Raw genomic sequence first — 72089 nt, forward strand, 5'->3', positions numbered from 1 at the left:
TGATCAGACGGGGGTTTCCGACCAAATGGCCAAGGATCCAACACGGAAAATTGGCGTCAAGGTCAAGGGAACCAAGGTCGGAACTATGGAAATTACAATCGAGAGGGTCACTATGTCCAGGATGGAAACTTTAATCGTGACAACAACTACAACAGGAACAAGTATGGCAACAGAAATGATCGGGTTGGACCTCATGTTCCCCCTCAAAATCGGGAATCTGGTGCTAGGGAAGCTAGAGGCACTATGGCGCGTATTGAAGATATGATGCAGAAAATGATGAGAAGGTTTGATGCAACTGATGAGAATGTGAAGGAGATGAGAAACAACTTGTCTGGTATTGGTCAAAAGGTTGATGCCCATGTAGTGTCAATAAAGCACCTGGAATAGCAGATGACCCAGTTGTCTACTATAGTGAACCCACGTCAACCTGGTACTCTTCCTAGCAACACCATTCAGAATCCAAAGAATGACGGTCATTGTATGGCAGTTACTACTCGAGGGGGTAAGAAAACCATAGATCCACTTAGGCCGTCTGTGGTGGAAGTTGAGATTAGAAAAGAAGATGATGTGATAGGGGTTAGAGAAGAGTCTGAGAATGCGACAGAGAAAGAAGCGGAGATATCTCAGAAAGTGGTCCCCATACCTAGACCTCCACTACCTTTTCCACAGATGTTAGTGAAAAAGACTGAAGATGGTAAATATCGCAGGTTTATTACTATGTTGAAGAAGCTTTCTATCACTGTTTCTTTAATAGAAGCCTTGGAGCAAATGCTTGGATATGCGAAGTTTATGAAAGATATGGTGACAAAGAAAACGTCTATGAGTTTTGAAGATGATGATAGATTGCAACATTGTAGCGCTATTGCTACAAGATCTCTTGTGCAGAAGAAGGAAGACCCTGGTGCTTTCACGATCCCATGTACTATAGGGTTGTTACACTTTGCTAAGGCACTATGTGATCTTGGTGCTAGCATCAACCTCATGCCCTTGTCTCTTTACAAGAAGTTGGGTCTAGGGGACCCAAAGCCCACTGCAATGCGGTTACTAATGGCCGATCGAACTGTGAAGAGGCCCATTGGTGTATTCCATGATGTGCTAGTGAAAGTGGAGTCTTTCATTTTTTTCGGCAGATTTTGTGATTCTTAACTGTGAGGTTGATTTTGAGGTTCCCATCATCCTTGGGAGACCATTTCTAGCCACAGGGCGTGCGTTGGTTGATATGGAAAAAGAACAGATGAAGTTCAAACTGAACAATGAAGAAGCAACTTTTAATATCTGTAGGTCCATGAAGCAGAATGGTAAGCTCCAAACAGTATCTGCTATAACTTACAGAGAGGAGAGTGGGACAGAAGTGCAAATTGAAGAGCGACTAGTTGTTGAGGCACTAGCAGTAGTTATGATGAATTTCGATAGTGATGGTATTGAAGAGTATGATGAGTTGGTAGCCGCACTCGATAAGTGTGATTATCGGTCCAAACTAAAGAAGTATGAGTTAGACATGAAGAATCGTGAGTCCCCACCCACAAGACCATCTATTGTGGAGGCACCAAAATTGGAGCTTAAGGCTCTACCACCGCACTTGAGGTATGTATATTTGGGCGAAGAGAATACTTTGCCAGTCATCATTGCGTCAGATTTGAATGCAAGACAAGTAGAGTGCTTGGTGACTGTGTTAAAGAGGTTCAAGCGAGCTATTGGGTGGACTATTACGGATATTATTGGGATTCTCCCGGTATTTACTCTCACAAAATCCAACTCATGCCAGATCATAAGCCTAGTATTGAGCACCAGAGAAGATTAAATCCACCTATGCAAGAGGTAGTTAAAAAGGAGATCATCAAGTGGCTGGATGCAGGAGTTATTTATCCCATTGCAGATAGTAGTTGGGTATGTCCTGTGCAGTGTGTGCCTAAAAAGGGTGGTATGACTGTGGTTCCAAATGAAAGAAATGAGCTTGTTTCAATGAGGCCCGTTACTGGATGGAGAGTTTGTATGGATTACCGGAAGTTAAATGCATGGATAGAGAAGGATCACTTTCCTATGCCATTCATGGACTAGATGTTGGATAGACTTACAGGAAAGGGTTGGCATTGTTTTCTTGATGGGTATTCGGGCTACAATAAAAAATTTATAGCTCCAGAAGACCAAGAGAAGACCACCTTCACTTGCCCATATGAGACTTTTGCTTTCAAACGGATGCCATTCGGATTGTGCAATGCTCCAGCGACCTTCCAGAGATGTATGATGTCGATATTTTCTGATATGGTGGAGGACACTATTGAAGTGTTCATGGATGATTTTTCAGTTGTTGGTGATTCTTTTGATTGTTGTCTAGATCATCTGGTCAAGGTGCTTAAAAGGTGTGAAGACTACAACCTGGTGCTGAATTGGGAGAAGTGTCATTTCATGGTTAAAGAAGGTATAGTGTTGGGTCATCAAATTTCAAAGAAAGGTATTGAGGTTTATAGAGCTAAAGTTGAGGTAATAGAAAAGCTTCCACCACCCGTTTCTGTAAAAGGTGTTAGAAGTTTTCTTGGGCATGCAGGTTTTTATAGGAGATTCATCAAAGATTTCTCCAGAATTGCACATCCGTTGTGCAAACTGCTCGAGAAGGAGTGTATGTTTTATTTTGATGATGCTTGTCTTAGAGCATTTGGAGAGTTGAAAGTGAAGTGGGTTACTGCACCAATCATTATTTCACTGGATTGGGGACAACCGTTTGAGGTAATGTGCAATGCGAGTGGAGTGGCGCTTAGTGTAGTAATGGGACAAAGGCAAGAGAAAATTATTCACCCTATTTACTATGCTAGCAAAGCTCTAAATGTGGCCCAGAAGAATTATACTGTGGCCGAGCAAGAACTTCTTGCGATGGTTTTTGTATTCGAGAAATTTCGATCCTACTTTCTTGGTACTAAGGTCATAGTGCATACTGACCATTTTGCATTGAGGTATTTGATGGCGAAAAAAGGATGCAAAACCAAGATCGATTAGATGGGTATTGTTGCTGCAAGAGTTTGATTTTGTAGTAAAAGATAGAAAGGGGACCGAAAATCAAGTTGCCGATCATTTGTTCAGATTAGAGGAAGAGGCTATTTTAAAGCTTGGAGATAGGGCTGAAATTAATAATGCTTTTCCAGATGAACAGGTATTGACTACTTCTCATGATTTGATTCCTTGGTTCGCAGACTTTGCTAATTATTTGGCAAGCGATATTGTGCCCCCCGATTTGTCTTTTCACCAAAGGAAAAAGTTTATGCATTATGTCAAGAGATTCTTTTGGGATGAACCTTACTTGTATCATAGTTGTGCTAATGGGATTATTCGTCGTTGTGTGCCCGAGGTTGAGATGTTGAGTGTACTTGAAGCATGTCATTCATCACCTGTTGGTGGGCATCATAGTGGTATTCAGACTGCACATAAGATTTTGCAATGTGGGTACTACTGGCCTACCATCCACCAAAATGCTCATGATTTCGCTAAGTCCTGTGATCGTTGCCAAAGAGAAGGAGGGATTTCAAAGAGGCAAGAGTTCCCTATGAATCCTATATTGGTGATAGAGTTGTTTGATGTATGGGGCATTGATTTTATGGGTCCATTTGTGAGTTCATATGGGATGAAGTATATTCTTGTTGTGGTTGATTATGTATCGAAGTGGGTGGAAGCAGTTGCACTCTCCAACAATGAATGTAAAAGTGTCACCACATTCTTGAAAAAGAATATCTTCTCCAGATTTGGTACGCCAACGGCCATTATTAGCGATAGAGGTTCTCACGTTTGTAACAAGTTGTTCAAGGCACTACTTGAGAAATATGGTGTCTGTCACAATGTAGCCACTCCTTACCATCCACAGACTAGCGGTCAAGTTGAAGTATCCAACAGAGAGATCAAACAGATATTGTCAAAGACTGTGAATGCTAATAGAACGGATTTGTCAAGGAAGCTTGATGATGCTTTATAGTCATATCGCATTGCATACAAGACCCCCATAGGTATGTCCTCTTACCAACTTGTATATGGGAAGTCTTGTCATTTACCAGTAGAGCTAGAGCATAAGGCAATTTGGACAATGAAGAAGTTGAATTTGGATTGGGGCGCCGCATCTAATCAAAGAATGAATGAGTTGAATATGCTTGATGAGTTTCGTCTCAAAGCTTATGAAAGTTCAGCCTTGTATAAAGAGAAGATGAAGAGGTATCATGACCAAAGAATTGAAAAGCAAGAATTTGTGGTTGGTGATCTTGTGTTTCTATCCAACTCTAGGTTACGCTTGTTTCCAGGCAAACTTAAGTCCAAATGGACCGGGCCATTTTTGCTCACAAAAGTGCTCCCCCACGGAGCGGTTGAGCTTGAAAATAGGGATGGAACAAGGTTCATGGTAAACGGGCAAAGGACCAAGATCTATCTGGGAAATGCTGAAACTGTGCAAGAAGTGATTGAGGCCTACAAGATGAAGTCTGAGTAATCAAGACACTTGCATCGTGCCGCGACGTTAAATCAAGAGTTGGTTGGGAGGCAACCCAAGATGTACAATCTAGCCAACGACAGGGTTCTGTTATCCATTTAGTAGTTTTCTTTGTTTAATAACGCCTTTTTATCAATTTAGTGGTTTTAGTTCTTAGTGTTGGCTAGAATTAGTATAGGGTCCGTGTCTAAAAAATGTCCAAAAAATTTAAAAAGACTAGCCAATTGGTTGCTACATGTGCAGGTACACCACGAAAAATCTGCAGAAAATGGTCTAGTTCAGAGGTCTACAGACCCCATCGACGGTTCGTCGTTTAATCCACAGACCGTGGATGGTTTCCGTAGATCCCAGGTAAGCCTAATTTTTTTTAAAAGTGTAAGAGTGATCTACGGTCCTGATCTACGGACCGTAGACGGGGTCTCATGAGTCCAAATCCTCAGGCTGTCTGACCCGACCCGGACCCCCTATTTAAAAAATCCCCATCTTTTAAACCATTCCACTTACCTCCATTACTCCCAAAACCGTTTCAACCATCCCATAACCTCCCTAAATCACTCCATAACTCTCCCATAATATCATCCCTTCCATAATTCCCCAATTCCCTTCCATTTAAAATACAACTCACTCCATATTCCACAAAAAGGGTCCAGTGTTTGGTTAGTAACGAAAAGTTGATTCCTTGGTCTTGTTAAGCTTAGTGTCGTCACGCAATCACCCCACTCCTCGTTGCTTGTAAGGTAATAAACTTTCCCCTCACTTTGAATTTTGATTCATAGATTGGATATAGAAAGTCGGGAGTTGGGTCTTGACCTTGGGTAATTGTTAGATGAAATTGCATGATAAACTTGAAAATTACAATGCCCTTGGAACGATAGATAGTGATCGTGTAGCCTTATTGTATGTGATTGTAAGACTAAATGTAAGTTTCGACTTAGGGTTCCAAAAGTTGTCTAAACTATTTTGGTAAAATGATCATTCGGAATCCTAAGAATGAAGAACTGGCATAATTGAATGTTGAAATGCATGATGTGACTTTGTTAATGTTGAAAAATAAGGCCAAATATGTATGATCAGAAGTACAAAAGGGCTGAAACCTGGCACAGTTGGCATCCACGATACCCCGTCTATGGAATGTAGATCCATCTACGGTCCATAGATGAGGTTCGTAACTAAATGCACATGAAAAATTTCACCAAGTGTGAAACCACGGATGTGGACTACGGTTCGTAGATCAGTCAACGGACCGTTCTGCGCATCTATGGTTTCTATCTGTGACCTATATTGTTGGCCCCCTGATCCACGGAAGAGATCCACGGACCATAGGTCGCCTCCGTGGATGACCACTGTAGCCTCTGTCTGAAATTTTCTTGGGACTTTATCACTGTTTGTTTATAATTCTAAAAGTTTTTTTTTGTTTGTTTATGGTTAGTTTTGGCACTAATATTGCTTCCACAGGTACGATGGCACCCAAGAAGCTAATCTCCTACTCAAAATAGGGCAAGTCAAAATCTGTTGCTCCTAGCTTCAGGTTGATCGATGAGGACACGAACACGAAAAAAGATCCAGCATACGTTCCTCCCAACACACAGACTTCTCCCACTGCACCCCGTGTCACCAGAGGCAACCCCCAGAAGGTACTTCCCGACGTAGTCACTGTCTCCCAGTGTGATAAGGAGCACACACTGATCGGATCACCAATTGGGGCTGCTTCCAGTTCAGAGGAGGGGTCTATGTCCGGATCCGAGTCTGCCCAGGCTTCAGGATCTGAGTCGAGCAATGCTTCGGGCCATGCCCCAAGGTCCAATTCTGCCCAGGTTTCAGGGTCCAAATTTTCCCACAGTGCAGGGTCCGGTGACAATGAGCAAGCAGCCTCGTCTGATGAAGCCACTAGCTCGGAGCCAGTACCAGCACCATGGAATGATGATCCTATTCTAGTCATCGGCGAGCTAAATAGATGGTGCGTAGAAGGCCAATGGAAAATTTATCGGGATGCCAAGATGATAAATGACAAACAGAAAATGGCCCGACTTATTACAGATGAGTGCAGAGTCCTCATGGGGAGCTTGCACACTGTCCTGAAGATCCACCGACTGTTTAACTTTCACAAGTTTGACTGGATGTCTCGAGACCCAGGGACGTATAGCGAGGAGATTGTGCGAGAATTCTATGCCTCCTATGCTGCCACTCTCCGAGGTTCAATTTCCAAGCGGTCAAAGCCCCTAGCCCAAGATCCTCTCACTTCCTCTATGGTTCGAGGTTGTCCGGTGGACATATCACCTTCCACGATTAGTCGTTTTCTTTATGGTCCTAGCACGGGTCACTCTTGGTCTCTCAACACAGCAGAGTTTGATTACAGATGGGACATCGTGCGGAGTGGCGCTTTCCAGAGGAACGCTCAGCAGCGAGAGGCTGTTCTATTATGGTTAGCCAGGTATAATGTTGCAAATGGCGAGCATGCGGAATGGTTCGCCGCTCCACGGTTGGGCATCCGAAAGGCCACATTAAATTTTGTGGCCAAGTTCTTCTGGTTTCTGGTACGTAACAGAGTGTTGCCTACAAAAGCTGACAACCAAGTCACATGGGACAGAGCAGTTATGGTTGCGGCAATGGTAGAAGGAGTGGAGATTGACTTTGCCCGCATGCTGCTGGCAGAGATTCACGAGAGGGTATTCAATACCTCCACTACTTAAATCCCTTCCCATGTGTAATTTTTCAATTGTGCAGGGACTCTGGAGTGCCGATCTTGCATTGTGACAGGTTAGTCCACCCTACATGGGCATTGGACATAGGCCTCATTTGAGATGAGGCAAATGTGGCGGCACCTCGCAGAGAGCCCCAGGTTAAGGTACCCCCCCTTGTGTGCCGATCTTGCAGACATTTGGGCAGGCACAGGGCAGTGACCCCAGCATCCTAGATCACACTGATACCGTCCCGGGCTCCTCATCTCAGACAGCTAGTATGGCTCCTAGATCTTCCCGGTCCACACCATAGTTAGGAGCTATTGTTGTCCCATTGGCTAGAGTACAGAAATTAGAGGCTCAGATGACCACACTGCTGCATCACATCCAACCGTGGATGTAAAAGTCGATAGCCGAGTCCGAGGCTAGAATGGAGCATAGGATGGAGGGGATGATGGACCGGAAGATCCAGGCTATTAATAAGCATCTTGATGCTTTTGAATTGTGCATACTCGAGCGATCGGCTCCTGCCATAGATCTATCTGCTTTGCAGGCTGAATTAGTCAGTCTTCGGACCGACGTTGATGCCATTCTTGTCACCCCTTCAGTTAAGCCTCAGGTTGCACCTACTGCACTGGCTGATAATACAGTGCTGGATGTTTTATTCAGTGGGACCGTCGAGGAGGGGCTTGCACCTACACATGCCAAAGGCAAGTGGCACCGTTCTCATTGCACTGAGGAGGAGAAAGCTCAAAAGAGACAGCGTAGGCAGAAGAAGGAGGCTAGGAGGGCTTCGCTTTTAAACGAAGAGTTGCTCCAGCAGAGAGTGCGTGAGAGAGTTGCAGGGGCATCGAGCTCTGCCCCAGCTGTAGAGGTCCAACCTGTGTTGAGGGACGCTGTGAGCACCACTGATGGTGCAGTGAGAGTGATATAGAGCACTACTGAGGGTGCTATGATTGCTGATATGGGCACTACTGAGGGTGTCCCCACTATTGTTCCAGCGGGCTCCGGGAAACCGGACCCCCTGCTTGATTCACCAGTGCTTTGCGCCACAGGTTTGCTTCACCCAATTCTTTTTCTTTTACTATTTTTGTATACATTGAGGACAATTGCATCTATTTTTTTGGGGGTGGGGTAAATGGATTGTGAGTGATAGGGTGAAGTCTGAATAAAACAAGTCATGAATCCTCTCTTGGGGTTTTCTTGTATGTGTTCTTTTCCCCCAAGAGACTGTTTAATTTTTGTTGTACCGGCATGTCTTAGGATCGTATGTGTAGAAGTATGATAAAGAAAGAATCATGATGGTTTATGAAAAATGATACCCTTCAGATTTTGGGATGTATGCAAGAATTTGTATGCTACGATTAGTTGAATGTGTTGGCTCTGAGTATGACATAATAACAAATCAACTCGATGGCATGACTTAAGCTGAAACTTGAACTGGGTAATCTGATAATCTGATAAAGAGTGTGTGAGAATCGTTGAGTGTTCAAACAGTTTTTGTGCAAAACTAGTACTTGCCCAGTTATTCCTGCTAAGACAATTCAATCTAGAGGTTAGGAAGTGATCATAGGCCATTGTTCNTAGAGGTTAGGAAGTGATCATAGACCATTGTTCTGAAAAGTCCACAAATTGCCTAAAAGAAGGATCCAACCAAATGAATTAACTACTCCCTTTGATCCAATTTTGAGCCTAAAAGTAAACCATTTCTTTCTAAACCCCGAACTCACCTTCCCATAATCTACTATGTTGGCCCCGGTCCCTCCTTGGACATGTGCACTTCGACTTATGCCAAAAGCCTAAGTTGAGGGTGGCTAATGTAAAAAGTAACTTCAATCTTGGCCCTGACCCAACATCGGGTATTGTGCACCTCAACTAATGGAAAATCCATAAGTTGAGGGTGGCTATGAAAGAGGAAACTGAAAGAAAAATGGGTATGAAAAGAGTGATGTAAAAAAAAAAGAGAAAAAGAGGGGAAAGGATGTGACTTGTTGAATGCTAAAAGAAAAATAAAATAAAAGTAAAAAGAGCTACAAAGTCTAAAGTCACATCTGTGGTTGAAGAAAATTAAGGGAAAGAAGGTAAAGCGATAGTATGACAAAATTAGGGCAAAAAGAGGTTAAAAGCCTAGTGTAATGCCGAGGAGGGTAGAAAGTCACTAAGTAGTACCCAAATGTACCACACCTGACCCTGAGCCTACGTTACAAGCCAATAAAGTCCTATAGTGATCCTAAAGTCTAGTTTGGAGAGTCTAAGCAGTGAAAATAAGGGCAAGCTTATGGCATTAAGCACTAACTGTATTTGAAATTACTTCTGAGCGTGAATGTTGAATAAATCCTTGTACCATGAATGACATTCATTTTTTGTGAAAAGGGGATTTCGTTTGAAGTAAGAGCACTAGTTACATTGTCGGAAAGTTTGTACCTTGGTGACAGTGAGAAGGTGTATGTTGTGTGTCAATTGGTCGATTTGTGTCATGGTTTGATCTGCATGATTAACTTATCAAGTCTAAGAGAACGAAGTTGCACCCAAAAAGTGAGGGGGTAGAGAGCCATGTGATTGCTTGGGCCTGAAATGCTTGCTTCTATACAAGTGTCGTTTAGAGTCGTAGTGTGTCTCTTGAGGACAAACAACAAATTTAAGTTGAGGGTGTTGATATATCGTGAGTTTACGGTATTTCTAATACATTTCACTTACAAGTTGTGTGTGTCTAGGGCCTTTTTGTATTGGTTTTTATGTGTTTTTATCATATTTTGCAGGAAAGATGTTCAGGAGTGGAAGTATAGAGACAGCTGAAAGAAATGCAGAAAAAAGGCATTCACGGAGGTGATCTACGGACCGTAGGTCCATTGACTGTCCGTAGGTGATGACCGTAGATCAGCATGCAAGGTATGGAAGACAAATCAGGGAAATCTGACCAAGTGTGGAACCACGGTGGCCATTGACGGTCCGTAGATTGATCTACGGACCATACTGTTGATCCATAGATTGATAGTGCGAAGGTTCCAATACCTGATTTTTGAAGATTCCAAGTGTGAAGCTACGTATGGGATTGAAGGACCATAGATCGATCTGCAGTCCGTACTGCAAGTCCGTCGTTTGCTTCAGAGAAGCTGAATTTTGGAAGCTGAAATATTTTCTAAGTCCTGGCTGACGGAAGGGACTTACGACCGTAGATCCATTGACGGTCCGTAAGTCAGTCTCGTGGAATGAAGACGCGTGCCTAAACAAACTTTCCTTAATTTGTTTCCCTTTTAATTTAGGATTTTTTTTCTATAAATAAGGCATGTAAACCTCGTTTTTGGGGGTTAGACATTATTATTCTAGTTTTACTTTGTGACTTGTGAGATTAATTCGAAAACCTACCAATTGTTGATCTCCTAAGTTTGTTTTGAAGATTTTGTCTTTGCAATTCAAGTTGAATTTCTGGGTTTATTATTCTGTTTACGTAAGTTCATGATTTCTTCATCTAAAACTATGAATTATGTTCTTGCTAATATGGGTAACTAAATCCACAACTAGGGTTGTGGGAACCATGAGCGATTAACAAAGTATGAATAGTAAATAAGCAAATCTTGAATAGTGTTTTGCATGCATTGATAATTCTTTCGTTTAGAAGTCTTTTTAACGGTGGCCAACATTAGAACTTGCCTTGTTACTACTTGCCGGACCAAGGAGGTAATTAACGAGAAAAGAATTATCAACATAGATTTAGTGTGATACTATCTAATAGGCTAGTGTCCATTGGTGCGAAGTAATAACTAAGCCAAACATCGATTATGATGTCTAATATGAGGTAGAGGTAAGGGTTAGTAAATTATACAAGCTTAGCCGGACCAAGGTGCGGGGTGAAATTCTCTAGATGCCTGACCAAGGATTTAGAGATACCTAACTTATCACTTTGCATGTAATACACTAGGAAATGATTGCTATTACTAGGATAACTGCGTTATGAGCTTGTGGGGAACACGTATACCCTAGTTATTTCTCTCATCTTGATAACAACCAAAATTGAGTTTTGATTACTGATTACTTATTAAATTCTTACCATTTGTTTCACACAAACAAAACCCCCTTTTAATTATCTGTTTGTGGAAGTAATTTGACTAATTGAATATAATTGTTGGTTAAAGTAAAGTCTAAACCATTTTCCTCGTGGGATCGACCCCAACCTATAAGTTAGGTTCTTTACTTGATAACGATCGATTATACTTCTGTAGGGAGGTGTAATTTGAGCGTATCAATGGGTATTATTGTTAAGGTTGGGGTGGTGCTAGATCGTTAATTAATATTAGTGGAGATGTGAGGTAGTAAAGAGTAGGTCGTGGGTGATTGGCCAGTTTAGTAGTGGTTACCCCCCGAAACTCCTCTAGTGACTAGAGAGGTCAAACTATGATCAAGACTGGGATGATTAACGGATCAAAAATCACGGGTATTAGTGTATTGTTAAGCATTCAGAATTGGTAAGGGCAAGTAAATATAAAGGTGGAGGAACGAACAGTCTTATTGCATGTTTCGCCAGTTGATTTCTTATATTATGCGGTGGGTATTCGAGTTGATCGATGATGCCTACCAGTATGTGTGGTTGTACTAATATTACTCTTGCTATGCCTTTTGGGCATAGTCTGGTTGCAGGATCAGTGATGTTTCATAGGTAAAGGCGAAGGCAATCTCCAGCATCTTCTATCTTTCCTTCCGCATGGTGGGAGCTATGTCTTTTCATTATTATGTTTTTACTTTATACTCTTAGTATCTTGTGTACCTATTTAGACTACATCCCTGGGGTGTTAATTACTTTACAAGTGTTAACTACAATGGTACTTTAAAAACTCTTATTTATAAATCTACATGGAATTCTTTTATCTCAGTTTTCTTAATCTTCCGCATGTTTTTAATTGTTGGGAATTGAGGGTTCTCCTACTTAGGTTTTAGTGTAGGTGCCCGCACAGCTCGGTGTTGGGTCGTGACAAGAGTTTAGTTTCATACTCTTATTTATGGTTGTCTGAAACTGTTAGTTATTCTACAATGTTACAATGTTTTCAAATCATGTGCATTGTTCGTTTTGTTTGTCACCTTGTTTTAAAGTAATTTTTAAAAATTATTTTTGGTGTCAAATCTTAAAGGTTGAATCAATAACTGAATTGATAATGATCAATTATCGATAAACCAATAACTCACAAGACAATATCTTTATGGTTCTATAAAGGTTTAGCATATATACAAACTGGTAACTGATAAATCGAACCGATAAACTTCAAATTGAACTAACCGATACGCAGCCATACGCGTACCCACTAGGATAAAAGATTGTAGTACTTTGCTCCAAAACTAATTATACCGTGAGGGACTTTATGTGTTCCAATGTATACAAAGGAAAAAATAAGGATGGTCAATTACTCGTGCAAAGAAAAAAGAAAAAGAAAAAGACCGAAGAGGAAGAGAACTTAGGACTTGTTTTCAGTCTGCAAAGAAGAATTTTTTGAGCCAAGAACTTGTTTTAGGAAAAAGAATTTATCAAATATGATACTTTGATTAAAAGGACAATTAATTAAAGGAGTTTAATAGAGTATTAGAAAAGGGCAAAGTTGTCAAATTGTAATTTATTACATTAATGAAAAATAGATTAAAAAGAATTGTTACAAAATATTTAAAATAAGAGAGGTGTGTGTAATATCACAAACCTCGAGAGAGGTCAATGTGATTGAGCGAAATGTGGGGGGAGGTCTCTGAAACTATCCCTTTATTAATTTATAAACCATGACTTTAGTCCACTGTGATAACTGTGTGAAATTGTCCTAATATATATATATATATATATATATATATATATATAATGTTATATTTCAATTGTTAAGAATATATAATGTTATATTTCAATTGTTAAGAAACAAGTATGCTTCATTTATTCTGGTATTTGACAATTTTCATTTGAAGGATAGAAATATTTGTGTACAGTATTATCAAAACAAAAAAATAATATTTATTATAATCTAATTTTAATTATTATTAGTTATTAAAGTCTATTTATTTTTATTTAATATAAATGAATACATTAATGGAAATAAAAAACAGTTTCATAACTCCCCATTACCCATCCACTACTACAAAGTCCTATAATCAATGAAAATCTATGTTGATAACTTATTTTATCAATAGTTATCTTAAACTAAACTACTACAAGAAAAAAATCTACATACATATATTGGGTATTTTGACTATTTTGACCTTTTCGTAAATTTTAAATGGATATTTTGGACTATTCGTTAACGGTAGCTATCTAGTTATTGGATAATTTTAAATAATTAATTTAGTTAGTAATTAATAGACCAAGTTTATAATTTATTTAATACCTATATCACATGGCCTATATATAGGAATAAATTAAAGTTAAATTAAAATTGGAATGTTGTTTTCTATGCAACTGGGTTTATTCAATTTATGTAACGACCTGAACGGTCGTTATTTGGGAAAAGCAAAAATTTGGGAAATTATAGGCCACTGTCCTGCGAGGGCGGGCCCGATGCCGCTAGGGCGGCAGCGCCACAACGGGGAAAGTAGTCGTCAAGGCAGGATAGACGAGACAGAATGTAAATAACGTGAGTTCTTATTTCCTCCTCCTTCCAAAAATAGATAAATTAGTCGAAAAACACCCTAGGAACCCCCAAAAAGATGCTCTAAGTCTAGGAAGGAAGGAGAAGGATATTTTTAGCATAAGGGGGTCGATGGATGGCGGATTTCCGATCGAGATCACCTTAGCAAAGTCTGTAAACAAGAATCGAAGTCAAAAACTTTGTGCATTTGCTTGGCAAGACTAGGTTTTATTAATTGAGTAGTTATAAATTTGTACCCACTGCGTAGTATAATGATAATCAATGATAGGAATTATGTGTAGGCCTTCGTGCACCGAACGTAAAATGATTAAATCATAGGAAGAAGCCTTAAATGATGAACTAGGGCTGGGTATGGTCGAGCTAGTATTAAGTGATATATGTCGAGGTATACTAGTAGGTGATGGTTGTGATTCTATGATTATGTGATGTATGTTTGTTCTTCCTTCATTATAATACGTGCATGTATGTGAACGAAGCATGTTGATCACACCTAATGTACATAAGTATGAACGAAGAACTATATGCTATGAATCACCTTTTGTTGTATGAATGTGATAATATACATTGTGATTACGACTATGGATCGGGTGTTGCGTTCCGACACACTAACTTTGATCGGTTGCCACATTCCGGCATAATTATGGGATTGGTTGTCACATTCCGGCATAAATATGGGATCGATTGCCACATTCCAGCATAAACTTTGGATCGGGTACCACGTTACGGTATGCTAACAGTTTGAGTTTGAGTTTCATAAGAGGACCAATGACTTGACATAATTATGTACTTTGAGGATTGTGAAATTGAACGTGGTTCATAATGATAAATGATATTGTAATTCCCCAGAGTGGTCGTGTGGTTATGAAAACTTATATATGATTGTTCTTTTGTATTGAGTTACCTTGTTGCGTATGTGGTTGTTGAATGACTCAGGTAGGTCAAGAGTTTAAGGATCGTAATAATTGAGAGCAAGGGTTGTCCGTATGTTGCAAGGGTGGAAAGTAGAGGTAGTGTCTATGATGTAGATACCTAGGTGAATTTTACATTGGAGAAAGGGGCTCATGATTAATCGTTAGCAAGCGTGATATGATGTACAACGTGACGAAGGTAGGGTAATATAAAAGAGGAAGTAAAGGTATGCAGTGGGTGGTTAGTCGAAATGCTTTTAGTTATATTTGTGGTCTCTTCTGTTTGTTAAAATGGCTAGGCTATGATCAAAAAACTAGTGAGTGGGTTGAATGAGGAGGTGGTTAGTAGCACAAGGTACTAGTGTAATTTCTGAGGTATCCAAGTGAAGGTAAAGATGGGGAAGCGAGTGGTGTATGGTATAATCTTGCTAGTTGATTTCTTTTGTTATGTGGTGGGATTCGGGTTGACCAATGATGCCTACCAGTACGTGTTGTTTTGTACTGATACTACTCTTGCTATGCCTTTTTGGCATAGTCTGGATGCAGGTTGGTGATGTTTCATAATGTGAAGAAGAAGAAGAAATTCTCCAACAACTTCTATTTTTCCTTCCGCATAGTGGGAGCTGTGTCTTTTATTTATTATGTCCAGTTTGTACTCTTAGTAGCTCTTGTACCTGTTTAGACTAGATCCTTGGGGGTGTTAATTACTTGTAAGTCTTAACCCAAATTCTGTTTAAAGTTCTTATTTTTAAAATTTCGTTAGTATATTTAATTTCGCTTTCGTTAATTTCCGCATGTTTTCACTATTAGGATATGTGGGTTCTCTTACGTAGGTTTTAGAGTCGGTACCTACACGGCCCGGTGGGTTGGGTCGTGACAAATTGATATCAGAGTCTAGGTTACCGGTCTCCCAATACAAGAGCAAAATATGGACTAGACTCCTGCGGATTGGTGTGTTGACGTCAATATCTAATCTTCATGAAGCTAGGAAGCATTCTAGGAAATTGTTCCACTTTTTTTTCTCCTTTCGTTCGAGTGTCGCTTGTGGTATGAGTTGGGTCCAAGTGGGACCTCCCGATTCCAATTGGTATCTCAACAAAGTGAACTGAATGTCGTGGTCACGACTGAGGGCCCAGAAGCAAATAAAATTGGAACTGAGAAGGTTCTAATTGGTATATGGCCTTTAGGGTTGCCTAATTGCATGGATGACGGGAAATAGTCATCTATGGATGCGAACTAACTAATAATTGGACTTGTCTATGCATTGTATCTTGGAATCTATGAATGTGTGTTTCTTGACTTCCGAACAAACGGTGCATGAGTGATTATTGTTGTCTGAATTAACTGCAAATATGAAGTTGTAATTGCTTGAATGTGATGAGATGATTATGTGAACAATAAAGGTGTGTTTGAACCCTGATATGTGCATTATGTTGGCCTAGTTGTGGAAGTTATGCAAGTTGTAAATGCTTGAGTATCGTGAAACTCGTGGTGAAAAGAAGACCCTGACTAGGTTCGATACAAGAGTTTAGATAGAACTACGAGGCGATTTGTGAGGAAGATCTGAACGTGTCTTGCGCTTGTGTAATTACCGCGTGAATGTCTGGGTGTATCCTGGGGATGTGTAAGGTTGTGGTGTTGAATTAACAAGAACCAATTGGTTCGTGTATCGTGGGTTTGACTTAGAGTAGTCAAGGATTTCTCCTAGCCCAAATAAGTATCCTAAATTTGTTTGGTAAAGCTGGGAACCTTTGTGAAATTTTAGAAAAGAGAAGAACCCTAGAAAAATCTTGGTCTGGGTTCTGGTTCCGTCTGAGCCGCTGGGGTGGGATTATTCCCGCCATTTCTCTCACCAGAGCGGAATGAGGCGAGGCAGAACCTCAACCTGCCCCCTCTATTTTTTCAAGTTACCCGATAAGGACCCCAAATGGTATTCGGGCTAAGCCTTACAATTCAATCAGTGTTCAGCAATCGAGAATAGTTTATAAAACTTAATAACTAACCATTTTCTACGGAAAAACTAGCATCCAAATGCTTACACAACTTAAGAAAGGCGAAAAGTTAAAAACAAGTTGTCCTAAAATTTACAAGCCAAGAGGGGTGAAGAAACAAATCAAGAACCCTGGGACTGAGAGGTGTCGGTGTTGGAGTCTAGCTCCTTCGGGGGCACCAGGCCTGTCATGGCCTCCTCCAGACAAGAGAATTTATGGAAATCTCCCTTTTTCCATAATGGGAATCTCCTGCCCGGGATTTATGCAAGTGAACATGATCTTCACTGTCTTCCATATCCGAACTAGCAAACGGTCCCTCGCCAGACCCTTCCTCCTCTCCTGGCACAACTCGCGACGGAGCATCTCAAGACCTAGAGCAGTGCTGGGGGAAACTGGAGTGGTTGCGCTCGTTGCAGGACTTAACCCAACAGTCCTCTACCTGTGCCGCTGAAAGTGGAGGCTGAGACCCAGTGGGGCGAGTGTCGTTGCCTCCCTCCTCGTCCGACTCCATGGCTGCCTGACTGTTGTTAAACCTTTCCATCCTCTTCCATTTGCTCTGAGAAGTAGTGCAATATCTAACCAAAAGGGGGTGAAGGGGGGATCCATAGAAAGTACCTCATCAGTATCTAGGAGTGGCACCCCCGCTTGTTTACACAACGCAGTGATCAGTCCGGGCAGGAAAAAGGCCTTCTTGTTACCTCGATATAACATCTTCCACTCTGAGATGATTTGCGCCCCCATATTTAAGTCGATGCTCTGTATAGCGCATGCCACCACCAAGGCCCGAGGAAAGGTCACGTCGGTGCGGTTGCCCGACGGGTGAATCCTCCTAGTCACCAAGTGTAGCCATCTCTTAGCACCCAGAGACCAATCTGCACTAGTAATCCCTCAACAGTAGGCCAATAAACCTGATCCCGGCGCGCATGCTCGATCAGGGTATCCCTCAACCAACCCAAATCCATCTCTTTCTTCTTAGCCTCGTACCCAGCGTTCGAGACCTCCAGCACCTCTAGAGCCTCATTAATGGCGGTGGCATTCAATGGTATGTCGACCCCCCGAATGCGGATGATAGGGTGAGGGTCGTCCCAGCGGACGGTGTGCAGGATAGCATAGAACTCCTGCACCCAGTCAGCACGTGCAGCAGAGGGATCCTCAGTCAGTGGAGCCCACCCAAACTCCATTAAGTGAGCATAGAACGCAGGCTCTTTCTCCTCCAACCCGAGTAAGACAAAGCCCCTCTCACAGCAGAACTTGTTGTTCTGGAAGTCATGGAATCTTTCTCGACTAGCAATGTCGGGAAATCGGACAAACGGCAAATTTTCCTCATTTAGACTTGCCATTTAGAAAGCCTGCAAAAAGGTAAAATATACGTTAGAACACCAAAGGATTAGGCAAAATTTGGTTAAAATGGGAAGGGTGCAATTTTCTATATTTAGAAGTTTAGGCTACTGGTTCCTGAATCCTGCCAAAGCGGCCCAAATCCCGCAAGAGCGGGATGAGGGAGGCCGCCATAGCGGGATGAAGGCCGCCAAAGTGTCCTTCATCTGGGACGAACACCAGGCGCCTCTTCATCCCAAAAACCCTATTTTTGACAGAATTTCTGCATTTCATAATGGATTAACTAGCCTAGAACCTAAATATGCAATTATTTCAGTAAAATAACCCCTAAATATTACCCAAATCCGAGTTTTCTATCAAGAGACCCTTCAACTTTCCCCACCCATTTTGGTACCAATTCAAGCATATTTCTATGAAATCCTTACGCCCAGGACGTTGTGGAGACGTTGGGGATGTAAGGGAAGTGCCCATGCTACATTTTTCTATCAAACTAGCAACCTAAGTTAATTTTTGAAAACTACCCCCCAAAACCATTTCTAATCGATTAAATAGAAGGCATGCAATTGTTGTTAATCAAGTACTAAAGTAGAAAGTGTAGGAAATGAGAAGTTACCTTGATTTCGATGTCTGGAAGCGAAGTTATCAAGAGGTTTTGGGAAAGTTTGAGTAAGGGAAAAAGGGAGAAATGAGGAAAACCATTCCTCATTCCCCCTTTACTATTTTCCGATCCCCCGCTTTAGCGGGAGTATCCTTGCCACAGCGGCTCTGCCTCAGCGGGAGGGTTGCCGCCCTAGCGGGCTAGGCTGTGTAATTTAAACGCATTTGTTTCTTCGTGCGTTGCCTTAAATACCTAACCAACCCCCTTTGAGTATAGCATTTTTGTGTTTCGATTGAAGAAGTCACCATCCGTCGTGGTTTCCGTAATGGACCAATTAGGTAGTTAGAAGTGTTCTGAATATAAAGCGTGTGATGTCCGTGAACTGGTCGTTCGGGGACGAACGAGGGGTAAATTGGTATCTATTGTAAGGACCCAAACCGTCGTTATTTGAGAAAAGCAAAAATTTGGGAAATTCAAGGCCATTATCCCACCATAGTAGGCCAAATGCCGCTAGGATGGCAGCGCCACAGCGAGGCAAATAGTTTCCAGGGCGGGATAGGCGAGACATAATGTAAATAACGCAAATTCTTATTTCCTCCTTCTTCCAAAAATACCTAAATTAGTCGTAAAACACACTAGAAACCCCTAAAAAGCTGCTCTAAGCCTGGGAAGGAAGGAGAATGAGATTTCTAGCATAAGGAGGCCGATGGATTGTGGATTTTCGGTCAAGATCACCGTCGTGAAGTCTGGAAACAAGATTCAAAGTCAAAACCTCCGTGCAGTTGCTCGGCGCCCATGTAGGCTAGGTTTTATTAATTAAGTAGTTATAAATCTATACCCTCTGCGTAGTATAATGACAATCAATGGTAGGAATTATGTGTAGGCCTTCGTACACCGAACGTAAGATGATTAAATCATAGGAAGAAGCCTTAAATGATGAACTTGTGTTGCATATGGTTGCGCTAGTATTAAGTGATATATGTCGAGGTATACTAGTAGGTGATGGTTGTGATTATATGATTGTGTGATGTATATTTTTTTCTTGCTTCATTATAATACGTGCATGTATGTGAACGAAGCTTGTTGATCACACCTAATGTAAATAAGTTTCAATGAAGAACTATATGTGTTATGAATCACCTTTGTTATATGATTTTGATAATATACATTGTGATTGCGACTATGGATTGGGTGTTGCGTTTCGACACACTAACTTGGATCGGTTGCCACGTTTCAGCATAAATATGGGATCGATTGCCACGTTCCGGCATAAAATTTTGATCGGGTACCACGTTTCGATATGCTAACAGTTTGGGTTTGGGTTCCATGAGAGGATCAATGAGTTGACATAATGGTGTACTTTGAGGATTGTGAAATTGAATGTGGTTCGTAATGATAAATGGTATTGTAATTCCCCGGAATGGTCGTGTGGTTATGAAAACTTATATCTGATTGTTCTTTTGTGTTGAGTGAACTTGTCGTGTATGTGCTTGTTAAATGAATCAGGGAGGTCAAGAGTTCAAGAATCGTAATAATTGAGAGCAAGGGCTATATGTATGTTGCAAGGGTGGGAAGTAGAGGTAGTGTATGTGATGTAGATACCTAGGTGAATTTTACCTTGGAGAAAGGGCTCATGATTAATAGTTAGCAAGCTTGATATAATGTACCACATGACGAAGGCGGGGTAATATAAAAGAGAAAGTAAAGGTATGTAGTGGGTGGTTAGTCGAAATACTTGTAGTTATATTTGTGGTCTCTTCTGTGTGTTAGAATGGCTAGGTTATGATCAAGAAACTAGTGAGTGGGTTGAATGAGGAGGTGGTTATTAGCACGAGGTACTAGTGTAATTTCTATCCAAGTGAGGATAACGGTGGGGAAGTGGTCTACGGCATAATCTTGCTAGTTGGTTTCTTATGTTATGTGGTGGGCGTTGGGTTGACCGATGATTCCTACCAGTACGTGTTGCATTGTACTAATACTACTCTTTCTATGCCTTTTTGGCATAGTCTGGATGCAGGTTGGTGATGTTTCATTAGGTGAAGAAGAAGAAATTCTCCAGCAGCTTCTATTTTTCCTTCCGCATGGTAGGAGTTGTGTCTTTTATTTATTATGTCTAGTTTGTACTCTTAGTAGCTCTTGTACCTGTTTAGACTAGATCCTTGGGGTGTTAATTACTTGCAAGTCTTAACCCAAATTGTGTTAAAAGTTCTTATTTATAAAATTCCGTTAGTATATTTAATTTCGTTTTCTTTAATTTCCGCACGTTTTCACTATTGGGATATGAGGGTTCTCCTACTTAGGTGTTAGAGTAAGTGCCCGCACGGCCGTGGGTTGGGTCGTGACAATTTAATGTGTTAAATTGTTATTTATTAGTTTGGCTTGGTGATTGTATAATAATTGAGGGCTAAGAATAAGCTAATCATTGGAGGGATGGACAGATTATAGGAAATTGGTATAAGGTTTCTACCTCTCTTCTTCTACAAACATATGTTACTGATGTAAGTGATTAGCATGGCTTGGGGTTGTAATTATTCATGTAGTTATCACATTATGATTTATATTTTGATAAATTGGTATAGGTAATCAAATATTAGATGTATTATATTGTATCAATATCGTTAGGTTTATGATAAATGGGAGAAGAGTGAGACTTAGCCACAAGTTTGGAATTTAGAAAATTAATTGAAAATCACAGTTGAAACTTCATTATAAAATTGAGAGAGTTTACTTACATATTATGCATATTTGATAGATTGGAAACGCTCTGAGGCATTGAAGAAAGGAAAAGAATTGGCGAGTTAGCTTGCTTGACTTTGGTTCTTTGATTGAGGCAGATTATGATTTATTCTACGGAAAAGGGTCAAAAATACCCCTAAAGTATGCAAAATAGACCATTTATACCCTCCATTACATTTTGAGATAAAAAATACCCCCGTTGTTATCCCAGGAGACCACAAATACCTTCAAGAGTTAACTACCTAATTTTTAGTGATATGGCAATTCACATGGGACTAATCCCTCCACCTAAGCGTTGTCAACTAGGATTTACTACAAAAGAACTTGACCTTTAGTGGCGACAAAGTCGCTACAAAATTCTGAAATATTGTCACTAAAGATTATGAGTGATTTTTAATGGCGACTAAGGCTGCAGCAACCATTCGCTAGTAAAACCTATTTTTCAACAAAAATATATGATAATTAATTTTCGGTTGCAACCCAATTTTCTAAAATAAATAACTAGCACTATCAATATTAAAAATATCGAATATTATTACAAAAATCATCAAAATTACTTCTCGATTCAAATTTCCTACTACATAATGCATCATTGTACATTTTATACATTTACATATGACATAAAAATAAAACATGCAGTGTCTTCAAACTCGTCCTTAATCGATATCATTTTTGATTTTTTAAAACAATAAAGAAAAAAACACAAAATCAGAATTTAACGTTAAAAAACCTTTAGTGACGATATTATGGAATTTTGTGGCGACTGTTGTCGCCGCTAAAAGTCTTGTTCTTTTGTAGTGAATCCTAGTTGGCAACGGTTAGGTGGAAGAATTAGTCCCACGTGGCTTGCCATGTCAATAAAAATTTGGGGTGTTAACTCTTGAGGGTATTTGTGGTCTCTTAGGATAACGGTCGTTACAAGGGCATTCTTTATCCCAAAATGTAACGAAGGGTATAAGTGGTCTATTTCACATAGTTCAGGGGCAATTTTGACCCTTTTTCCTTTTATTCTATGTGATAGAGAGACTCTTAATAGTGATTGATAGTCATTGAGTGATATTGTGAAATTTTCTATGTACTTGATTGTTGTGGTTGAATGATTCATGTGTAGTTGTGATTGGTATGTAATCCCAAGACCGCGAAATCCATAATCTTGAACTTGTTTTATTAAAGTGATGCCTTGAACAAAGAAGATTTAAATGAAATATTGTTAAGAAAGTGGAAAGAGATAATAAAGAATGATGAATCACTATATTGATGGATCGGGTGCTACGAGTCGACACAATATATTTGGATCGGACTCCACGAGTCGACACGATTTTATTGGATTGGATGCCATGAACTAGCACAATATTATTGGATCCGGTATAACGTTCTCATACGGTAACATTAAAGGAAAACATATTAAAATAACTTAATATACTCAATCTCAAAGAACCCATTTCACAAAAGAGCATGGTGTAGAGGCCTGAGTCCTCATGTGTGTTCTTGATATTGTTGACTAATTTTGTACTTGCTTCATTGTTGTCATCAATTGTTCTTGTGCTTGTGTTTTCCACCTACTAAGTGCTATAGTTGATTCCATGTTATTATTTTATGTACATTAGTTTCTATTTTGAGTCAGTCGATGATATCTACTCAGTACATATTGCCCTGTGCTGACCCTTACTTGTTTTATTCTTCGTTTTCCTTTTGTGGAGTGCATCAAATGTACCAGCGACTTCGACTTGCCCTCGGCTCTAGCCAGTCTCCAGCTCATCAAATTTCAGGGTGAACTATTCCTTCTAACTCGTGTTGGATTTTCTCGGTCATGACATGATGTCCCTAGATTTCAGACACAAGCTATTTCATTTATCTATTAGGGTGTCTTTGATACTCTCAAACTTAGTATTTGGGAATTAGATGTCCTTGATGTGATGACTTTCAAGTTTTGGGAATGATATGTAATAGACTCTAGTAGATTCCCACTTCTCTCTTCAATAAGATTTGAGTTTCCGCATTATTATCGTATTTCATAAGTTGAATAACTAAAATAAATTGGAATTTGAATTAGTTGGTTCGCCCACTAAGAAGGTTATGTGTGGGTGAGTCATGGGTCGTCAAATATAATCTTGACATTATCTACTCCTACTAAACTACACATTAAAAAATAATGAAAAAAAAAAAATCAAAAAATTTCTAACAGCACATTAACTTTCCACTTTTATTTTATCTATATAAAAAAGGGGTAACTACATAAATGGACCATAACATTCAAAATAATTACATGTTCATACCCCATCCAACTAATTAAAGAAATACACATTCTCTCAAGAAAAATTACAGCCCGTCCCTCCATTTTTTTTCTCTTTCTTTTTTTTTTTTGAAAAACATACCTAAATACACAACTTATTTTACCATATTCTTTAAAATTCCCTACCATTTGAAAAAATTACAAAAATCTCCGCTCTCTCATATTTTCAGATACATCACTTTACGCGGTGTATCGATTGGATACATCAGTTTACGCGATGTATCGAATTCTCTGATACATCACTTTACGTGATGTATCGATTGGGACGTTGAGTGATGTATTTGAAATCGAGAAGTGATGTATGGAGACATTGAGGGATGTATCTGAAATTGGGATGCGATGTATCTGGATGTTATGGGATGTATTCGGATTCCACCAAATTTAAGGAATTTTCGTAATTTGAAAAAGAGTAGGAATAAGATGTAATTAGCTCTTAACACTATGAGATTTGTGTAAAATTCTTTTTTTTGTCCTATCATTATTTTCTTTTGTTCTTTCTCTTTTATTTTTTTCTCATTTATTAATTTTATTTTCTCTTTTATTTTTTTTATTCTTTGTTTATTTATTCTTTATTTGAGATACAATTTGGTAATAATTTAGTATTTCTATTTTGTGTTCGTTTATCTTCTTTTTTCTTTCTCTCTTTCTATATTTTCACTTTTTAAAGAATCGAAATAAATTATTTTTGTTCGTTCTCATTACTTATTTTTATTTTCTATTTTATTCTTTTCTCATTTATTTTTTTTATTCTTTTTTTCATATTATCCTTTAGTAGAGATACAATTTGGCAACAATTTTATTGATTTTTATTTTATCCTTTATTAAAGATACCATTTGGTAATATTTTAATGTATATCCTAATTATGTTATACTTTATTTATATACATTAAACATATTGTAATTTAATATAGTATCCTATATAAAATACATATATTTTAAAGTATTACAATTGATAATTAGGTATTGAGTAATCTTTTATTTATTTGTTTTGAAACATCTTCTTAATTAGTATTATTGGAGTAACTGAATTTTGTATTCATTGATTAGTGAAATAATTTTATCAATTTTTATATATGTTAATTCTTATTTGAAATGATTATAATAAAAAAAATTAATGTGTTATTCATGGCATAGTTAAAAATGTCTTACCATCAATTATCTTTTTATAAATATCTAATTTCCAAAATTACAGTGTTTTTTCTCTTGAAAAACATCTATTATATAGACTTATCTATTTAGTTGATTATATTTAAGGAAAAAAATTAATTATATTTTTTTTGAATCTACACTTAATTACTATAATTTACTAAATTTGTATTACATAATAATAAAGTATAATCTTAAGTAGATAAGATAGTCATTTGTAGTTATTATTAATGAGAAATTTAATCGTCTTTTTCAACAAAGAGATTTATTTTAAGTGAAAATATAACTTTTCAAAGGTATGCATTGGTACATTATGAACATAATTGAGTTCGGGGGAGGGTTAGAGGTAGAGGAGGGAGTGTAGGTTATGTATATGTAGAACATAATTTGTATGATATAGTAATGAAAAAATATTAATGTATTAAAACAAAATTACAAAAATATTTTTTAACTAAAGCGTACAATTTTTCTACAATTTTTTAATTAACTGAACAATATTTATTTTTAAAAATAAATCGAATGAACTATACATACACAAAAACACTTTTCATTTCCCTTGGCAGCGAAAGAGTTTGTATTTTAGTAGTTCAAAGAGTTTGGGAAATAGAAAAGAAGTTAGTTTTATTTTGGAGGGAAGAGTATTGGGGGAATAAATGCAAAAATTGAAATAAGGATACTATAGATATATTATATTTCTGGCCAAATTTTTATGACCTTTTAGCATTACTCTAATGTAACGCTCTCACAGGAGAAGAAAACTTTGAAATTATTTCTATATTTCAATTATTAAGGATAATCTATTTGAAATATTATTATTATCCAAAATTAACAAATGAGATAGATTGGTTTGGAATAGATAGATTGGCTTGGAATAGACTTGTGATTTGTTCTCAAATATTTTATCTATTCATTTTTATTTGTTCACTATTTTAAAAATACTAGTTATGGACACATGCGTTGCACGTGTATTCCTATCAAGTATTTCAAACTTGTTAAAATGACATGAATATTAGTACAACATACATGTGTAAGTGTTTCCAATTTGAAAGTGAAAATACAATTTTCCATGTGAAAATATATGTTGCAACAATATAAAACAATTGCAAAGACGCTATAATGTTACTCTTGAACAATATATTTCAAGTAGAATATTGAATAATCTTGCTGATTTATATTACTAAAATTTAAACAAAATGAAGGTTAATTACTCCATTCTTATAATATTACAATCAAAATGTCCGAAAGCAAAATTGTCTCGCACCAACGATTTAAGTTTTAACAATGCAGAAAACTACCATCAATATATATATATATATAGATTTCTCATATTTAAGAAAATTATTAGTCTTAGTGTCACACAAATATAAATGGAACTCTCATTTTTATTTGAAAATTAAGTTGTTAATCTCATTCATACAAATTGTAGAAAAACTAAAAATAAAACAAGAAGGGTGAAAATGAACAATATATGTATGTGTTCGCAACAATATATTAGATAGACTATAAAGTAACACAACTAAAATCTTTCATTCTAAGTAACAATTTTTTAGCAAACTTTGTTTAAATTAATTTGAATTTAGACAATTGACATATGGATATCTGAGCATATTGTATAAATTATTCAAGTATTATCAAACTCATCATACATTAATAGAAGTTTTGTCGATTAAGTAGCACTTACAAGAACAATAACACAATGACAAATAAAAATAAATTCCCACAACAGTGCAAAATGATACAAGAATTACATAAAAATGTGGATTGCATACCAAATTTAATTTGGACAACGATACCTTGACACCAAAATGGAAAAGAAAACTTAAAATTATGAGCTAATAAACAAAATATCTCAAGGTATAGGTCATCTCTTCTATACTTCTAAGTTCAACTATTCTACTGTAAGAAAACTTCTCTTTTTCATGATTTCATCTCTTATACTTCTAACTTCAACTATATTCTATGGTAAGAAAGCTAACTTCAAAATGATGTCATATGTTCTTCTTCTCAATTAGCTTATTGACGATATGATATATAATTATCAAGAAAGAAGATTAGAGAACCGTAGATGGCCAAAAAGAAAAGAATATGATAATCTAGGGACAAGCAGATTGTGGCAATAATTTACTGGAATTTATAGTGATATTTAACTGTCTTTTCACCTACCAAAATTCAATAATGAGACACATTGAATCATGACACATAAATTTTATTTTTGGTTTCAAAATTCAAAGAGTCACTGAATTGGAAGATTTTCAATAATGAGACACATTGAATCATGACACATAAATTTTATTTATGGTTTCAAAATTCAAAGAGTCACTTTATTGGAAGAGTTCCATATATTGTTTTGTCTTCTACTTTTATTAAATTAATTAATCTAATCAATTATAATTATAATCACATAACACAAGAATTAAAGTATAGTTGTAGGGTTTCATGTATATCATTATGTAATTAAAATATTAATATTTAACAAATTAAGTAACCATATTTTGATTTAGTGGGGGGTAAAATGGTAATTCAACTTTGAAGGTTGGAGCTTTCCACTTTTAATGATACTAGTTTTTTGACACTTGTGTTGCACGTGAATACCAATTCAAAAAATATATGTTATAGTAAATAGTATTTCTTATTTAAGCGAATATTTGAATAATAAGCTTAGCACAAAATAATATTGTAGTTTGTTTTGTGAATGTTCAATGNGTCATATATATATATATATATATATATATATATATATATATATATATATATTAGGTAACTGTAATAATGTATATATTTATTTCAATTTGATGGGGTTCAATCATGTAATTAGTCGTATCTCACTAATATTACATTATAGACGATATATGTTGTGTATTTTTCTTGTAATCTAACCAGATGTTCGTTGCACATGTATTCCATGTTAAACTGTTCAGATGGCATATGAACATGTGAAGAGAACAACTACATTTTTCTTTAGAACTTTTTTTTGTACATTAATTTTTATTTTATAAGTTATAACATAATAGATGACGTTCTTGATTGACTGTATACATAAATCAAAGATCGTTATCTTATTTTTCATGGTTAACTTAGAAATGTTTCCTTTTATTTATTGGAAAAACTAAAATTTAAAATTTAGGAATATATTCTATCTGTAGATTCATATAAATAATCACATGTTCATCTTACACCAACAAAGATATAGTTCATATACTTGTAAACGATTTTCAATTTACTCAAGCAAGAATATGATTCGTTAAAGGAAAATAACAACATCGTGTTATCACATATATAGGGGCGGTATAATAATATGAAAAATTATTGATCAAAAGTTAATATAAGAAAAAATGAAAGTTAGAAATTATTAATGTAATAACTATGGAATTCATAATATTATAACTAAGAATATAAAGGAGTGTGAATAACGTTTTCAATAATTAGTAATAACTAAGAGGATTTATAATGTTATAACTAAAGAATTAATGTGCAATAGCTGAATTTCTAATAAATTTTATATTTACATAAATAAATAGGACTTTTAATTAATGTTACTATTTTTTTAATAGTTATTTGATTTTAATTTAGTGTAGGGACAAAATGTAAATGCTTATTTCATATTACTGAATATAAAATTTATTTTGTAAATAAAACTTTTGAATGATTCATATATATTCACATACTTTCATATATGTTGTGAGTTTTTTTTTTAATAAAAAAAGAACTCGGAACATTTTAAAATAATATATTGTGATGTTAGAAGATCTTGTTAACTTGATAATACATTCGTGACATATATAATACTTTAATTTAAATACAAATACCTAACCAAATATAAATATAGATTTATATTAATGAAAATATTTATCTCATAAAAATTAGCTATATATTAAATAAATATTAAACTAATACAAACTTCAACCGGCGTTATTACAAGTCATATGAACTTTTCTTCGTTTAAAATATTGAAATATTAAGAAATAATAAATAAGTAAAACGAAAGGGTAATGTTTGTATAGTAATAACTATTTTGAAGCAAACTTCCTCACAATCTATTTGTGTCTTATCTAAAAAATCGTGACCTTTCCGAGAAGTCACAACCCTTTGGAAAAGTCACAACTTATTGAAAAAGTCACAACTTTTTGGACAATTCACAACTCATCGAAAAATCACAACCCTTTGAAAAAAGTCACAACGTATAGAAAAAGTTACAACCTAAGTTAGGGGTATTATAGTAATTTTTCATTCAAGTTAGGAGTTCATGCAAAATGATACAAAATTACATAAAAATATGGGTTGCATATCAAATTTCATAACAATGCAAAATGATACAAAATTACATAAAAATATGGGTTGCATATCAAATTTATTTTGGACAATCATACCTTAACTCCAAAATGGACAAGAAAAAACTTAAAATCTATGAATATTTTTTCTTTGAATTTTTTACTTAACACCTTTCCACTTTTAGAATTTAGTGTAATATAATAATATTATTATATAATTACTATTTAATAATGAATTGATTAGCTATTTCATAATGTTTTTATTTAGTGTAAGGGTAAGATGGTATTTCTACTTTTAACTTTTTTCGTTTTCACTTTTAGTAATATATGATATTTTCACTTTTACATTATCACTTTTAACATATTAAGAAAAAATAATTATTTTTTTCATGTTTTATCCTTAACATTAATTACTTATTCCCAACTCATTTATCAAGAACTAATACTAAACATGAATTAACAGGGGGAATGTGGTAAAATAATCATGTCAATTATTATTCTCTTAATCATTGTGTGAAGTTCAAATATTACCATGTTCGTACCCCAAGGATAGCGACTAGGGTCGCAGCTGCAAGTTTCTTTGTCATAAATAATCGAGTGCCTATTTTTTTTTAATTTAAAGAAAAGAGAAATAGGGGTTCTAACTAATAATGGATCAGATTTAGTAGTGTCTTCTCTTTAGGACTCTGTTGTAACTTCCTCCTTGTATATAGGTTATAGATAAGTCTTACCTTTTTCTTAGTTTATCTCTTTGTTGTAGAAGTTGTACAGAATCTATATATACTTAGTTACGATCAATAAATACATCGTTCCTTTCATTCTACTGGCAGCTTTATACTTTATATGGTATCAAGAGCCAATTAACTCTCACGAGTAAATTTCTGTCAAGAAACCCTCCCACCCTTCCCATAAAAATGGCCCCAAACATCGCTGTAACCAACTCCGATACCAACACAACAATTGTTCAGTTTAATCCTGTCACCCAGTTACCAATCAAATTAACTGGCAGCCACAATTTTTCCCTTTGGAAAGAACAAGTGTCCATGCTTATGCGTGGTCACAACCTTTTTGGCCATCTCGACGGTTCTCGCCTAGCCCCTGCTCGTACAGTGGCTCAAAATAATCAGGACATCAAAAATCCTACATTTGTTTCATGGTATCGCCAAGATCAACTAATTCAAAACGCCATCTTGGCCTCAGTTGACCCAAATCTTGCTGCTACGGTTGTCGCTGCATCCACTTCCCAGGCTGCTTGGGATGCTTTGCACACTGCGTATATCAACAAAACGCAAACAAGGATATTTAGTTTGTGCGATCGTCTGGCTCGCCTCGCAAAAGAAACCCTTCCTGTTGCTGATTATCTGCACCAGGTTCGATCTCTCTGTGATGAACTTGCCAATGCTGGAGCTCCTGTCCTATGAGGAACTGATTGTCAAAATCCTCACTGGACTTGGACCTGAATTTCGTGAAATATCAGCTGCTATCCGTGCAAGAGATTCTGCTATCTCTTATCCTAAACTTTATGAGAAGTTACTTGACCATGAGCTTTTCATCAAGCATGAAGAAGCAAAGAAGCCACTCTCAACACCCATTACTGCTGCTATTGCACAACAAACAAACATGCATCCTCGCCAAGGAAACACCTCTAATAGGCGTTCAAATGCAAATTCCCCCAACACCAACCAGTCAAGGCGTGCCCAACCATCGCGTGCTGGCAACAATAACCAACAACAGCGTTATGACCACACTCTAAAGTGCCAGTTGTGTGATCGTCCTGGTCATTCTGCTAAGGTTTGCAGATCACAATCACACGATCACAGACAAGCCCGGGCAAACTATGCTGCTCGATCTCCAACTCAACAGGCTCCTTGGATTGTTGATACAGGTGCCACTCATCATATGGCCTCTAATGCGCAAAACTTCACTGATGTGCACACCTACCATGGTCCAGAGAAGATAGCAATGGGGAACGGTAACACCATTTCAATTTCTCATACCGGTAACACTAACTTAAGTGCATCGAATCAGCAATTTAAGCTTCTCAATACTTTATGTTCTCATTCCATAATAAATAATCTTCTTTCTGTTTCAAAATTTTGCCGCGATAACCATAACTTGTGGCTAAGGGGAGACCTCTCTAGCTCGACATCTAGCTGGTGCCGCTCCATGAGCACGACACAATCCCTACCCCTACCCCTAGCTGGGGTCTCAACAACTGCCTCGGGGACTGCCTCCCCCTACCATTGAAACTGGAAGCTTTGGTCCTCGACATATGTCAAAATAACACGTGGTAGCTCAGCACTAATGAAGGTAATCATGCATGATAAGAAATGTTGAATAAAAGGAAGTTTCCTAACTGGTTCTTAGCCTATCGAATGTAAGTACAAACGTCTCCATACCGATCCTCGAGACTCTACTTAGACTTGACTTGTACACACGTGATACCTATGAATCTAGAACTCTGATACCATTTGTCACGACCCAAAAACTGATGTGATGGCACTCGTCTATCCCACCAAGACAAGTCAGCCTCAAACCAAACAATACGAAAGAAAAGCGGAAAAATAAGACAATAAAAGCATAAAAATGAAAAACTTAGTCATTCCAAAATAACCCCAAAACTTGGTTGTCACCTGTACAAGCCACTAATATAATAATACAGAATTTGAAAGATAATATAAGTCTCAATGTCTTTGTTTCTTGAATACAACAAAACATAAAGTAAGGAACTAGAGGGCCTGCCAGAATGACAAGCAACTACCACTCAATGTATCCCAGGAAGCCTCAGAAATCGATGAAGAAGAAAGGTCACACGGGTCCAGGCTCGGAACCTCTACAAGTGAAGAAGCAAAGTACTAAACAACACGATACTCAACAAGAAACCCACTAAACAAAGAAAAACTAAGCTAGAATATGAGTACTCCAATCATCCCAACTGAACCGTCTCAACTACAACCTTCATAGAAGTCAACCTAACAGTTTTACAATACACAATTCACAAGGTTTACCAATTATAGTTCAATCGTCACAATTCACCAACCAACAAGTATCAAATATGTCATTCACAATTATCAAGTAGATTAATCACAAGTATCACGAATAACATTCACTAGTATCATGATCATCAAGAACACTTATCATGTACACTGAATACAAATATCAAGATTATGTCACGTGACCCAAAGTACACCCTAGACATGACATGACATATAAGATCTCAAAAGGCCCTACACAAGTCACTTGACATACATATACACATTGTAATAGATAAAAGTAAAGAGTATCATACGAATAAAAGAGTTTGACATTAAAAGCGAAAATCTCTCATAGTCATGACAAACCATATAGTACATCAAAGAAGTGGTTGGGACTTAACCCGTACACCAAGTACAACATCTGAAAAGTAAAGACAGTTGAAAATAATAAAGGCAACATGGGTCCTCAGACTATGAGGACTCACCAAGTCTTCAAATGTTTAAGTGATCAACTAGCCACGAGTGGGAGGAGTGGAAGAGTCACACCCTACATTGGTGAACAATGAAGGCACAAATATGCGTTAGTACATGGAATGTACTATGTATGAGGGGTATGCATAAAAACATGAAACATGATAATAAGGGGACATAATCGAAAACATAGTAGAAGCCTTTAAAAAGCATCATAAAACTTGAACATGGTCAATGCATCTTAAATCATAAGGAAAGCTTCATAAAATATTTTAAGAACAACTTAGTGGATTTTGTAGGATATTTACTATTAACCGACATAGACCATGAGCAATAACGTAGAATCCAGTGTCTTGCCACCGAAAAAAGATGTCCTTACTTGCCAAGGAAAGGACCTTAACTTCTATATAGGTGGATCCCACTAGCTATGTCACTTAAGACAACATACGGGGTCATGTAGTTAGCGACAAGAAGATTACTACTAGAGACCCGACCTCTACTAATAGGAGAGTCTCCATCTCAATATCCTCTCGGTCTAAGTAAAATCTCAACAGAATCAGTCATAAATGTGAACATATCATCATACATGTAAAAACACAATTATGTTACTAATCCAAACTAAAAACATCATAGAATAGCTTCTTAAATCTTGAATCATGCACGTGTGAGAAAACCTTTCAACAAACCATGATCCCTTAATGTGAGAAAACCTTTCACAATTTAGTTTATGCTAATCTTAAATCAACCTAGATCATAAGACATTCCTTTTCATAAATCATGCATATCGTTCGTGAAAACATCATCATAGATTCATAATTCCTTCATAAATGCAAAACCTTCTGGGGTTCATAGTCAAAATAATGTATCATGCATGAGTTCATATGAAATTGATTTAAAAGAATGTAATTAAGTAAAAACTTTCATAATAAGATCAAAATCAAACAATATAATCCATACAACTAGAACCCATGAGGAATTGAATGAAAACCTAATTGGAATTGAATTGGAGAATTGGAGCAATCTTTGGGACTCAATGGGTGAATGGAACCCATTGATGAATTCCCACATACCTTTTTTTTGAAGCCCAAAACAATGGTGAAAAAAGAGACTTGATTTGGAAACCCTAGCTTCTTCTTCTTTGATCTTGGTAGAGAAACTTGAGAAAATTTTGGGGATTTTGGGAGAATGAAACAGAATAGGTCAATTTTAGGATTTAAATAAGTTATATGGTCTATTTATAGGTTAAAACGATGTAGTATAGGTATTAGGTACATAGGAAAAGACCCAAATACCCTTTAAAATAATTTTCGTACACACCCTACGGCTCGTAGGAATTCCTACGAACCGTACTGGTCAACCATAGGTTGAGTAAATGGGGCCTAAAATCTTGGGTAAATCCTACGACACACTTCTACGGATCATCAAACTTACTACGGTATGTAGTCCCCATCCATAGACCTCAACTTTTAACTCAAAATTTCACCAAGTCTGGACCACTTCTACGGGTGTTTACTACGACCCATAAAATACCCTATGATCCGTCATTTCCTATAACGACCCAAACCGTTGTTATTTAGGAAAAGCAAAAATTTGGGAAATTCTAGGCTATTGTACCACAGGGTGGCCAGATGCCGCTAGGGCGCGGTGCCACAACATGGTAAGCTGGTGCCAGAGAGGAATAGGCGAGGCAAAATGTAAATAACGCAAAAATCTTATTTCCTCCTCCTTCCTAAAATACCTAATTTAGATGTAAACCACCCTAGAAACCCCCAAAAAGCTATTATAAGCTTGGGAAAGAAGGAGAAGGAGATTTCTAGCATAAGAAGGTCAATGAATTGCGTCTTTCCAGTCAATATCACCGTCACGAAGCCCAAAAATAAGAATCAAAGCCAAAACCCCGTGCAACTGCTTGGCGCCCAGGTAGGCTAGGTTTTATTGATTGCGTAGTTATAAATTTGTGCTCACTAGGTAATTTAATGTAAATCAAAGGTAGGAACTATGCATAGGCCCTTATGCACCGAACAAAAGAAGAGTAAATTCATATGAAGAAGTCTTAGATGATGAACTAGGGCTATGTATGGTCGAGTTATAGTTTTTGTGATGTATGGTTATGAATACTTCGTAGGTGATGGTTGCGAATCTATGATTGGGTGATATATGTTTGCGCTTACTTAGTTGTAATGTATGTATACTTGCAAACATTGCGTTATAGATCATATTGATCGTATATGTAAATAATTGATGAGGTATACCCTGAATCATGATATGATGTATGATTGTGAGAATATACGTGATTCTGATTGTGGTTGTTGAATGGATCGGGTGTTGCATTCCGACACACTATCTTGGATCGATTGCCACATTCCGGCATAAATATTAGATCGGTTTCCATGTTCTGACATAAATATTAGATCGGGTACCACGTTTCGGTGTGCTAACAGTTTGGGTTTGGGTTCCATGAGAGGATTAATGACTTGACATAATTGCATATCAAGTTGTACGGGTTCTTAAGTGATAATTGATGTTATATTACTCATATGGGTTAAAAGAAGGTGATGACATATATATGTTTCTTCTATTATGTTGATTTATCCGTTATGTATCTCATTGTTGAACGAGTCGAGAAGGGCTAAGGGTTCAAGAGTTGTTAGTATTAGGAGAAAGGTGGTCCATGTGTTGTAAGAGATTCGTGGTTAGAGGTTAGGAAGCCTTGATGAAAGGCACTAGATGGCAAAGAATAGGTAAGATCAAGCAAAAGCAAAAACATTTTGTGAGAGATCATTCGTTCAGGGGAATGTTGGTGGTTGTAATTGTGGACTCTTCTATGAGTTAGAATGGTTAGGCTATGTTTAAGAACCTAGTGAGGTGGGTTGACTGGATCATAATTAGTAGTAAGGGTGTTGGTGTAATTCTGAAGTATTCGAGAGAGGGTAAAGGTGGAGAAACGAGTGGTTATTTGCATGTTATTTCTAGTTGATTTCTTATCTTATGCAGTGGGCGTCGGGTTGACCGATGATGTCTACCAATACGTGCGGTCTTGTACTGATACTATTCTTGTTATGCCTTTTTGGCATAGTCTGGATGCAGGGTCGGTGACGTTTCATTAGGTGAAGACAAATAAATCTCCAGCAACTTCTATTTTTCCTTCCGCATGGTGGGAGCTGTGTCATTTATTATTATGCACAGTTTGTACTCTTAATAGCTCTTGTACCTGTTTAGACTAGATCCTTAGAGGTGTTAATTACTTTACAAGTCTTAACCAAAATTGTGTTAAACGTTCTTATTTATAAAATTTTGTTAGTATATTTTATTTTAGTTTATCGTTAATTTTCTGCATGTTTAACTATTGGGATATGAGGGTTCTCCTACTTAGGTATTAAAGTGGGTGCCCGCATGGCCTGGTGGGTTGGGTCGTGATCAATTGGTATGAGAGGCCAAGTTACCGGTCTCTAGTACAAGAGCAAAATGTGGACTAGACTCTTGCGGATTGGTGTTTTGACATCCATATCTAATCTTCAGGAATGTAGGAAACATTCTAGGAAGTTGTTCCACTTATTCTCTCCTTTCGTGCATGTGTCGCTTGTTGTATGAGTTGGGTCCAATTGGTATCTCCCAATTCCAATTGGTATCTTAACAAAGTAAATCGGACGTCGTGGTCACGACTGAGGGGCCACAAGCAAAGCAAATTGGAACTGAGAAGGTCCCAATTAATATCTGTCCCTAGGGGTTGTGTAATTACATGGATGCTCAAGGGTGGTCATCCATGGAGCGAACTAACTAATAATTTGGACTTGTCTGTGAATTGTATCTTGGAAATTGTGAATGCATGCTTCTTGTTGTCCGAAATAATTATGAATGTGAAGGCTGTAATTGCTTGAATGTGACGATGTGATTATGTGCACAGTAAATGTGTGTCTGAACTTTATATGTGCAATATGTTTGCCTAGTTATTGAAGTTATGCAAGTTGTAAATGTATCGTGAAACTCGTTGTGAAAAGAAGGTCCTGACTAAGTTCAAGGGAAGGGTATAGATGAGTCATTAGGTGATTTGTAAACCAAAACTGGACGTCTTGTGCTTGATTAAGGATCGTGTGAGTGTTTAGGTGTATCTTGGGGATGTGCAGGTTGTGGTGTTGAATTAAGGAGAACAAGTTGGGTGTGTATTGCTGAGATTGACTCGGGGTAGATTTCGACTATCTAGCTAAGGAAAGTACTCTAAAAATGCTAGTGTTATAGCTGCGAACCTTTGGGGGGATTTGGGAAAGAAAAGAACCCCAAAAAAATTGTTGGCAGGGGTTCTGTTTCCATTTTGGCCGCTGGGGCGGGAATTTTCCCGCCAAGGTTTGGCCGCTGGGGCGGGACAAGGCGAGATTTTTTATTTGTTTCCATTCCATGATGATTTGAATGGGTTATTGGTGATCATTTAAGCCCCAAACTCGTTACTTATCTAGTTACTTCTTTTCGTTGTTACTGTTAGGATAGAAGTAGAGTTTGTTTCCTGTAATAATATGAAGTAATAGTCAAATTAAGAATATCTTTGAGGAAAGTGGACAGAAATATTTGATACGAGAAAGAGGTATCCAAATTTGAATGATAGTGATTCTATTTTGGTTGTTAGGTATTAGCTTCTTCTTTTTTATCGAATGAAAAGTTTCGTTGTTATTGGTTTAATCTTCCTCTTCCTTTGAAATGAATAAAATAAATTTATATAATAAATTTGACATGACGATGACCTCTCCAAGAACTATTTCTTGCCTCTAAAAGTAATGTTACAGACCTTTTTTTTATTTTTAAATATACATGAATTTGTTCACCATGTGCATTACTCATACAATAGTTCCATCTAGTATGCAAAATGATTGATAGTATTCTCTCACTGTCCCTCACATTATCATAAGGTTAGTAAATTCTTGTTATATTTTGTTTGAATCCTTTGAGAAACCAATCATGGAATTATCTCGTTGGAGAGTTCTATGAAGTATCTTTTTCTTTTTCTCTCTAGGTTGAATTTATGTGTTGAACCTCGAAATTGCGTAGGCAAAGCATGACATTTACTCTATTGGGACGCGGTTAAACTGTTATATTTTTTAGAGTTGAGTAAGGCATGTTCATATGTATTCTGTTTTAATAGGTTTGATTTAAAAGTATGTTCTGCTATGTATCTCCCACCTCTCAAGTGTTTGTTTGAAATTATTTTCTTACTCTTAAAGTTTATAAGTTTTTTTTTAGATCAAGAGAACTAGAGAGAATATTTGATATTCATTTCGACATATACTTTATTATATAATTTTTTGTATCCTTACCCTTTTCTTTCTTACATTTCATGTACAACCGGAGAGCTGGAGTTTCTACTTTGGAACTCGTTTTTGGCCTAAAATATTAGGCCAACGGCAATTAGGATCATCGCAAAGCTTGGAGTCTCGCAAATTAGGAGTCTAATGTTTTCTTAGTCTTGTTTTCTTAGCCTTTCATTTGTTGTCCTATTTATGTTGTTTTGATATGTTGGCTAACCTTTACTTACAAGTTTTTGATATATTGCTTGGCTTTTATTTTGAAGTTTATTTACGTGAGCTAATAATATTTGTTAATGAATTTAGTTGAGACACCTTTAGAACAAATGATACAAAAGATATTTTCTTAAAAAATGGGTTAGCATTTTTACTTATAACATTCTTTCAGGCCTTTTAAGTTGAAAAGAGGGGCATATAGTTTTAAAAGTTTTCCAAAATGAAGTTTCAAAAGGTTAAAATAATATTCGTTTAGCGTTTCGAAATTGGGGAAAAGAAATATATATCGACTTAGGCCTTTATCTTAAGGAATAGGAAAACTTATCATCTAAAATTCTCAATTGAAGTTTTAAAAGGGCTAGCTAAAATTTATTTAGGCTTAATTCATCGCTTAGACCTCCAAATGAATTTGGAACTAGTTTAAAGGCTAGAATAATTACCTTTAGAAATTACTTATGGCTAAGATATGTACCTTTAGACATACATATTTTTTTAAGAAAATGAGTAGGGAAGTAGGCTCATATATTTAATAAAAATAACTATAGAATAGAGTCCTAATAGTTAAGCCTATTTTTATACTCTTTACATCACCCCTTTACAAAAATGTATTGACTATTCACCCCTTTACAAAAATGTATTGACTATTCTTACTTTTTGAACCAAACATTGTTAAAAACATTTTAATATGTTAACATGCTATTTCAAAATTTTAGATATGCCAACAGGTTCAAAGACAAGGTACATACATATACATGTCATACACTTAAAGGTATATATTTTATATTTTTCTCTACATAGTCTTTTTTTTTTAACTACTATCCGAATGTTATTTATTTATTTTTATGATTTATTTCTACGCTTTACACATATTATTTTACTAAATCTAATCTATTGTTAACTTATCATCATATGCAAATAAAATAATAAACATTTACATGTTTTACACAACTTACATGTATATACTACAATTTATATAAACATTTCACAAACCTTTGTATAATATTTTAACATCTAGTATAATTTATTTTATCCTATTTTATATTTAGAAAAACTCCATTCTATATATATTCATTCAAATTACACATCACATATTACTACATATCTTATTTTTCACGTCTTAATAAGACGACAGATTTTCGCAAATTCAACATCTATATATTTTTAGGATAATTTTATTATGATACACCTATATATATATTTTCACATATGAATATATCGTATATTTAAGTACATTTATTTATTTATTTTACAATACTACTATTAAATCTATTTTATAAGACATATATATGTCGTACCTTGTATTGCACTCCTTTTAAACTAACTAATTAACTTATCATTGATTTTTAAAGAAAATAAATAAAAAAGTTTTCCAAATCATATTTTCCTAAATTGAGTATAAGGACTATCTTCAGATAGGCTCTGAGGGGTGCTTAACACCTTCCCCTCGAGTAACCAAAACCCTTACGCAGAATCTCACTGGTTTCATAAATCAAAATAGAGTTTACATTTACATACATAAAAACTGATTTTCCTAATATTTTCCTTAAAATTTAGGTGGCGACTCTAAAATAAACAAAACATTTTTTTTCAAAAATCAGAGTGACAGTCATATTATGTTGTGAACTGTTTCAGCTAGTTCGAAATAGGTGCGACAAGCGAACCACTCATCAGGAGCAAAGTACACTAGATTACTAGATTTAGTTGTGCAGAAGAAGAAGTTTAGAATTTTTTAGTGAAAAGTTTGAGTAACCACAAGCATTTATAGCCACAAAGTACTGTTTCTGAAAGTTTGCAACCTTTCAGAATAGTCTTTTAATAAACAACGGGAAATCTACATAAATCCGGGAAAGAAACTGCGCTAATTCGGTTCAGAAATTGAATCACGGGTCCTAATCGAAGCTGGATCGTGAATCTGGTTTAGAAATTGGGTCGTTCGGGTTGGCTAAATTTAATGATTAATTAATTAATTAAAACTTTGTCCAAAAAAACTCTCAATCAATTATTTTCCAAAGTCAAAGTCAAAGTCGAAGCTATAGTCAAAATCGAGCGGAGCGAGGGACTATGACAACAACGCGAGGGGATCCGTCTTTCCAATCATTTAAAAAAATAGAAATGTTTCCTTAGTTAAAAACTTGAACTTTTCTTTCAACCACCCATGAGGAAGAAATGTTTTTTACTGAAGCATACGGGAACACTTCATATTCCCTCCATTTCTCATCTAAATGTACTATACCCAACACTAAATACAAGAGGTTGGAGTGTTGCACACATCTCAACCATTAAAGTTTTCCTTCTTTATTAATTCCCTATTTGAAGAGTGTGATTGGGACCTTTACTAGATAAATAACGACATCTCAACCATGACATATTTCTTCACTTTTACTCAACAAAATTGAGGGATGGGGCCCATAAGAGAGGCCGTAGCAATTTGGCATTAAAATAATACTACATCTATTCCATTTTAAGTGAATTTATGAGGTAATGCACACTTATAAAGAAAACATGTTTAGGACATAAATTGAACATCATTTTTCACTTTTGCTCTTTTAGTTATTGTCAAACTATTCTTTAGGATAGAAATAACTCAAAGTAAAGTCATAATTATGAGCAATTGACTCTCTTAATGACCCCTTCCAGTTGTTATGAGTAACCATTGCTGAAAGAAATTAGGTCAGAAAACATTTAAAGTAGTAAGTTTAAAATTTTGGGCTACACCAGTCTTAGACAAAATCTAAGCAAAGTAGGTCTAAGGTAATCCAGAAAAAGATAAGATAAAATGTCTAAACTTAAATTAGTTTTTCTATTAGCTAAGACATTAAGGAGTCCGTAGTGCTTTTCATAATCAAATTCGAGCGAGTAGAACTCATGATATTTAACTTGGCGTGAAGGAACTGGTTTCACTACGTCAAAATTTGAGGTGTGTTGCTAAATAGGCTATTTTGAGAAAAAAATTGAGATTCTGTCCCGTGCAAGCCACTATAATGGTTGACATGCCGCTAAAGCGGGATTAAAAAAAGTAGTTGGTCCAGGCCGCGATGCGGGATTTGGGCCACTATAGCGGGATTTGGGGGTCTGATCGGGCTGCTATAACGAGATTAGTTGTAGTAAATGTAGAAAAACTATACAAAATTGTCCATAATTACCCAAGTACGTTTTGATGAAGAGAATGGGTGACCATAGTCAAATTTCAATAGTTTTTCATCAGCTGAGCAATTTAATCCCCTACTTTTGTAGTTCGATTCCTAGGGCACAGAGAAGGTAATTGTGTCCCTAGGGGAGGGTTTGGGTTCATCCCAAGGTGGAGAAAATTCAGGTTTATAAGAATTTTAGGGTGTAAGACCTTAAGTTATTTATAAACACGTTTGTTCTTGATTTTGTTTACAGTAATTTACAAATGTAACCATGGAATCGGTAGTTTAGGTGAATTAATGTTGGGAAACACCTAGTTTGTGTGGAATAATCATAAAGTTGGCCTAGGATTTGGGATTTGAATATAATCCGAGAATATTTAGGCCTATTGTGATGTATTTAGTAACTGCTTGGTGCCCAAGTAGGCTAGCTTTTCTTAACAGAGTAGCTAGACCTGTATTTACCCATGTAATATCTTGTAGATGTCGGGAGATTTCATACATAGGCTTTCAGACATGGAGTCTGGATGGTTGAATGTATGGTTAGTTGTAGTTAGGTTGATGGTGGACTTGATTATTTATTGTTGAAATTATGATGTGGCTGGGTGTTATCCCTTGAAGGTAATTGTGGGTGATCAGATTCTGAGGAAGGATATTCAAGAAGGAATACTCCAAGTAGGTGATAGTTGTTGCTTGTTTATGCAACATGTGCTTGTTCACTGCATCACTACTAATGCATATATATATATATATATATATATATATATATATATATATATATGTATATATATATATATATATATATGTATGTATGTATGTATATATGATTTGGGAAATTGGAAAGATGTTGCCAATCACATGTAAGGAATGTGTAACGTGAATGTACATGTGTGATTGTTATTCATTGTGGTTGAGTGTATGTTATGTATTATTATTGTTATATCGGCTAGCACTCATGTTCATGTATATATATTACATAATATTATTGAATGTGGTACCATGCCGGTACATATATATATTATTGGATCGTGTGTCACGTTGGTACATATATATTATTATTCGATCGGGTGTCACGTTGGTAAATATATATTATCATTGGATCGAGTATCATGAAATCTAGCTTGGATTGGTTATTGAATGATACCTTTCCATGGATAATGACTTAGCTTGGATTGGCAAGATGACGTGCCCTTCCATGGATAATTAGAACAAGTAAGAAATGACTTTTCCGTGGGATTTATGCTTAACACCGAGAGGATATTGAGATGGAAGCTCTCTCATTAGTAGAGACCGGATTTCTAGTAGCAATCTCCTTATCCCTTGTCTATGTGCCCCCATAGGATGATTGTTCAGATGGACATTAGTTAGTGGATCCACCTAAGCTAGAAGTTCATGGTCCTTACATTGGCAAGTAGGACAACCCTTTTCAATGTGGGAGACATCGGGGGACCATGTTATAGCTCACATGGTCTCTATGTCGGTTAAGGCTTTTTTCCACAATAATAATGAACTAAGGTTACTTTAAGAAGTATCTCATATGTTTTCAAAGGTTTTAATGATGTTAGCTTGCATTGACCATGTTTTATGACTTATGTTTTCTAACCCTTTCATATCATGTTTTAGCTTGATCAATTGCATGTCATGGAATGTTCTCTTTTAGCATGATTTAAATGTTTTATGCATAGTTTTCATACTTGGTACATTGTTTTGTACTAACGCATACTCTTGCCTACATTTCTCCAAATGTAGGGTGCGACAGTCAGGTTTCTTAATTTTGTGGCTAGTGGTTGATTATGAGGTTCCCGAGCTTTGGTGAGTCCTCATGCTTCGAGGGCGGATTTTCATTGTTCAGTTCTCTTTCTTATTTCCAGTTTTGGACATGATGTATGGGCAAGGCCCAATTTCATTCGACTATACTAGATGGCTATTGAGACAAGTGTTTTAGACTTCCGTTTTTCTTATATAAAACTTTTGGACTTGGATTGTTGTTTTACTTCATTTGTTCGATATCTAATGTTATGAATGCTAAGTGTCTTGTACGGGGTTCCTCGGGGTCCTATACGTCATGTTAATCTAGGGGGTACCCCTGGGTCGTGACATCCACCCTATTTGCCCAAAATCTTGAGCACAAGATAATTTCATATTGGGTTAACCCTCTTAATCTAACCAAACATAACTCATTTTTAAAGTGATCTCTAAATTTTGTCAAACTCTAGCACATTGATGCTTCTTTTGACCTTACTTTGGTAGGAGCAGAGCAGAAATGCTAGTCTGTGATTCTCATGGAAACTTCATGACTCTAGTTGATTAGATATGCCTCATGACTCCCTTATGGTTGAGGCATTGGGTGTTCGAGAAGCACTAAGCTCGCTAAAGGAACACTTTTCATCAACAATTATTGTGGAGATTGAAAGTCTTTTGGTTAAACAAGCATCAGAAAAATCTTACAAAACCTATTAGTTTTTTTTATATTATTATTCGAGATTGTATAGCACTCATGTGTGGCTTTACTTCTATTTCCTCTTTTTTTTAAAAAAAAGACCAGCGAACCAATGTGCCGATTAGCTAGCTCGGGCGTTGGGCTCTATGTCTTATGATATGGAGGAGAAACTAGATCCCCCATCTTTAATTCATGATCGACTAAACATTCTTTTGATTAATAATTGATTAGAATGCCTTTTTTCGGACGAAAAAAAAAGATGTAATGTATCTCATGCATCAAAAACCTAATGCATATTCGAGACAAATGAATCCATACACCAGCATATCAATAGTAAAACAAGTGAATTTCTGCCATGCTAAACAATGATAATGGTTGTTCAGACATTTGCTGATTGCTTTTCCTTGTGGATAGAACTCCATTCTAGCATATAGACATACCTTCTAGAGATTCTCCAATTTCTTCACGCGGCTCCACCAGATGGTTAGGTTCTCCATGTTGATGAACCTTCTCCACGTCCCAGCTAGCTCAACCTTTCTAACATGCGTGAATAACTTTGCATGCCTCACCACATATTAGGATCGTCACCATTCGGAAGAGGAGAAGTCTTCAAAATGATTGACAACAAGACAGGATCAGCTTGAGATCGCAGGCCAGCTGCTTCCAATAATTTAGAGTGTTGGATGATCTCAGATGAAATACATTAGCAATCTAGTATGACATAGTGTTCATGAACTAATAAGAAGCTCGAAACGTTTTCATATGCAAGTGATCTAATACACAGCGAAGAGGTTTCCACCAAGCTCGGTTCATCTGATATTCTCATTTACAGCATTATACAAATGAATGGATACTTGAGTCTAAGCAGATGAGACCAGAAGAACGTTAATTGAATATTGATTATTGATTTCAGTCAAGTGGTTCTTTTCTGTTGTGAAAAATATCCAAAGATTACGTCACTAACCCATGGCAGTTGAGTATTCTAAGAAAAGCTTAATCATACCAAAATCATGGAATGTGAAGGACATGGAGGATCGACAGATACAGAGTACACAGAGCATGACCCCTTCCTCCAAAAAAATAACATGCAAATGGATGTGTAAGTGATTATACTTTCAAAGAATTAAGGGAAATACCTTGAAAGCAATCACATCCTGTACAGGTGCAATGGAAATCAAATGATCTTCCATGCTCCCTTTTCACAGATTATATCCACCCAAATGTACTTGCTACTTTGAGTAGTACAACTACTCCAGCATGACATGTTCACTGCTTTCTTCTCCTTCATTTCAGAAATTACGATTAACCTACCAGATAAATAAAGATACCACTTTGTTTAATTTAAATTTCTAGAGTTCAAAGCAAAGGACATGAGTCTTGACATTCATAAAAGATTTTGAATTTGTTTCCCCATGTGATACATGGGAATACCTCAAAGTTTTTAATCAAAGTTTATGTCCATGCGGAGATGCCACTTTAAGGGCATCCCAACTTCTGAATAGAATTCCAAGATTAACCTTAATCACATATTTTGAAAAGAAAGAATAGTTTAAGGAGAAAACAAATCATTTACCAGTATCGAAAAGAATGGCCCCGAATAAGGTAGAACGGATATAGGAGACTCATAAAGCTGATCCCAACTAGTCCAATATCAAGGAATGATTGATTGTTGGAAGTAATGCGAGAAGGATAACAGAGTTGTGGCTCTCACAAAGCACGGCTTTTCCTCTTCCAGAAATGTACCAACTTATGCAGTTCCTCTCAAATGTCATATCCCATGAGCTACAAATCAAAAATCACCGCACAATGTAATCTTCATTTTTCTTGTAACTATTGCAATAAAATAGTTACGGGATCATATATGTAACACCCCATATCCGAAAATAGAGATTTCAGATTTCTAGTGTTACAGGTGGCACTCACGGACACCATCCACGGACCGTAGATGGACTCACGGTCCGTCCTGCAGGTCCGTGGTTCGTGACAGAAAACTTCCCCAGAACTCAGTCAGAAAATTTGGCTAAGTGTTGACCCACGGCAGGACTTACGGTCCGTAAGTCAGGTCACGGACCGTAGTTCGTGTCCGTGGATCGATGCCCCAAAAGCCCAGCTTCAGTCCCGAACTACGTTTGACCAGCACGGACCGTCAATCGATCCACGATCCGTAGGTCTGACCGTAGATTGAAGGTTAGCAGCCAGTTAGCTGAAAATTCTGATAGGTCAACTTCAGATGGTCATAACTCTTAGCACAAAACGAATTATGTGTCTCATGACCTATGGTTAGATAGATAATTGAATTATCTTTCCAACGCCACTGAGTTTGCTAAATTTCGACCTCCGAGTAAAAAGTTATGCCCATTTTAGTGAAGCCATGTCGGGCAGACTCGATCTACGGACCCAATCGACGGACCGTCCATTGATTGACGGACTGTAGGTCCATTCCGTCAGTCACTCCGACAGCAGTTAATTCAGGAGTTTTTTGGTCTTTTCCTATTTCGTTTAACCCCTAAGGTCCGTCGTTTAGACCCTAAATCATGAGATTTTAATTAGTTTAACCCTAGAAACATAACTAGAACTTACCTAAGTCAAATCATTAATCAAACTTAGAAGAATTAGAATCAAAAGAGGAGAAAAAGGTCAAGAACCCTAGTTCAAGAACGCAGCAAGGTTCCATCAGTTCCAGCCCCAAAATCAAAGGATTTCTCCGTGGAATTTGACACCAGGTATGTGGGATTTCACTAGTGGGTTCCTTTCGCCCATTAGGTCCCTAGAATTCAGTCAGATTCTTGATTTCATGATTATGAACAGACCTAGGGTTTCTAGAATTTCAACAGATCATCATGAATTAGTTATTTAAATGTTCCTAATCAGATTATCATGTTATTGTTCGAGACCTAGTTGGGGCATGTCCCAACATTTCTAGTCAGTTTAGAGGCTTATTTCAGACATAGGTAGATTCAGCTTAGTATTGAGTTAATAACTTCTTTGTATTAAACTCATCAGTTTTCATATATCTTAGTTATAGTATATGGGTATCCCCCATTTTTCAGATTTATTTATGATTTAGCTTACGCACAGTTTCTATTATTTAGATTATATTTAGTATGCTCATGATCATGCCAGCAGGGTTAGCTTGGGATCACTTGTGGTCCTAGGTCCCGTGTCCGCGTCTCGGGGGTAGCTCGGGGCGTGACAATATAATAGGGTGAAAGCATATCTTTTGAGATTATCGGGTCATGGTGTTCAAATATGTAAAGAAAGTAGTGGTGATATATATGCGACTTTGAAGATGGAGCATGAACAAGCCGAAAGAAAAAGAACCGTTGTTCAAGTTGATGCAAGAAAAAAAGCTGATTATATATCACTTCCGAAGGGGACTGATTTGATTCAACAAAAAAAAAAGAGTTCGAGTAGTGGAGCTATAGGAAAATCGTTCGGCATCTATGAGAGAAATACGGCCGACAAATTAGCCGCTAGGATGTTCTATGCATCAGATTTATCGTTCAACTTTGCAAACTCTCCTTATTTTAAAAAATATTCTAAGTTTCTAGCCGAAAATTCCATTCCCGGTTATATTCCCCCATCATATAATAGATTGAGGAAAACTCTTTTAGCTCAAGAAAAAACACATATTGATAAAAAGTTGCAACCAATTAAAGGTACATGGAAAAAGAAAGGATTGTCGATTTGTTCGGATGGATGGTCCGATACTAAAAGACGACCTTTGATCAATATAATGGCATCATATAGTGGAGGTCCAATGTTTTTAAATTCAATCAATTCTAGTGGAATCGTAAAAGATGGTGAATATATTGCTAACTTATTTATTGAAGCAATAGAAAATGTAGGTTCAAACAATGTTGTTTAAGTTATTACGGATAATGCAAGTAATATGAAACTTGCCGGTACTATTGTGGAGCAAAAATATCCTCATATGTTTTGGACTCCTTGTGTTGTTCATTGTTTGAATCTAGCTTTGAAAAGTATGTGTTAACCTTCGAAAAAATCACCTCACTTTACTAATTGTAAATGAATTTTAGAGTTACTTAGTGAAGTGAGTAATTTGAAGAACTTTGTTATGAACCATGACTTGACACATTCACTTTTTCAAAAATATTCAGATTTGTGTTTGTTGAAGGTTGGTGAAACAAGATTTGCCTCACACATCATTATGACCACTTGAATTCGCAAAGTGAAATCTTCTTTGGAGAAAATGTTCATGGATGATGAATGGAAGAATTATAAGGGGGATAAGGGAAATGAAGCCAAAACACATGAAATAAAATCCCTTATAATGAATGATGAAAAATGGGATAGTAATGATTATTTCTTGAAATTTATAGAGCCAATTGTTGATATGCTAAGAAGTCCAGATATTGATGGTCCAAAATTATATCTCATCTATGATATGTGGGACTCAATGATTGAGAAGGTCAAGAAAGTCATTTTTGAGCATGAGGGGAAAGATCTCATTTCCGGTCAAACAAATTTTTTTGATACTATACATGATATTCTTGTGGCTAGGTGGAACAAAAGTAACACACCTCTACATTGTATGGCACATTCTTTGGTTCCCAACTATTATCATGAATCACGGCTTCAAGGAGAGAATGGAATTCGAAAGCTAGCTCCTAATGAAGATAGTGAAATTTCATTGAATAGAGTCAAGTGCTTTCAAAGGTACTTTAAAGATTCTAATGAAATGAAACAAGTCTCATTGGAGTATGGATACTTTTGTAGCGGAAGTGGCTATTTTAGTGAGCCTCACGTGATTGAGGCTATGATGTATGAAGATTCTCTTTCTTGGTGGGCAAATCATGGGGTCTCGGCTCCACTTTTGCAACAATTAGCTTACAAGTTGCTTACTCAACCGGCTTCTTCCTCTTGTTGTGAAAGAAATTGGAGTACATATTCTTTGATTCACAAAATCAAGAGAAATAAGTTAGCAACTTCAAGAGCCGAAGATTTAGTGTTTGTACATTATAATCTCCGGTTGTTGTCTCGCAAGAAAGAGAAATATATAAATGGGCCAAACAAATATTGGGATGTTGGTGTGTCTATATTTTCTTTATTATTTTCTTCAATTATTTAGTTTATATGATATTTTTTTCTTTTTATATAAAATCTTCTAATATATTTATTCTTTTTAATTTATTTTAGGGGGAGATCAATTTGATATTGATGAGACAACTAATGATCTAACCGAGCTTTCAATGGATGAACCTCAAATTGAAGGTGTGATATTTGAGGAAGAGATTGAAGATTTGGAAGAAGTTGAAGAAGATGTGGAAGATGTGGAAGAGATAGCTCACTTAATTAAATAACTTGATAATTGACAATATTTTGTTGTTATGTTAATTTTAAGTTATGGATTAAGTTGAGACAATCTCTTGATTTTTGTTAAATAGTATGTTTTACACTTTTACTTGGTGTGTTGAATATTGATTAGTAATTATGAATATCTAAATTGTGGATAAATATCTATGTATATCTTAAATTTTAATAATTGCAGTATTTTCACTTTCACTTTGTTTCAAGAGTTACTATCCATGTTCTAAGGTTAGTTCTTCTTTTCAATTTATATTGATTCTTTTAGTTATATTTATTCTATTGTAATTTGTAAATGCTTTTAATGTTTAGTTTCTATTTTGTTGTGTCTTTGTAGGAAGAATGGAAGAGTAATCTCATCTTGAAGAATGGAAGATTGAATTCTACAAAATACATGTAAGTTTATCACAACATATCTCTCAAATTTAGAATATCTTCATAACTATATTTTTATAATATTGAAAAAATTTAGCCGTATTCCCGCACCCGTCTCCATACTCGAATTTGCACCCACGAATCTTAAAATTTGGATTTTGCCGAATTTGACTCTCGAATTCGCATCCATCTCGGATACCCGCACCTGAGTCCGAGCAACTTAGATTATCAGACCTCCTACACAAAATGAGAGGTCAAGGTAGCAAATATTCATTCGCATTCGAAAAGGGGTGAGAAACAAACAATAGAAGTCCATTAAACTGGTCCACTATATGATCAGGTACAAAAAACCATTCAACTTCTTCTACATCTATAAAAGCAGAGTTGATTCACTATATGACAAAAATGAGCATTACCATGTTACTCACATGTAGCGAAACTCGGCTCAAGGAATTTATAGAATTCACTTAGGTGACATCCTGAATCACACCTTTATGATATCAAATAAAATCAAATAAGACCAAAAAGTATTGACAAAATGATTGGAGACCCCTGCAGGGAGAACCAGTAGAATCGTTGTCATTACTTCAAATTTGAGGAGCAATAGCCAAATGTTTGGAGACTTCATCAGGAGAAAGTCAAGCCAAGTCAAGCCTGCTTATATTTTCTCTATTGTCTCCCTATTCCCTATTTATAAATGTAGCACCCCTTATTGTAGCACCCCGAATTCGAGAAAGGACAAAATTGCAAATTTTTAGAAGCTGCAGGTGGGACAGACGGAGGCCACCTACTGACCGTAGGTAAGGTCCGTGGTTCGTCACCTCAACTCCACCTAGAAAATTCAGTAAAAGCACGACCCACTGCCGGACCTACAGACCGTAGGTCAAACCACGGTCTGTGGTCCAGGGTCCGTGGATCGTGACCCTCAATCCTAGTCTCTGAAGCCAGACGACGAACTGACAGGACGGACCGTCAGTCGACCTACAGTTCATCGATCGGCTCGTCAGCTTTTAAGTTAGGGTCATTTTGGTCTTTTTCCCTATGTTTTGGACATTTAAACTACGTCGTTTTACACCTAAACTACGTCGTTTTGGTCAGTTTTAGCCTAGTATTCTAGTCAGACTTTACCCTAAGCGATTCATTCACCAAAATTCATCAAACTTAGAGTAAAAGAGGAGAAAAGAGGCGACCCAACCCTTCCAAGAACGCAGCAGGTTTTCTTCAGTTCGAGCCCCGAAATCGAAGGATTTCTACGTAGATTTCATCACCAGATATGTGGGATTTCACTAGTGGGTTCCTTTCATCCACTAGATCCCTATAATTCAGTCAGATTCTTGATTCTCATATCTTGTTGAGACCTAGGGTTTCTAAAACCTTAGATAATTGTTGTGATTTTGTTGTTGTAGTATCCTAAATCGAATTAGCTTATTTCTTAGATAGTTTGCTTAGTTCTTTGCATGAAACTCAAAACCCTAGTGGTGTAGATTCTCTTAGTTCATGAATTACACTTGCTAGGTCAGTTAAACAGATAAACATGCTCCAGTTTTCTAATGTTACATTATCAGTACCTAAATCTTGCATTCTCAGATTTGCATGTCAGAACATTGAGCTATCTAGTATTTCAATTATGTTGTGTCATACACATTTCTAGTTAGGAGTAGACTTAGCACCGAGTTGGACTAGGGTTCAGCGTACCCTCATAGTCCCAGAACTATGTGCCCCCGTAGGAGTATAAGTCCCCTCTGTTGGGCATCAGATTTAGTGATCACGCCAGTCATGCCTTTATACATCTGGCAAGGTATATTGGGTCCTCTCGATGGGGCGTATACATAGAACTCCACGTTTAGCTCACGTGGTTTTATGTCGATTAATAGTATCTCCCACAGTTAGACTCTAGTGCATTGACCAGGTTTTCAGTTATATTTCAATATTCAGTCTCAGCATGTCATATTAATAATCAGTACTTGGTCATTGCATTCAGTTTAGTTCATTTCAATATATTTCAGTATTTACATCATGTTCAGATTATGCCATTGCTCAGTTATGTTTTGTTCAGCTTACATATTTGTTCAGTTATATTCTATATCTTGCATGTTAAGTATATTCCAAGTACTGATGCATACTCTACGCTACATCCTTTCATGATATAGGTTCAGGTCCTCCGGATTCAGATCATGCATAGATCGTTTCCTGATCCATACTCAGCAGCAACAATGGTGAGTCCTAGTACTTCGAGGACAATAGACATGTTTTTCATTTCAGTCTTTCATTTCGGTTTCAGTTTTGCTAGGGTTAGCTGGGGACATGTCCCAGCAACTCTAGTCAGCAAGAGGCTTTTTCAGACATAGTATCAAATTCAGTTTTAGCTTTGAGTGAATGTTCAATATCATTAAACTGTTAGTAGTTTTTATATATATTCAGATCAGTATTGGGTATTCCCCATCTTTAAGTCATATCATGTTTTAAGCTTCTGCATAGTATCTTTTGTTCAGTTGTTTTAGTATGCTTATGATATGTCAGCTCAGGATTAGCTTGGGGTCACTCGTGATCCTAGGTCCCGTGTTTACGTCAAGGGGTAGCCTTGGGGAGTGACACTTATACTCTCCCATGGAAAAGCCAAACTAACCATAGTATCATTATAAAGTTGTTTTCATTTCAATGTTGATTTGAAGTTTATCTCAAAAGAAACTTAATTTTTGGATTTCTCTTTATTTTTCAGGTCTAAACTATAGATAAAATATGACTTGGGAATCCACCTATATGCAATCCGGACAACTGAAACTGTTGTCGTGTTCGACTATTAAACCAAGCTACTGTCCATAATCCACCTTAGCTTGTTAATTTTAGGATACACATGACCATTGGAGCCACGTGTTACAATTTTGACACTGCTGATAGTGAAGTGGTTGTACACTGAGCTGATGAAGTGGTACTTAACAATTGATGAAGGAGTTAGTTAGGTAAGGACATTTTACAGTTTAGTCCAGTTGTAGTTTATTTATTGCATTTTAGTCCTTCTACTCTAGTGTTAGTTCTATCCAATTCATTGTTGAAACTGATGCTTGTGATTTGGGGGTAGGAGTTGTGCTGATGCAAGATGGTCATCCAATAGCTTTCATCAGCAAAGGATTATCAGGCAAACATTTGACTTTGTCAGTATATGATAAGGAGTTGTTGGGTTTGGTTATATCTATTACTAAATGGTCACAATATTAACTGGGAAGACCCCTTATTGTAATGACTGATCAAAGGGCCCTCAAATACCTTTTGGATCAGAAACTACATATTGGGTTCAAAAAGAAATGGGTGGGCAAACTCATGCGATGTGATTTTGAAGTTGAGTACAAGAAGGGAAGGGAGAACAAGGCAGTTGATGATGTGTCCAGATCACCTATGACTAAGCAGTTCCTTCTAGCCATAATACCTGTAGATTCTACTCTCTTTCGTAGAAATAAATAGAGTTGGATCAAAGATGAGTACTTAGCTGAGTAAATTGACATGATTCAGAGTCACACTGAAGAATACAAGGTCTACTCTTACATTCACCAGCAAATCAAGAAGCATGGGAAGTTGATGGTATGGGTTGATGCTCAGTTGAGGCAAGATCTGATCAAAATCTGGCATGATTCACCAATGGGGGAGGGGGCACTCTGGAATGGACAATACTCATAGGAAGCTGGCAGGGTTATTCTATTGGAAGGGCCTTAAGGATGAAGTAGTATTTTATATCAGACAATGTGCAATATGTCAAAGAAGCAAGAGTGATCATGGGTTTGTTGCAACTACTGCAGATCCCTTACACAACATGGACAAGTATAAGCATGGACTTTATAATGGGCTGTCTAAGTCTCAGGGAAAGACCACAATTTTGGTGGTGGTAGATAGGCTAACCAAATATGCTCATTTCATGGCATTAACAGATCCCTAAACTGCATCAACTGTGGCTCAGACTTTCATGGAGCAGGTATTCAAGTTGCATGGAATGCCTGAGAATGTGGTTAGTGACAGGGAACCTATTTTTATTAGCAGGTTTTGGCAATATCTGTTTACTATGCAAGGGATAGAGTTGAGTACTTCAACAGCTTATCACTCTCAGGGCTCAGTATGATGGGCAAACCGAGGTAGTCAACAAAACATTGGAGACTTATTTAAGGTGCTACTGTGCTGATAGTCAGAAGGATTGGAACATGTATCTCTCTTTGGCCGAGTGGTGGTACAACACCACTTTTCATTCAGCTATACAGACCAGTCCATATGAGGCTCTGTATGAACAACAACCCCCTACACACTTGCCTTACTTGCCTGGTGAGGCTATGGATGACAAAGTTGATATAAGCTTGATTCCCAGAGAGTTTAAAACTCAGTTGTTGAGGTTTCATTTAGACAAGGCACAACAAAGAATGACAGACATGGCTAACAAATACTGAAGTGATAGGCAGTTTCAAGAAGGATATTGGGTATACCTTAAAATTCAGCCCTATAGACAAACTACTTTGTCTAATCAGACTTTCAACAAACTTTCAGCCAACTATTATGGGCCTTACCTGGTGATACAAAGGATAGGAAAGGTGGCTTACAAGCTTTCCCTACCTACGCATGTGGCCATACATCCTACTTTTCATGTTTCTCAGTTGAAACCATGCTATGCATTTCCTGAAGTACTTAACCACCCTCCCTTAGTAGACATTGCAAGTCCCTATTGTGTTGAGCCAGATCAGGTGTTAGACAGAAAGATGATCAAAAGGGGCAATAAGGCTGTAGCTGAAATCTTAGTGCAATGGAAGGACATTCCATCTGAACAAGCTACTTGGGAAGATTTTGCTAAAATAAAGCTCAGGTTCCCAACTTTTCTTCTTTGAGGACAAGAAAGATTTTTAAGGAGGGAGGAATGTTGCAATTTTGACATTGTTGATAGTGAAGTGGTTGTACACTGAGCTGATGAAGTGATACTTAACAACTGATGAAGAATTTAGTTAGGGAAAGGACATTTTATAGTTTAGTCCAGTTGTAGTTTATTTATTGCATTTTTGTCCTTATTTTGGAGCAGTTAGGATAGTACGATTGTGTCAGCTAGATTCCTGGTGGAGAGGCTTGGCCAAGGCCTATATCTATACCTAGTAATGCATTATGAGAATTATGAATTGAAATACACTTAGTTAACCTAGTTTTTATTTTATTTAGTTCTTTCTTTTCTTTCTTTTTCTTAGCTCTAAGTTATTGTTCCATTGATTTTCTCTAAGTTGCAAATTCATTTTGCAACACCACGAGTTAGCTTCCTCTTTCCAAAAGTTTTGTAGGTAAAATTCCAAAGATTGGTTTGCAGAAATTGGGTTTCAACGTTCTGTGTTTTTATTGGACATGAATGCAGATAGGGAATACAGAACAAAAAACTAACATGCTCTGTTGTATGCAAAAGTTAACAAATACAGCAGTGAGACCAGCACATCCAAATTAAGAGACTGGTAGTGTTGCACGCATCTCAACCATAAAAGTTTACCTTCTTTGTTATTTCCCCATTTTAAAGAGTGTGATCGGGACCTTTCCAAGATAAATACCGAAATCTCAACCATGAAATTTTTCTTCATTTTTACTCCCTTATTTTTCAAGAGTACATGTTGTTTTCCAATTCAAAAGAAAAAATATCAACCACAAAAAATAGTCATTGTTAATCCCTGATCTTTTAGGAGTGTATGCACCTTTCACGATTTTAAAGGCTCAACACCATACTGATCCTTTCAGATATGAACCCTAGGCACCTTTTATTAATCTATCGCAACAAGAACGAAAAACAAAAAAGGTAGACTAGTGAACAAGTTTGGAACTCCTTATTCAAACTAATTTATCTAAGTAATAATATTACTGATTTCTTCTTATAGTACAAAATAAGTATGCACAATCGACATCTGGGATGAATTTTAAGAATTTCAGCGGAAGTACTAGATAACATATATCTGTTCAAGAGAACCATAAATGCCATGGCACCAAATTTCTGAAGGATAACAAACAAGGTTACAAGCTTGCGTTGTTCATAAAAACTGTGACCTACTATGTGTCAGACCTATCAAAAGAAGTTTAACCCTTAGAACTTCCTAACAGAATGATACTTAAACTAGTTTCCACAAAGTAGTAAACTTGTTGTGCTCAAAAATCTACTTAGAGTTTGGTACTTCTATTCACTCCCATTATAATAATCATCTTAAGCAACTCCCACATAATGCTCTCCATGAACTCTCACCATTTACATCTACTCAACAAAGATTTTAAAATTTCACACTCTAACTATAACATTTTCGGGAGCCATGAAAGTTTACCTTCTTTGTTAATTTCCCATTTTAAAGAGTGTGATAGGGACCTTTCCTAGAAAAGGAACAACTAATAGTTGGTGTAATAAACTTTGATGTGTGTATTAATACATAGAACAATTGATAGTTGGGGTGTGAAATTGGCATAAAATTGATAGATCAGATGTGTATTTTACAATTAAGTTAAACAAATATACATACCAATGAACATAAGCAGCCATCATAGAACTCCAAGAAACTATATCCCTCTCAAGCATTTCATCAAACAGTTGTCTTGCAAACCTGATCAACCCAAATCTTGCATACATTCTTAAAAGGGTATTGTTTACATGTAATCTGAACTGAAACCCGACTTCACAGCCATCAAATGCAATGACCCACCCGTTCCAATCATCAAACAATGCCCACAAACCTTAAGCAAAATAGGAAAGGTGAGTTTATCTGGTTTTAATCCAATTTCTTGAACCTGTTCAAAGAGCTTCAAAGACTCTACTTCCATGGAATATGCTCTCATCATCGTGTAGATTGATGGAATAATGGGAGAATTGTGGAAGATGGTACGGGTGAATTGGAGAGATATTGAAGAAGAGAATGATATGAATTGGGAGAGACGATATTCGTCATGATAAAGGGCTGTTTTGATGAACAGAGAATGATATGAAGTTGGAGAAGATGAATGATAGTTTTCGAACGTTGGAAAAGTGACTCAATTTGATGGGAAATCATTTCCAAGCATTCAAATTTTTATCTTGTCTAGACTACCGTGATATTCAACGTCTTTTTAATTTATTTATTTTTGGTAACAACTATTTTATTCTTGGTAATTTTATTACCAAGGAAAAAAATAATATATTTGAACTAATTTGCCCTCTTAAGATTGTACAATTTTTTATGGGAAAATGCGTAAGTGTTCCTCAGCCTATGCTCAAAATCCCTGAGATACAACTAATCTTTATTAAGGTTCTATTACTCCCGAACTTATTTTATATATAATTTTCTACCCCTTTTTGGCCTACGTGACACTATCTTATGGGCCCAGCGTGTGTTGATAATTTTTTCAAGGATAGTGCCACGTAGATCAAAAAGGGGTAGAAAATTAATTAAAAAATAAGTTCGAGGGTAATAGGACCTTAGTAAAAGTTAGGTGTGTCTCAGGGATTTTGGACATACTTATGCATTTTCCCAATTTTTATTAGTTACTATTTTATCAATATCCCTTTTAAAAGATATTTATTTCATAGATGTTGCAAAATCAAGCTTAGAATAACAATATAGAGAACAATAAATATCAATATATCTAGTAAAATTTTACTAAGCGAGATCTAGGAGGATAGAGTGTAGGAAGACCTTACCACTACTTCTTGGAGGTAGAGAAGTCACTTTTGATAGTTCCTCGGCTCAAGTACTTTAAACTCAAGTAAAGGAGAAGCAAACAATGAAGAAAGCATAGCAATTAATAAGAAAAGCAGTGTAGAGCCTATAAGAAAAAAACAACACCAACAACAAAATAGTGTGAAAGTCGAAACAGAATACACAAAATATGACGACAGGTAACAAAAGCAAGGAAAGACAACACTCTACCCCTACTAACCTTCTACCCTAATATGCGGCATCCTCTCTTATACTATCTAGAGTCATGTCCTCGATAAAATGAATTTACATCATGTATTCGTCTAATCACCTCTTTCCAATACTTTTTTTTTGACTTACCTCTATCGTCCCAACTAAGAGTGAACATGTCAGGCCGTCAAATCAAACCAACCCAATGAATCAAATCAAATCGACAAAAAATAGACTTGTGGTTTGGTTTGATTGATTTGACTTTGGAAAAAAAATTCGATCATTCTTGATTTGATTTGATATTAATCGGAAAACAAAAAAAGAAGCCAATTGAACCCAAATCAAATCAACATAATACACACATAATTTAATTTTTTATGTGTGTAAAAAATTAATTATAATCTACTTTTAGTAACAAAAATTAAACTAGTTTAGAATTTTCAATGTTTAGATATATTATTTCATACTTGGGTTTATAATATGACTAAAAAATATTGACATGTATTGTGTATTTTCGTGAGTTTTTGATATATTTTTCTACTACAATATTTTGGAGATGCCATTGTACACCTTTTTTTATTATTATTGTTTTGTTTATTCAAGTGTTTAGGAAATGTCATTAAACAATACAATCACTTATATTACTCATGTGTCAATGGTATCAGATGCCTCTTCAGTTGGGAACTTCAAGTGGTACATTAAATCATACGACCAAGAGAATGGCCTCTTCAATTTGATCTCTTTTCTAATCACGATGTAATTGTAGAAAAACCAAAATCAAAAACAAAAACAAATTAAAAACTAAAAGAATCGACTAAAATCGATACTAAAGAGATCAACTTTATGTTGGTTTGATTTGGTTTAGATTTAATAAACTGAGATAAAGGGTTTAGTTACTTTTTAATGAAAAATCAAACTAAAGCGACATATTTACACCCCTACCCCTCGCATACTCCCTACAATCAATCTCTCATGCCTCCTCACTGGCGCGTTTTGATAATGTCCAAATATACTTCTTGAAAAAAAAATATAAACGGTTGTATGCAATATATTTACCCAACTATGAGTCGGAGTCGATCCCACAGAAAATAAGGAAGAATATTGTCAATAGCAAATATTTAACTAGGTAGTTGTTATTTGAAAAGTGGGGAATTAAATTGAAACAATTTTTTTTAGAAAAAGTAATAGTAGTTTGGACCTAAGTATTTGTTTGTATTTAGATTATTAGAAATAACTAGAAATGTGTTCCCCGTGATTTCATAACATAGCAATAATATTGTACTAGTGATCTATTTCAGTTTTTAGCATGCAAAGTTGGTAAGTTATGTATCTCCTAAGTGATTGGTAGTCCAAATAGGAAATTTCACCATGCAACTTGGTCGTTCTACGGGTGTGTCATGTTCTTTACTAACCCTTACTCTTAACTCCAGATTAGCCCTCACATCTTTATGTTAGACTATTAAATAGCGGATTATCAGCGCTTAATCTTCGTTGTTTAATCTCCTTTCACATTCATTACTTCCTTGGTCGAGCAAGTAGGAATAAGGTGAGTTCTAATGTTGGCCACCGTTAAAAAGCAATCAAAACGAAGAGATTAACAATACATGCAAAAAAATCATTCAAGAATCGCTTTTTACATTCACTTACTTTAGTAATTCATCATGGTTCCCACAACTCTAGTTATGAAATTTAGCTACTCATTATCTCAAAAACACAATCAAATTTATTAAAAATAAATATACTTGTGTTAATCATAAAAATTTAAGAACAATAGCTTAAATATCTTTCAATGATCAAGAAAACAAATAAATAATAAAGGAGAAAAGAATAAATCAAAATTCTCCGACCTCCACGACGGCTCTTCCAAAGTTCATAAGCTATCAAGTTCTAACTTGTATGTTGTGTATTATTTATTGGTTCTAGGGTTCTTCAAGAATTATTTTTATGGACTATTTATAGATATAGAAACCCTAAATAAAATTATTGAGTCCAACACAAATTAGAAACCCAAAATTCAAAAGAATTGGTTTCCTCATTTTTTTTGCTGCTTCTAGAAATTGTTGGCGCCGCCTTCAATAATAAGAAGGGTCTTCATAGCAATACCACCGTTTCGAATTTGCAATTCGCTCTAACCACATGTATGTATAAAGGTATTATTATATAAAATTTAATCAATAAAGGTGACTGCTTGATTTTTTTCTATGATTTTTTGTGTTTGATTTATTTTTCTTTTAAATTTCTTCATATTCACATCATTTTAAACCTACAAATTAAAAACCCAGCATAAGAATAACTCATAAAATTTATGCTAAAAAAAGATTATGAAAATATTAAATATCGAGCAAGCATTAAAGTTCATCTCAAGAAAATTGAACTCAGAATAACATCACTTTGATTGATACAAACAATTAAGTCATTTAACAAATCACAATATCAAGTACTCTTCCTAATCATTATGCAAGCTATAGAATGAAACAACAAACTTCTAACCTCCTAACCTCAAAGTAGGGGTGTAGTGACCGGATTGGTTCGATTTTTTCAAATATCAAATCAAACCATTTGTGTAAAGTTTTAAAATTTATAAACCAAACCAAACTAATAAAATTTGAATTTTTTTGAATTTTTCAACCTCGGGTTGGTTCGGATTTTTCAAGTACCAAACCAAACCATTGTGTTGAATTTTTTAATTTATAAGTCAAACCAAACTAATAAAGCTCGAATTTTTTCAGATTTTTGGATTTTTCGGTAAAGTTTGCATACAAACATATAATTAACTTATGCTCCAAATATTTCTTTAGTCCAACCAAAATACAATTATCTAAGGTGTTTCTTAAGAAAATAACACAAAATATGAGATTAGTACTGATGACACTAAAATATTCAATAAAAAATAATAATGAAATCATCATATAAAATAAATATTGTAAAGTCATAATGAAAATGATCATTATTTAAAAGTACTAAATCATGCTAAAATAAGTTTGATAAGTATTAGTTACATTACTTAATAAGTATTAGTTACATTACTAAATATTTAAGGAAAATTAAAATTAGACTATGTATTTTAATTGTCTAAACCAATGTAAAACTAAAGAACAAATATTTAATATTATTGTTATTCTTAGTGTTGAATTAATTTTCTTTTTGCATTAGTATTAATTTGATTTTGATTTAAGTTTTATTATAATTATCAACATCTATGAACTACAATCTTTATTGGACCATTCCAAATTCTAAGTTTTAAACTTGAAATAATATAATAAAAGATAAAAACAATGAATATAGTATAAGAAATATTTTAAAATTATATCAAAGTAAATATTTTTATGTATAAAATAAAATTTTAAAATTACATATATAATGTCAGGTTGTTTTTTTTTAGTTAAAACCAAGCCAACCCAAATATAGTCGGGTTTTTTTTTCTAATACCAAACCAAGTCAAACCAAATCACTAGTCGAGTTTTTTTTTCGGTTTGACTCGATTTGCGGTTGGTTCGATTTTCAGTTCGATTTTGTACACCCCTACCTCAAAGACAGACTCTACTCATCAAATTAGGTTTGTTCCCACACTCCATCAAAGAATGCTAATCAAATCACTTATCTATCATAAAACAAGTGCCCTCACAGAAAGAAATACTCCATACACTCAATTTAAAGAATCAAATTTAAATTAAGGCCAAGCATCAAAGAACAACTCTTTCAGTCACAAAAAAATTCACATGTATGCATAAAGAACTATAGGCTTGCCCATTATGTACCTGTCCACTAACTAAATATGATTGAATAGAATCAAATAAGACTTTAACGCGCGAATTGTAATATTGGCTACGAGTTAGATAGGAAACTATATATTAGTGACTTCAAACTTCCCTAAGCACTTCGATTTTTATTTTTATTTTTATTTTTATTTTTCATCATCCATTATCATATCAAAGAATGTTTCAATCATTTTTTTCAAGCAATTTGTTTTTCATGTCACACTCTTTTGAAGAGGGTCTTCTCATCACAAATAACTATCATTGATCACTTTTTTTTCAACCATTCCTTTTCTTCAGCTTTAATAATCTTTTCACAATTTATGCTACAGTACTCAAGGAAGCAGGGTGCAAAAATTAAGAATTCAAAAAAAATGGATCAAGATAAATATAAGGCTACCAAACGATAGGCTACAAGCTCAAAGGGGTTACTAATGATATAACATCTAAAAAGGCTAAAATTTAAAAGACAAATCAAAGAAAGTCTATTATCATCTTCTAAACAAAGCAATACTTTTTATTTCGCTTCAATAACATGCAAGGCAAGTTCTAGACTTAGATACAAAACATGGAATATATTAAAACAACCTGACCACACATGACATAAGTTTCAACCAAGATAGATATATTCTACTTCTAAGATGGACAGGGTCATTACAACCTAAAAAATAAGAATAAGTTATATATAGAGTCACAACCATCAGCCGAGGTGCCAAAAAATTCTATTTTAAATTTTATTCTCAAGCACAAAGGAAAGTACTACTCAACTCAGGCTTAAATTGCTAGTATCAAACAAGTCAACAAGTTTTTTTTCTCTTCTCTCCAAAAAAAATATAAAGAAAATACTCTAAAAAAAACATTACTCAGTTCAAAAGGCGCCCCCTTGAAAAAGAACTGAGGTCATAAGAAAAATCAAGGGGTCGATGAGATATGCCTCTAAAAACTATAATAAAAAGAATAATAAAGAATTATTTTTACTTTTATTATTTTGTATTTATTTTTTTCAAATAAAATAAAAAATTATTAAGAAAATCTTTTTGTATTTTTTTAAATAAAATAAAATCATATGACATTCACTTTAAGATCACAACTATCAGAAGAATTTTCACCCCACACTTAAAATCATATTTTGTCCCAAAGCAATTTATAGAATAGAGGAGGAGGAGGGTGAGAAATACTCCCTCGGACCCTCTAGGACCTAGCTAACAATATATTTTCTCTCCTTTCATTAAGGGTCACGTGCACTCCGCACTTAAGCTCAAAACGTGTTCCTTAGCTTCAAATTTGGGCACTCAGACTTCTTCTAAATCTGCAAAAAAAAAAAATGACACTAAAATTTAATAAGAAGTTACACTACGAATTGGATTATGTCCCAATAAGTGCTTGATTTAAAGTTATGGCATGACACCATCAATTTCACTATTTTTTCTTCCACTTTGACGATATGAATTGCACCCCTAATTTTGCATCAAGTTTTCTATTACACTCAAGGAGTGGTGGTACAATAATAAAAGTCTCAAGCAATATATATCGCATTTCACGCTTCTTGAATCTTAATTGAGGAATGTAATTCTATGATTTTGGAACAATAAATTCAAGAATATTGACACATTGTTCCTCCTTCATACACTCTTTTATAGGCTCTGATGACTCGATTATTATCTCATCATCTAAACATAATGTGGAAAAATGATTGGAATGAGGTCCAATGTGCCCTAACTTATTAATTTTATTATTATTTACACATACTAGAGTTTTTTAAAATGATACTATCTACTTCATTACATAACTCTAGTGTACTCTTCTCAATAGTGATAACATCAATAAAAGTATGATCAGGTAATTGGCCCTCCAATTTTAGCTCTTCAAGTTGGCTTTTGAGCATTTTTTCTTCCTCACACATTTTATAACTAACTTGTTGGGTGTCAAAGACATTAATCTTTGCACTAAATTCTACATTTAATTTATAAATATCCCATCCAAACATATCAACATCATGCATGCGCTTAATTATATATAAGCCACATTTTTGAGCAGCGGTGCCCTTTTTTTATAAAGTTCAAATATACTTCTTGAAATAAAATATAAACGATTGTATGCAATATATTTATTCAACTATGAGTCATGGTCGATCCCACAGAGAATATGGAAAAATATTGTCAATAGAAAATATTTAACTAGGTAGTCATTATTTAAAAAGAGGAGATTTAAATTGAAACAAAAATAATAAAAAATAACAATAGCTTGGAACTAAGTATCTATTTGTATTCAGATTATTAGAAATAAATAAGAATGTGTTCCCCATGATTTCATAACATAGCAAGAATATTGTACTAGTGATCTATTTCAATTTTTAGCATGCAAAGTTGGTAAGTTATGTATCTCCTAAGTGATTGGTCATCCAAATAGGGAATTTCACCACGCAACTTGATCGGTCTACGGGTGTGTTCTTTACTAACCCTTACCCTTGACACCAGATTAGCCCTCGCTCTTTAGGTTAGCCTATTAGATAGCGGATTATCAACGCTAAATTCCTGTTGTTTAATCTCCTTTTTCATTTGTTACTTCCTTGGTTGAGCAAGTGAGAAAAAGACGAATTCTAACGTTGGTTGCGTTAAAAACAATCAATACGAAGAGATTAACAATACATGCATAAAAATCATTCAAGAATCACTTTTGACATTAACTTACTTTAGTAATTCATTATGGTTTCCACAATCCTAGTTATGAAATTTAGCTACTCATTATCTCAAAAACACAATCAAAATTTATTAAAATAAATATGCTTGTGTTAATCATAAAAAATTAATAACAATAGCTAAAATATCTTTCAATGATCACGAATACAAATAAATAATAAAGGCGTAGAATGAATAAACCAAAATTCTCCGGCTTCCACGACGGCTCTTTCAACGTTCCTAAGTTATCAAGCTCTAAATTGTATGTTGTGTATTATTACTTGGGTTCTTTAAAAATAATTTTATGGACTATTTATAGATATGAAAACTCTAAATAAAATAATTGAGTCCAACACAAATTAGAAATCCAAAACCCAAAAGAATTGATTTCCTCTTTTTTTTTTGCTGCTTCTAGAAACCATTGGCGCCGCCTTCAATAATAAGAAGGGTCTTCAGCTGCTGCCACGGGCACAACAATACTACCGTTTCAAATTTGCAATTTTCTCTAACTGCCTGTATGTATACCAGATAAGGATGCCCGTGCAAGGCACGAGCATATTGTAGGATAAAAATAGTTGTAAAGAAAGACGTGCAACTATGCAACATGATTAAAATAAATTTCAATGTTAACACATTTCATAGTATGTTACATATATTTTGCAGAATGTTATACAAGGGCTTTCAAGGAAAGGCCAAAACAGAGATGTAATTTTTTAATTCTGGAATCTTCTTTCAAGTTGAAACTTGTTTACTACCTAAAAATAAATTGAAGGAGTTAATAATAACACAATTTGAAAGACATAGTAAAGAGAGGTGAGAATGCATCTAAAACCTCAAATAGCACAGAAAATAACACATCAAAGGAGATGAGCTATTTAAATTCGGAAAAATTCAATTGAGAAAAGCATGAAAGAAATTATCTCCCGGCTTTATTCTGGTGTTTTCATTCACCTATATATTTTGAACACATAAATAATCAGTGGGTTTTTCTTTGTTAGGAGGGAAAGAGGATTATTAACTTCAACCACATTAGCTTAGCCAATAAGAGCAAACACAGTAGTACTAAGCACAACTATTTGTATGTGTAAAATGGAAATAGAAGCTTGTCCTGGAATCTTTACTTTTTGGTGCATTTAACTGGCAAGAAACCACATTATAATTGCCACTAATCATAAACACAGAAGGAAAACAATAGCCAAGGACAAAACCAATGAAATCCTTCAGTCATTTTCCTGCAACTTATCTAGTGAAGTTATCCATAAGCAGAGAACTAAATTGCCACGGAATATACTGGAAGCTTCGCCAATGAGCAATGCATCAAATATTAACTCTCATACAGTTATCTCACAGAGGGATAAATATGTAATATGCATATGCGGGTAGAAACTTATAGCAACTCTTAGTAGCTTATGAAGCAATTGGCTATGATTAGCAAAAGCTTCAATTTATGTTATAACAAATCTTCCAAATTCACATTAGCAAAAATCTTCCCAAATGATAACATCAGCGAAAATATCTTTGTATATAAAAGAGTGAAAGAAAAGAGTATGTACCGCGCAAGAAATGAAATTGAGGATATGAATATGGCACATGTTACGTATGGATGTGCTTAGGTATCCAACACGGGTGCGTCAATCTTTGTGCTAATTGAAAGAGTTGTTTCAAGAATTTGCACCAAGTATTCACACCATTATTTGCACCCGTTTGAGTTTTGACGGGGGTACATTAAAGCAAATTAAAGATACTTAAAAGAACAAAATTGCACAAGGACAGATATATATTAGTCTTTTCAGTCGCAACACGGAATGTCCCGGGAATTGAAATTGCAGCTCCACCAGCCATTGTGATCCCATTTAGAAGAGCTATCTGCATGCGAATCATAAGAGTCATTTAATTGCATGAAGACGACCGAGTGTACTGTAGATATAGTGGACATAAAATGAGGCTTTTATCAAGAAATAAGATGAGGAAATATTTAATTTTTCATAAATATTCATCCAAGATGCAGAGGAGTTACCAAAAGCATTGCCAATGGTCAAAGATAACCAATAAGCTCACTACGCCACTTAGAAGAACCAAAGAGTGCAACTAATTTGCATAAAAATGTCAATTTAAGTAAGGTCTACTGAAAACCTGGCGATAATATTTTTCTTCTTTGCTTGAGCTTCTTCTCTAGATGAAGCTCACCAAAACCTAAGGTTTTGCAGAATCAAAGGCACGTTAGTAGATTAGTATGAGACAGGTGAATGTTGTAGTTAACAGCCATTGTTCGGATGGGTTAGAGACGTAGCCATATTTAGTAAGTTTAATGGTGAGAAGTAGTTTTACTTTGGTATTGACAGTCTATCGTTATTTTGAGGGAAGAAATGTTTTACAGATATAAGACACCAAATGATTGCACAGATGTTTCAAAGCAAACAATACATCAAATACATTATTATAAATTATTATAAATTTCAGAATTTCAAAAAATATATTTCAAAATAGGCGACACTATATGAATGATAATGAGCAGAATTTGCTATTGCAATTATTCTAAAAGTGGGCATGCTAAAAGGTATGTTAAATATTGGAGGTAGGGGAGCAAATACTACAGAAAAGTAAAACATTCCTCACATATCATTAAGTAACAGCAACATGGCGAAGAAAGATGAATAGTATATAATCAACACTACACATAAAAGCACACCTTAATACTACCTATGTTGTCATAGTCGGGATCATTCAGATCGTCTCCTGCAAGAAGTGAAAAACCAATTAATAAAATGTTTATAGCGCAAGTCAACTATGAAATCGGCTGTAAATTTATTCTAATAACAACTTTTTGACCAATATCAAGCAAAGTGAAGAGGTTGACTGAGTATTACGTTAAAGGAGTCGCTACCTAGTTATATTCCGCTTTTCCTAGTTTATATTTATATTTCGACAATCCTCTATTTTTCTAATTTTTTTTCGACGTACACATTAACAAACATTATAGTAACTTCTAACAGCACATTGCACACCTGTGTTCCTGAGTCTCAACACAAAAAAGGAAAGAACTGAGAATCACAATTGTTGATTATGTCAAATTTCATGAAATTATGAATTTCATGAATACCCCTGAACAGCCAAAAGACTCGTTCTACGTATGACCTGCTAAAATTTTCATTCTAACAAATGATGGAGAAAAGTAGTTATTAACCGGCACTGATAGAAAGGGGAACGACTATTTATCCATCTTCATATTGCATCAAGATAGCTTACTGCTCCATTCAGTACTAAAACCAACTAAGGGCTAATTACAACGTAATAATCATCATGAAGCAAAAATATAACTCAATTAAGCATATCCATTACTAATTGTACTAAATCACTGATGACTAATCCTTTTTTCTTCTGAACAAATTGTCGAACAGATGGTGTGCATGGTAAATTTTGGCAAATCAAATGTCTATATTTTACTTCTGACTGTATATATATAACTTTATATCAAACACCTCAGGGCCATCAACTCTATAATATAATTTGCACCATGTATACGCAAAGGTAAATATGAGAAGTGGGAGGCATAAGGACAAGTAAAGGCGTAGCTTTTCAAAGTTCTAGCAAAATCAATAATATTGTAGTTAGAACGACGAAGCAGTATCACAACTACTCAAGTTAGAGGCTCGATAATCAACTAAATCTGCAGAAAATCCTTCCGTCTTTTGGATTGAAAATTTTCACCTTTTCGATTTGGCGACAAAATCAAAGCAGTATTGCAGTATTTTTCAGGGTATCAAATTAACATTTTCGAATTGCAAGTGGCAAGATTTAGATCCACTAACGCAGAGCCTTTCTGTGGATGTTGAAACACGTGGCAGCAAAAAAGGACCTGAAAAGTAAAATTACAGAACAACCCTTGGTTGTCCGAAGAAACTCATAGTCAGTTGAGATTGAAAGAAAAACCATGAACAGAAAATAGGGGACCAGAGACGTACCTTTTCCTTCTTGTTGGATTTGAGAATTGAAGATGTTTACCAGGGAGGTAAAAGTAGGATTTGGGAGTAGAAGATGGGGAAGCTTTTAGGTCCAACGCGTGGATCTTTCGAAACACGCGGCAAGCGAAAACAGATATTAGAAAGGGGAAATTACAGATTTGTCCTTTTGGTTGTCCGAAGAAGCAGCCCTCTTTTGTTGATTTATTTACGGCAGTAGCCTTCGTTGTCCAGCCCACGTGGAGGTTACTAATTGGTTTTGTAGTATAGTGTTGGTCGTCCAAAGGCATTCGTAGGTTTGACCCACGTGGAAACCCAATGGACAAGCAGGTGGACTGTGTTAATAGGTCAGGTCAGAAGGAAAATTACAGGAATACCCTTGGTCATCTGAGGGCACCACCACTTATATAGAATGAAATGTATTATTATATTTAACCTAATTCATTAAATTGTCTGCTTGATATTCTTCTATGATTTCTTGTTCTTAATTCATTTGTGCTTCAAATTTCTTCATATTCACACCATTTTAATCCTACAAATTAAATACACAACAGAAGAATAATTCATAGAATTTATGCTAAAAAAGGATGATGAAATGATTAAATAAGAGGTAAATAATGATTAAATATGCATATTTTAGCCTCACATCACATCTAAGCACCTTCTCTTTACATGCCCAAACCATCTTAATATCTTCTCTCATCTTGTTTGTCACAAAGTCCACTCTCACCTTCTCCCGTATAACTTCATTCCTAATTTTGTCGCTCTAGTATGCACACATTCATCTCAACATCCTCATCTCTACGATATGCAACTTGTGAGCATGTGAGTTCGTTCTTGGCTGGTTAGCACTCCGCTCCATGAAATAAGGATGGTCTACCACCACTCTATATAACTTAGCCTTAAGTTTAGGTGGTACCTTATTATCACACAAGATTCTAGAGGAAAGCCTCTATTTCATCCATGTGATCCCAATGTGATGTGTGGCCTCATTGTCAATGTCTTCAGTCTCTAGATTACATACCCAACATATATACTTAGAACTTTTTCTCTTGATAATGTATGGCAAGCTTCACTTCCACGTCTATTTCATCCAACGCTATACTAAATTAGCATGCCAAATAATTCATTTTAGTCCTCCTCAACCTAAACCCTTTGAATCCAAAGTTTGTCTCCAAACTTCCAACCAGTACTATGTTGTCCGCAACTAACATATACTATGGAATGTCCTCTTGAATAGACTGCATCAACTTATCCATTACCAAGCAAATAAGAAAGGGTTAAAATTGATCCCTAATGCAACCTAATCTTAGCTAAGAAGTGCTCTGAGTCTTCTACCACTGTTATAACCCAAGTCTTAGCTCCATTTACATGTCCTTTATAACCCTAATATAGGTTACCGGAGAACCTCTAACCTACAAGCACCTCTAGAGGACATCCCTCAAGACTTTGTCATAGGTATTTTCAAGGTCGATGAACACCATATTTAAGTCCACATTTTTTTTTCTTTATCTCTTCATCAGTCTCCACATAAAATGAATGACTTTAGTAGTTGATCAACCGACACGAAACAATATATAACAAAAGAACATATTGTGATGATCCGAGTCTATATCCTAGGTGTGACCGACACTCAGGACTACGAATGGCCTTGAGATGACCCTTTATACTGGCATGTTGTTAATGAACTTATCTGACATTTTATAAAATATGACTAGAAGTTGAAACCTAATTGACTAAAACATGTATAAGTCTGAGTAAAATAAATACAAAAATGCCCCAAATCTCGTCAAAATGATTCCGAATGGTAAAAAAACAAAAAAAAACTCAATGAGACTTTTTTCGATGAACCAGTCAAATTTCAGGCCAATCAGTATTTGTCAAAAATTTAAAAACTCCAATAATGATCATCTCAACAATCATTGACAAAGCTGCTTGTGAGGGTCAGCAAGGCTACTCATGCGGCCTGGTCTTACCATTATGCTATTGGTTAAAGCATGAAAGTAATGAAGGTGGCTGGGTGGATTCAAAAACTTTACAATTTTTCCTAATTCAAAAAATCACTTTGTACATTTATCGGCAAAACTGTTTGTGAGGATGAGTCTGACTACCCATACACCTTTGCCTTGACACCATACTACTAGTTAGAGAATATGAGTAACATCTATGATTGGGAATAGACATAACTCTCAATAGAAAACCAGTTTTTAGGCAATTTCAGAAAAACAAGCAATTCATACCAGATGAAAAACGTAGATTTTAAAAATCATCACAAACCTCAAAATTCATCAAAAGCATGATTTTTATATTTATTCGATTATCAAAACATGTTTAGGAATCATGGAATTCTTATTTCAGTATGTAACCCCTCAAAATCCTAAGTTCATATCAGATTATGAGAAGTTGTCAATTTCATAGAAAATTAAGATTTTGGAACAACATCTACGAATCGTAGATGAAACGACATTCCATATATGAAGGTCGAAGATCAGGTTTAGAGAGTTAAGTCTACTGAAAGAAATTTTAGATTTTTATGGACACTATCTATGATCCATAAAAGGAACCACAAACCATAAATGAGGTCTGTAGATAACTCAGCAATGGAAAGATTGGAATGAGATTTAAAACTCAAACCACGGATCGTAAATATTTTTACGGGTCGTAGAGTGGTTTGTAGATCAAAGTCATAAAACTCAAATTTTAGTCTAATTCTTATGGACCATGTGTACGGCTCATAGATTGAACTACAGACCATAAATAAGTCTTGTAAATTAAACTTAAAAAACTCAAAAAATTGGCCTGGTTTTCTGTAGAGGCATCTACGGCCCATTGATCAATCTATAGACCGTAATTGGTCTCATGGAAGCTGCCGATATCACTTTTTAGCCAGGATCATTTGATCTTTTCCCACTCTTTCAAGTGTTATACTATGTTGTTTTAATTTATCTAAGTGGGATTATGTGAAATTTAGTTGATCCAAACCTCCCCTCTCACACATAACTCCCAAAATTAATATCAATGCTCTTAAGTTCTCTCAAAGAAGATTCTAGGGTTCTTCATCTTCAAGTCTTTGTTCATGGTTGCAAGAAAGGGCTTCCATTCAAGGTAGGTGGAAATTCATCAATGGGTATACTTTCACCCATTGAGTTCCAAAGAAAACCTAGTTTCTCAATCAATGATTTCCATAAAGTTAGGGTTTTTATGGAAAGTATGATTTTTTTTTGTTGTCTTTCACATTCCTCTTATTGAATTATTTAATTATGTACTTTTAAGTTATAAATCAGTACATCTAAATAGTATTTTCATGAACCCTCAGTACATAGATATTTTCATGTCTCAGAACTATGTTATTTCAGTTACATGTCTCAAATCATCCGTTTTCAAAGTTTAAGATGCTTTCATATAAAGTGTCTCTCAAATATTTTCATTTTTTATCAAAATTCATGAGCTGCTCACTATCAGTTTATTAGAATCATTCAGTATTACCAACTTATTACTATTTACAATTTATTTGCATGTTCCATTGGGTGTGTTGCATAGCACCGAGTGTATTTAGGAATGAATGTTCACTCATTTGTTAAGGACTGAGAACTTTAGTACCAACCCCCAATTCACAGAACTACGTGTCACCATAAGATTTTGAGGGTCACCCGTCAAAATAGGATTGACTATTTAGTCTTTTATAGACATTTGCTTAGCGGTACCACATTAGCACAGATCAACCTTTATACGAAAAGTATATTGGGCCCTTTTATGGAGATTATACATCAAACTCCTTGTTAGCTCACATGGTTATATGTCCGTTATTAGTAGCTCTCACAGTCCAGTCTTTTAGATATTATATGACCATGTATTCAGTTATTTCAATTTCAATATTTGCAAGTTGTATGGTCTCTTAGGGCCATTTGGTAGAGTGTATTAGCAAAAATAATGCAAGCATTAATTATATGTATTAGTAATCCCTTGTTTGGTGCATTTTTTCATGCTATGTATAACTAACATTAGTTATACAGTCTATTGTGTATTGAGGAGTGTATTTCTAATACCATGGATTTCTAGGTATTAGTAATGCAAATGATTTAATACATGCATTAATTAGATGGTTAAAGACCCAATTACCCCTCAAAAGTACTTTTACATCTTTTCCACCCTAATTGTGAAGACTACTTTTGTAAATAAATATTTTTATACAATGCATACTATTTTTAATACTTCTAACCAAACAATGCATAAGAAATAATCTATGCATAACTAATACAAGTATAACTAATACATGCATTATTAATGCTTGCATTACTAATACACTCTATTGGGTATTATTTTTATATACTCTACCAAACGACCAATTACTTGGTCATTGCATTAGTTCGTATTTAGCATATCAAGCTTACAGATTCAACACACTCAGTTAGTATACTTGTTATTGTCTTGCATACTCAGTAAATTCAAAATACTGACCGCATACTCTCGCGTTATACTATTTTATTATATATGTTCAGACGCTCAGTATCTAACTCGCGGTTAGTACGATTTTCAACAAGCACAACATTAGCGTTGGTGAGTTGTCATCTTTCAAGGACAA

The 72089-nt window shown here is 35.6% G+C and overlaps 1 protein-coding gene and 1 pseudogene across 1 annotated transcript; both read left to right on the plus strand.

Moving 5' to 3' along the window:
* The first annotated feature begins 29943 nt into the window (after positions 1-29943).
* Positions 29944-52469, plus strand: LOC125856551 (uncharacterized; annotated as a pseudogene).
* A 21-nt stretch (positions 52470-52490) lies between these two features.
* On the plus strand, positions 52491-53680 carry LOC125856558 (uncharacterized). Its single transcript, XM_049536134.1, has 4 exons — positions 52491-52679; positions 52761-52829; positions 53218-53250; positions 53336-53680. The coding sequence occupies exons 1-4, from the start codon at positions 52491-52493 to the stop codon at positions 53678-53680; spliced, it is 636 nt and encodes a 211-aa protein (XP_049392091.1).
* The last annotated feature ends 18409 nt before the right edge of the window (positions 53681-72089 follow it).

Source organism: Solanum stenotomum, chromosome 1 (assembly GCF_019186545.1).
Source record: "Solanum stenotomum isolate F172 chromosome 1, ASM1918654v1, whole genome shotgun sequence".
In the NCBI taxonomy this organism is placed as follows: domain Eukaryota; kingdom Viridiplantae; phylum Streptophyta; class Magnoliopsida; order Solanales; family Solanaceae; genus Solanum; species Solanum stenotomum.

Bases quoted from the DNA above. Each gene is read 5' to 3' on its own strand.
- LOC125856558 (XM_049536134.1), top strand. From the start codon at position 52,491: ATGACTGATCAAAGGGCCCTCAAATACCTTTTGGATCAGAAACTACAT. The intron at 52,680-52,760 runs GTAGATTCTACT...GACATGATTCAG, and splicing joins TCCTTCTAGCCATAATACCT to AGTCACACTGAAGAATACAA. The intron at 53,251-53,335 runs GTTAGTGACAGG...GTACTTCAACAG, and splicing joins ATGGAATGCCTGAGAATGTG to CTTATCACTCTCAGGGCTCA.